The sequence below is a fragment of the Gossypium hirsutum genome, chromosome A03 (genome assembly GCF_007990345.1).
Source record: "Gossypium hirsutum isolate 1008001.06 chromosome A03, Gossypium_hirsutum_v2.1, whole genome shotgun sequence".
NCBI classification, from domain to species: Eukaryota; Viridiplantae; Streptophyta; class Magnoliopsida; order Malvales; family Malvaceae; genus Gossypium; species Gossypium hirsutum.
Genome location: NC_053426.1, coordinates 111387056 through 111459144, shown reverse-complemented (window position 1 = coordinate 111459144; position 72089 = coordinate 111387056). Strand labels below are relative to the sequence as shown.

The 72089-nt window shown below is 32.4% G+C and overlaps 7 protein-coding genes across 8 annotated transcripts; 6 read left to right on the top strand and 1 right to left on the bottom strand.

Moving 5' to 3' along the window:
* The first annotated feature begins 1445 nt into the window (after positions 1-1445).
* Positions 1446-3494, top strand: LOC107927864 (probable inactive receptor kinase At2g26730). Its single transcript, XM_016858988.2, has 2 exons — positions 1446-2129; positions 2802-3494. Exons 1-2 carry the CDS (start codon positions 1634-1636, stop codon positions 3344-3346), a joined length of 1041 nt encoding a protein of 346 aa, XP_016714477.1. The 5' UTR covers positions 1446-1633; the 3' UTR covers positions 3347-3494.
* Positions 3495-8664: 5170 nt separating this feature from the next.
* On the top strand, positions 8665-9783 carry LOC121222222 (probable carboxylesterase 13). Its single transcript, XM_041102374.1, has one exon. The coding sequence runs from the start codon at positions 8771-8773 to the stop codon at positions 9689-9691; it is 921 nt and encodes a 306-aa protein (XP_040958308.1). The 5' UTR covers positions 8665-8770; the 3' UTR covers positions 9692-9783.
* A 7367-nt stretch (positions 9784-17150) lies between these two features.
* On the bottom strand, positions 17151-19150 carry LOC121218483 (uncharacterized). The gene is made up of 4 exons (XM_041095714.1): positions 19072-19150; positions 18631-18981; positions 17849-18496; positions 17151-17767 (listed from the first exon to the last, which is right to left on the bottom strand). Exons 1-4 carry the CDS (start codon positions 19148-19150, stop codon positions 17151-17153), a joined length of 1695 nt encoding a protein of 564 aa, XP_040951648.1.
* A 9452-nt stretch (positions 19151-28602) lies between these two features.
* On the top strand, positions 28603-33337 carry LOC107927958 (acyltransferase-like protein At1g54570, chloroplastic). The gene is made up of 13 exons (XM_016859095.2): positions 28603-29413; positions 29495-29546; positions 30381-30436; positions 30566-30724; positions 30817-30921; positions 31019-31125; positions 31266-31387; positions 31478-31586; positions 31702-31835; positions 31914-32283; positions 32433-32546; positions 32633-32718; positions 32833-33337. Exons 1-13 carry the CDS (start codon positions 29005-29007, stop codon positions 33131-33133), a joined length of 2124 nt encoding a protein of 707 aa, XP_016714584.2. The 5' UTR covers positions 28603-29004; the 3' UTR covers positions 33134-33337.
* Positions 33338-34545: 1208 nt separating this feature from the next.
* Positions 34546-40892, top strand: LOC107927893 (probable carboxylesterase 12). Its single transcript, XM_016859017.2, has 2 exons — positions 34546-34952; positions 40309-40892. Exons 1-2 carry the CDS (start codon positions 34546-34548, stop codon positions 40862-40864), a joined length of 963 nt encoding a protein of 320 aa, XP_016714506.2. The 3' UTR covers positions 40865-40892.
* Positions 40893-44196: 3304 nt separating this feature from the next.
* On the top strand, positions 44197-46921 carry LOC107927848 (probable carboxylesterase 7). Its single transcript, XM_016858974.2, has 2 exons — positions 44197-45575; positions 46670-46921. The coding sequence occupies exons 1-2, from the start codon at positions 44624-44626 to the stop codon at positions 46711-46713; spliced, it is 996 nt and encodes a 331-aa protein (XP_016714463.2). The 5' UTR covers positions 44197-44623; the 3' UTR covers positions 46714-46921.
* Positions 46922-67104: 20183 nt separating this feature from the next.
* Positions 67105-68593, top strand: LOC107927899 (cyclin-dependent kinase inhibitor 7). Of its 2 annotated transcripts, none has more exons than XM_016859022.2 (4): positions 67105-67509; positions 67720-67772; positions 68016-68171; positions 68316-68593. In XM_016859022.2, the coding sequence occupies exons 1-4, from the start codon at positions 67201-67203 to the stop codon at positions 68383-68385; spliced, it is 588 nt and encodes a 195-aa protein (XP_016714511.1). In that variant the 5' UTR covers positions 67105-67200; the 3' UTR covers positions 68386-68593. The 2 variants fall into 2 exon arrangements, with proteins under 2 accessions (XP_016714511.1, XP_016714512.1); XM_016859023.2 differs by having other exon boundaries at positions 67129-67509; positions 67720-67766.
* Positions 68594-72089: the final 3496 nt, after the last annotated feature.

Sequence of the window (72089 nt, the reverse complement as noted above, 5' to 3'; positions counted from 1 at the left end):
AAAAGTTAGACATGGATCAAAGATAAATAAACTTTAATCTAATGCGCATTATCATAAATTAATTTTAATTTTTTAGATTTTATACATGAAATTTTGTTTTAATTTAAATTTTAAAAATTACTACTAATAAATTAACATCATTTTACATTGATATATTACATATACGAACAATTATATTAAGAATAAACTATACTATTAGTCACTAAGCTATGGGTAAGTTTTCGTTTTTGCCACTTGACTAAAAAAAATTATAATTTAGTCATTGAACTATTTAAAAGTTTTTATGTAAGCTATTAGGCTATTGAGACCACTTTAAAGCTCTCTTTCTCCTTCTTTTTTACGGTTTAGTTTTTTTTTTCATGAAATAGCTTTGGACGTTATGAATATACGAACAAAAATTTAAACAATTTTTTTCTCTGACCTTCGACATTGACCATCAAATCGACTTGGGTCCGAGATATGTTCTTTTACTCGTTAATGGGTACTAATCCATCATATCGATTGTCGAATCATTACTTGGAGCTCTTTAGCGAAACTTAGTTTTAAATAAACTCAAGAGCCTAGTAACTTAAATAAAAACTTTTGAATCGTTCAGTGACTTAAATAAAAATTTTCTAATAGTTTAATGACCAAATTATAACTTTTTTAGTTAAGTGACCAAAACGAAAGCTTACCCATAGTTTAGTGACAAATGGTGTAGTTTACCTTTTATATTAATAAAAAAATAAATGTATGTATTCATTTATTTAAATTTGTACAAGTAAATTAAAATTAAAATTTAATATATATAAATTAAAATTTATGTATAAATTTGATATTTATCTTTCCAATAATCCTATTCATTTGGGATATAATCGCATGGCAAGAAAAAAAAGAATAAACCCTAAACTATAATCCCATTGGGGATTTTTTTTTCAATGTATCTAACGGAACGAGTTCAATAACTAATCCTTCGCATTCTGTAGGCCCATTAATAGGTAAATGTTGGCCACGAGTCCAATTGGGGATTGTTTTTTTATAGTTTTAGATAGGAGTGTTTAAACGGTTAATCGAACCAAACTAGTATTAACTGAATTTTTTAATCCTTTTACCGTTAATTAAATTAATTATTTTTTTTTAAATTAACTGAACTAAAATATTTTGGTTAATTCGACTAGTTAACCAGAATGACCGAAATTTATATTTTTTTTTGTTTTTTTGGTTAAAACCAATAAAAAACATATAAAAAATAAATTGATAAAGTACATTTGATTGAATTGTCCGAATTGACTGAATTAAAACTACATATAATTTGTATTATTAATTATTAAGTTAGGTTAATTCAGTTAACTATCCGATTTCGAACCGAATTAATCTATAACTAAACCTTTAAAAAATCATTAACCAACCTCTGACTGAATTAGATTGATTAACTACGATTAATTGAATTAGATAGTTTCAGTCATTACTTCGGTTTAATCGAAATTTCAACACCTATAGATATGAAATAAGGCAGTGTAAGGTCCGGTATGGCTGCTTGATGATCCCAAAGTCTATGGTGAAAAAACCTAAGAAGAAATGGAGAAAAAAAGGGAAAAAAAAATCTTAGAAACTCCCATTCCAAATGAATTTCACTTAATCTTTATCCCAAATCATGAAACCTGTCGGATTAGCGTTCATTTACACAGCGTTGACGCTCGCACTTGTCGTTGCTTTTACCGTCTTAATATGCATCAGAGCTATCAAAAAGAAGAAATCCAGCGACGGAAAAGTGACGACGATCACGACGACGCCGATTTCGTTGCTGGAAGTTAAGGTCACGCTTCCGATGAAAGTAATATTTGGTGGCATTAAGGTTGCCGAGAAGTTTGATCCACCGGAAATAGCTCAAATCCCTAAAACTAGGCTCGGCGAAGGTACTTTAGGGACGTTGTTTAAGGTTGTTCTCCAATGCGGTTCGATCATAACGATTCGGAAGATTCGAGAAGGGCTGATCATGAATGCCAGTGGTCTGGAGTTGTGGATCAATTTCTTCGGCGGTATGAAGGACGATTGGTTGTTGCCGATACTTTTTAGCTTTTGGTACGGCGGCGAAGCTTTTATTTTGTACGAGTATTTGATCTTGGGAAGCTTGGAGGAGCTTTTACATGGTAAACTATGCGTCTACGTAGTCATCATCATCTCTTTGAGTGATGGATTTTTTACATCAAATCACTCACTTTGAGTGGTCTGAATCTATTAAATTATTATGATTTTAAATAGTTTGTTAATAAGTTCAATCCTTTTGTTTTGATTCATAAAATCCATCCATTCTTAATCCTTAGATTTAATTCTAACAACACTGAATTTTGAGGATCTATTTAAAATTTTCAAAAAAATTAAGGCTCTTATTAAAATTTTACCATTCCAAACAATGTTTTGAATGTATAAACATGTTTAATTAGTAAATAATCATAGTTACATGTTTGTATACTGCTGTGTGAAATTATATTTTAGATTTTATTTTAAATGTAAAATATTATTTTTTTCACTTCTAAAATCATTAGAATAAAATATAATGATTTATTTTGTCTTTTAATTTTATGAAAAAAGTGATTTTAGCATTTCATTTAATTTTTTGTTTTTTTAATTTTTAAATTTTCGTTGTTTGTCGAATCATCTCAAAGTAAATATAAAAAATTAATGTTTATTAAATTTGCTGATATGACATATGCAAATTGCCACGTGGATGTCTTATCAACAATTAAATAATTTTTTATAATTTTAAAAATATGTTTTGGAGTTTAAATTAACATTTTTCTATCAATTTTAAATGTGTGTAGGCAGTGAAGGAGTTCAGTTCACTCCACTAAACTGGGAAATAAGGAAAAAAATAGCATTATATGCAGCCCAAGCAGTGGCATTAATCCACAGCCGAGTAACCAAAAATGGCGAACCACTCATTTGCGGTGTGATCAAAGCTTCTAACATCCTAATCCGAGTAGATTTCTCCGCGTGCCTCTCTAGCTACGAAACACCGTACTTAGTCCCTCCTGAAATGATCATCAAACGAAACCCAGGTCGAGTTGCGCCGGAGCTAAAGTACCATTATCAGAAAACATTCACACAAAAATCCGACGTTTACAGCTTCGGGATTTTGTTGTTAGAGCTAATCACAGGGCAAAGGCCTTCGACGACGAACTTGAGCGCTTACTTGCGTGAGAAGAAAATAAAGGGAACATTAGACAATTTATGTGATACGAAGATGGGCAGTGAAGTGAATGAAAGCATGGTGGAGATGATTGAAATTGCTTGGAGTTGCTTGTCTTGTAAGCCAAGAGATAGGCCATCCATGGATGATGTAGTTCACATGATCCAAGTATCGTAAGTTAGTCAGTACCATATTGGCAGCTGGACGCATCGTTTTTTTTAGAACTAGTACGTATTAATCTTGATTTCTTTTTATGTACCGTTTTAAATTTATTGATATTTTGTAACACCCCTTACTTAAGTAAACATTTAACACTGAACATGTATTTACGATTTCAAATACTTTTGAATTGGACTTCTAAAAATGAATTTAAAGCCTTATTACACCTTTAAGAACATAATTAGATTATTAATAAAGATTAATCATATATAAAATTTGTTTTGAGTCTCATTTAATTCAAATAAAACTTTTCAGTTGTAAACCTATATGTCTCGAGACCAAGGCCAATATGTCTCGAGACATAGCCATGACACCATAGAAGCGTAGCTTCAAAATGGCTTGTCTCGAGACACACGAGTATAGGTTCTTGAGACAAAGGGGCTTATGTCTTGAGACATGACTCAGTTATGATAGATTTTTAGCTTTGAAGTTTTTATGTCTCAAGACATAGTTCGCATGTCTCGAGACTTAGGACAAGGCAACTTCGAAGTTAAACTTCTACAGTGTCATGACTATGTCTTCAGACCAATAGGCCTCTGTTTCAAGACATACTGAGCCATAGTTGAAAATTTTTATTTGAATTAAATAAGTCCCGAAACAAATTTTATATGATATTAAACTTTAATAATAGTCTAATTATGTTTCAAATGTGTGATAACGCCTTAAAATCATAGTTAAAAGTCCAATTTTAAAAATATTTGAAATCATCAATAATTGTTCACTGTTAAATGTAACATTCGTTGCTCGAGTTTACTTGAGTAAAATGTGTTACATATTTTTTGAAAAATTATTTAGTGTATTAAACAAACTGGGTTAAAATGAAGTTTAAGTTTTTAAGGATTTTGTTTTTTTTATCCTTTATTTGTTGTATAAGTTTCTCATTTTTTTTTTTTGTTATTTAAAGTTTAAATTTGTTAGAGTTTGTTTAAAGTTGGTTTTAGTAATTATATATTTTAACATTATTTATGCACTGATCGATGTACAGTATTTTGCTTGATGCAATTAGAATTAGGAGGAAGGGACTGATGTGATTGGGACAAGCTGGAGTTTTTAATTGATGCGAAATTAACTACATTTACAGTAAGTAGTTGCTGTTTTTTTCTCTGATAGAAGACAAATTATATTCTAAGGATACATTATCATGTATCTAAATGTTATAAAAAATAAAATGAAGATGTAAAGTCATAAAAATGGTAAAACTTTTTTTTTTTTGTTTTTTCATCCCTTGATGAATAAACAGTTTGTTGATTGTTTAATTGCACTAAACATTCTCAAATTATGAGATAAATTTTAATAAAATTTCTATATTTAAAATGTTTTAATTAAAATTTTGAAGTTTTAGTATTATATCATTCAGGTCCTTTGTCCAACATATTTATTTATTTTAACATTAAATATTACTTCCAATTTGACGTTGTTATACCCCCATATATAGCATGGCACATGGCAATACATGAGACAATTTGTAGACGACCTACTAGGGGCAATCACTTCCAACTCTCTGCTAGGGACCATCTGTAGCGACCCTTTGCTTAGGATGATCCATAGGTGACTTCCTATGCATTTTGTCCAAATCAGCTTAGATATAGTCTGTTACGCACCTTTCATGGGTACTACTTGTTGTGCACCCTCCATATGTACCATTGAGGCGTGACAACCTTGTACAGATTTAGGGATGAGAATGTCAGGGCAAGACACATAGTACACTATATGATGACAACTGACCTGTAACAATCCTATCATCTAGCCAAGCACACACAACCTTGCAAGGCACTACATGGTCAACTATGTTGCACTTCAAGACAAGGAGTGACCCCTTTATATAAGCATGAGTGCATGAGAAACCAAGGATTGGCTCCCTCACCCTTGAAAAACCTTAGCTTTTTTCTTCTCTTTCTTCTCCTCCTTCTCCCTTCCTTAGTTTCTTATCTCCAGCTCTCTGCTTATCATAGGTGAACCAATAATTTGAATCAATTTAATTAAAAATAATATTTTAAAATAATAAAAAAATTATTAAATCAAACGATAAACAACCATGTCAGGCATTTATTGTTTAAGGTCAAATTATGGTTATGGTCCTCTACTGTGTTTAAATTTAAGGCTTAATATCTATACTTTAATTTGACATAGTTTGGTTTGCGTACTTTTATAGTTGACACCCTTAATTGTACCGATTAAAATGTTGAGGCAAATTTCTTCTTAAAAATACACATTCCAACTTATCATGTCAAAATAGATTGTGTGTGTCTGTTAGAAATGAGTTTTAAAAAATAACGTCATCATTTTAATTGAAATAATTAAGAATGTTAATTGTTTGGGTTGACTACTGATTTCATTGTAAAAGTATATGATCAAATTATGTAAAACTAAAATACAAAAATTAAATCCCAAATGTGAGCATAGTAGATGAATCAAAGCTAAAATTAGACAATTAAAGTATAATGATTAAAAAAGGGTTAAATCACTTTTTAGGTCTCAACTTGGTAATTATCCTCATATTGGGACCTGAACTTTTTTTTTATTCAAGTTAGTCCATGAACTTAACAATTGTTTCCACATTAGGGCCTAAACTTTTTTTTTGTCTAACCTAGGCCTTGAACTTAGCAATTGTGCTCACATTGAGGCTTGAGCTTTTTTTAGTCCAGGTTAATCCTTGATAGTTACTTGAAAACCCTAAAATCCAAGCCAAAATGTGAAAACAATTGTCAAGTTTATGCCTCAATTTGGGAACAATTGTCAAGTTCAGGAATTAACTTGGACAAAAAAAGTTTAAGCTCCAATATCGGAATAATTACCTAGTTTAAGTCACAATATGAGAATAATTACCAAGTTCATGGTCTAACTTAAACAATTTTTTTTCAAATCCTGATGTGAGAATTGTTGTCAAGTTTAGACCCCAAATAATTATTTAACCCCCCGAAAAAAAAGAAAAAGAAAGGAGTTGGATGTGTCACGTGTTTAATAAAGAGAAGCCCTTAAGGTATTCATTTTATACGTACTAGTATAGTTTCTAATTCACGTTTGAGGTTAGGTTAATTATTTGTTTGGGCCAAATTATAGATTAAAAATATTCTCAAAGTCTTTATACACTTCGTATATCTAAAATTATTTTTTTTATTTTTTAATATTTGTAAATTAAAGTCAAAATTTATCACTGTTAAAATTCATCTGTTAAATTCATTGGCATGACATTTGAAATTAAAAAAAGAAAATGCTAATCTGAAATTTTTCATAAAAATAAAAATTCAAACTTATCGTGATAATTTTTATTTTTATTTTGAAATAATGTTATTAAAGAAATGACTATAACATTTCAATCGAAATAGTTAACACTATAACTATTTTTACTAACTAAATAAATTATAAAAATGGATTACCAAACTATGTAAAAGAAATTGTATAAATTAATTTCTAAATTTTAACATGGACCAAAAGTAAATTTTAATTATTATTTTATAATGTAAGAAATAGAAAACAAACCTAAATATTAAGAAATCGCGTGATAGTTTTTAAAACTGTTTGGGCATTAATTATATATAGAATATATTTTATTTTTTAAAAAAAAAGAAAAAATAACATTTAATACTTGAATTTAGTAATTATTTTTAACTTGGTCTTAGAATTTTTTTTGTCCACATTAATCTCGAAATATGATAATTTTTTTTACTTTAATCTTTGAGTTTAGATTTTATTTAAGAGCGATGATGTGATACTTTAAGATTGAATTATGTTATGACATGAATTTTTTAAAGAATTTATATAAAATCTTTAAAAAGATAAAAGAAAAATATAAAGAGATTATAATTTTTTTTTAAAGAATGAAGTGATGACATGCATGCACATAGGTCCGAATGACGGACGAAAATCTAATGGGACAAGTGGAGTGCCTTTGGCTACTAATTTGCCACGATAGATGGTACTTATTCGTCATAAATGCATGCAAACATAATGCAATCACACACTAGTTATGAAGCGTGGTTTGAAAAATAGGTCGAAAATATAATTTTGAAAAATAAGTTTGAATAAAAAATAATATTTTGATTAAGAATTTTTTTATTTAGGTTCGGCTTAATTCGAATTAGTTGTTTTGTTGCTACTTTATTATTATTTCGTTATTATATTGTTATTATTTTATTGTTATTTTTTTAGATATTATACAATTCTTATTTTATTGTTAATTTTGTTATTATTCTAAGGACGTTTACTTAGAAGTTGCAACTATTTTAGTATTATTTAAAAATAAATATTTTTAATTTATTTTCAATTTGTTAGAAAATATTTATTTTAATATTTTTAGTGTATTTGATGTACTATATTTTTTTAAATTTATTTTTGTATAAAAAATAATCTATAAAAAAATTAATATAGACAAGTCAAGTCGGAATTAGATTTAGTATTTTTAATCTAAGACAAACTTGAGTAAAAATTTAAGCACAATTTTTCAGACCAAATTAGACCCAAACCTAGAAAAATAGAATTAAAATTTCACATCTACCCAATATTAACTCTACCCAACTCAACCATGATGAAGTTTAATTAAAAGTGTATTTGGTCATCAAAATAAAATAACAAGCACCAAAAATTTGACTCCCTACACCTAGCTACTACTAATCAAAGCTTTCTTTGATTTTCTTTTTCCAAAATCTTTAAAAATTATTCCAACCAAATTAGGTTTATAGTTGGTATGGTGAAAGAAGATTACAAAATAAAATAAAATAAATGTAAATTGATATTATTTTATTATGTGAATTGGATTGAACTGATTGATTGATATATAATTTAAACAAAAAAATTAAATTAATCTTTCAATAAATAGTTCGAAATAAATAAAAAATAAAAAATTATATATTTAATTATTATTGAATTGATAGTTAAATCGAAAAATTCAATCATTAATTTAATTATTAAAACACTTATAATTGTTATAGTGGTAAATGACTTACATTGCTTATCTCTTAATTGACACCGAATTTCGAGTACAAACCCAGATAATCACTTCCCTGCCATAACATCATTGTCATATTAATATTGTTTCTTGGTTAGTTGAGCTAATAAGTAGGACATTAAATATCAACCTAAAACATACGAATTGGACCGATTAATTAATGCTTAGAATAATCTTTTTAATTCAAGGTAATATATTTAAATATATTTAAATTTACGGTTTTTTGTGTTCACATTAATTTAAATATAATTGAGTTAAAGACTCAATTCATAAATGAAAATGGAATAATAATTTTAAAGATGTTTGGTGGGGATAGGTTTTGTGTTAGGTAAATAGAAAATAAATGAAAAAAATATAATAAAAAAAGTATGTGCATGCATATCTATATATATAGTCTTTTTCTTCTTTAAGAGGTTAATTTAGCATCTTCTTCTAAAATGGCTTCAAGCAGTAACTCAGAAATAGCCCGTGTATTCTTCCCTTCATATCCCATGTTCCAACTTTACAAAGACGGACGCGCCGAGAGACTCCGGAAAACGGTAACGGTCCCAGCGTCCGACGACCCCAAAACCGGCGTTCGGTCTAAAGACGCACCGGTGCCTCCCCTATCGTCAGCTCGTATTTTCCTCCCCAAAACCTCAGACCCCACCGCCAAACTCCCGCTCCTCATCTACATCCACGGCGGCGCGTTTTGCATCGAGTCCCCTTTCTCCCCCACTTACCACAACTACCTCACTTCCCTCGTCGCCAAAGCCAAGGTAATAGCCGTTTCCGTACAGTACAGGAAAGCTCCGGAGCACAACCTCCCCGCCGCGTACGACGACGCCTGGGATGCAATCAACTGGATCGCTTCCCACATTGAAAGGAACGGTCCCGAGCCATGGCTCAACGAAAACGCCGACTTTGATAAAGTGTTCTTAGGCGGCGACAGTGCTGGAGCCAACATCGCTCACAACATGATAATGAAATCCGCCCGAGACGACCAAGTCCGACTCAAACTCTCCGGTTTGCTTTTGATGAACCCTTTTTTCATGAACGACGAGCCTGACGAACTTATATCATTCATTTTCCCTTCGAGCAAAGGTCCCAATGACCCGAGGTTGAACCCGGCTTGTATCGCCATTAAAGAGCTGGCTGCTGGTCTGGTCTGCAAAAGGATACTGGTCTGTGTTGCAGAGAAGGATTTTCTGAGAGAAAGGGGTGTGAGTTACTATGAAACGGTGAAGAACAGTGGGTGGAATGGGGTTATAGAAATGGTGGAGATTGAAGGGGAAGAGCATGTTTTTTATTTGTTTAAACCAGATTGTGAGAAAGCTGGTGAGTTGATGGATCGAGTTTCTTCATTTCTGAATCTTTGAAGCTTTGAAACTTGAAATTCCCCAAGGATCAAATTGTAAAATGGTCAACTTTTAGAGCCAGCATTGTTGAAATAAAAGCGCCATTAGTAGGATTTCTTCTGTGTGTTTTTATTATTGGCTAAATCCTGCTATTAGTCTTTATACTTTGTGAAAGTTGTGGATTTGGTCCCATTACTTTAATTTGATCAATTTTAGTCCTTGTACTTTTTAAATTTTAAAATTTTAGTCCTACAGTTAAATCTATTTGATTAAATTCAATTACCAGTATTTTACTATGCATATAATTATAGATTTAGTTCATATTTTCTAATTAGATATTATATGGAGTAGATAGGTGTTTCGAGTTTTATCTATTTTAGAGCAACATGTTTAAGGGGTAATGCACTTTTTAGGAATTGAACTTGAAAATTTTTTCTATAGTGAGATTTGAATTTTTTTTGTTCAACTTAGTTTTTGAATTTCACAATTGTTCCGACATTGGGATTTAAATTAAGTAATTATTCACGTATTGGGACTTGACTTTCTCTCCCCCCCTCTTTTTAAGGATATATCTCAATATTAAGGACTAATTTGGACAAAAAAAGTTCAAGTTCTAATTTGATAACAATTGCCAAGTTTAAAGACTAAATTGAATTAAAAAAAATTGAAATCCTAATGTGAAAATAATTACTAAATTTAAATATTAACTTAGAAAAAACATTTTAAGCTGAAAATAATTGTTAAGTTGAAATCCAAAACAATGCATTAACCCAAATGTTAATATATTTAATTTGTTTTTATGTGTGTTGATGAGACGGGTCAAGATTTCTTTAAAAAAGTTAGACTCGACCTTGACCTGATGGGTTCAAATGATTGAAGCCTGGCCTAAAGCTGGCCTAATTGGGAATACCTTTAGTGCCTCTAGTTTGGCCTCATTTTGCCTAAATTTTTTGAATTTAATGGCATGTTTAGTTTAACAAAATGAAACGAAAATTTAAAGGATCAAATTGAAAAAAAATAAGAAATTCATATATATTGCCAAAAGAAAAAGAGCCCTCTCTAGCCATAGGTATACATATGCATAATTTCAACTTTTCTCTTCTGTCACTGCCACGTGTGGTCCTGCCAATAATTGAAAAGTAAATGTTGAAATATGTTGTAAGTTTATATATATTGCCAAAAGAAAAAGAGCCCTCTCTAGCCATAGGTATACATATGCATAATTTCAACTTTTCTCTTCTGTCACTGCCACGTGTGGTCCTGCCAATAATTGAAAAGTAAATGTTGAAATATGTTGTAAGTTTATATATTTTTCGTAAATTTAAAATTTAGTCTTTATATTTTTATTTTTAAAAATTTAGTCTTTTTATTTTTCAGATTTTAAATTTTAGATTCAGTTGTTAACACTGTTAATATTATTTTGTTAAATTTAAGTTCTTTATAACGTTTTCTTTTTAAGTATATTACTACCAAGTGAGTATTTTTTTATTTCAAAATATTAAACCAATAAATTTAACAAAAAAATAATAGCGTTAATAATTAGATCTAAATTTTAAATCAATGAAAAGTGGAGCGACCTATGGTATATTTTAATCAAAGTAAATAGCTCTCCAACCACGTGTCAAGCATGGTATGAATCACGTGAAAAATCCGTCATCTTATGTCACGGTTTTCTTCTTCAATTTTAAAAAGGTAAATCACACCGAAAGTCATTAAATTATTAATAAATTTATATTTTGGTCAATTAATTTTAAAAAATTATAAAATAGTCATTAGATAATTTGAAAGTTTTTATTTAACCCACTAAACTATTCGAAAGTTTTTTATTTAAGTCAATAGGCTATTAAGTTCTTTTTAAGTTAAGCTAGTAAACTCTAATTTAATGATCAGTATGATGGATTAATATTAGACTTGATCATTTGGGCAAAAATATAAGGAAAAAAATGGGCTTAGACAAAAAAATAATACCCATTTTCTAAACAGGTCGGGCTCCGGGTAAGAATTTTTTTGTTCAGGTCCGACCCGAATCTGACTAATTTTTTTCTATTTCTATTTCTATTTGCTACTATTTTGTTGCTATTTTGACTACCATTTTTGTAACGCCCCCTTTACCCGAGACCATCTCCAGAGTCGAGCACGAGGCATTACTAAACTTATTTGAGCACTTGAACAAATTCAAACAATTTATATCACACTTTCCAGACAAGCTGTCCAACTGCGTTACAGACGCAAAAAAAATCATGTCTCGAGTTACAAAACACGAAATCCAAATCCGTAAATTTTCCCCAAATCTAGGCTCATATATCTACTTACTAATTTTTTCTAGAATTTTTGATTGGGCCAATTAGTACAGTTTATTAGTTGAAGTCTCCCCTGTTTCAGGGTTCGGCTACTCTGACCCCTGTGCACTACGAACCAAATTTCTCCATGTACAGAATTCAAATAACCAAGCCGATTGTTTCTCTTAAAAATAGACTCAATAAGAAATCCATATATATATAGTATGACTCCTAAATATTTTTGTACATTTTTTAACGATTTTTACAAATCAGAACATGGGAGTTCAAAATCACTCTGACTTTGTCTCACAAAAATTCAAATATCTCCTGATATGAAAACCTTTTGCTTACACCGTTTCTTCTATGTGAAACTAGATTCAATAAGATTTAATTTCATATTTTATTCAACCTCTAATGAGATTTTCATAATTTATGGTTAATTTTCAAATTCAAACTGCTGCTACTAACCAAAAACTGTTTTAGTACAAAATGTTGACATCTTTACTTCATTTCATTTAAACTCTATACATGCCATATAAATCTTCAAACATAAAACAAAAGCTACCGGAATTGATCTGGATAGCGTGCTTTGTTGTGTTCTTCCGATCTACCAACTTCACTTCAATTCAATCTACATAAAAATATCAAACACACACAAGTAAGCTTATTGAAGCTTAGTAAGTTCATAGGTTTAAAAGTAATGCTTACCAACATAATATTTCCAAACAATACCAAAACATTTACTAAAGTTTCCTGCGATTCACAACCATTGTTATAATAATTCACATAGTTGAGCTCAACAATAACAACTACTCAATCTCTTTCATTTGGATCACTTCTCTTTTATTTATTATAATCAAATTAGGAAACGGCTTACGAAATTGAGTACGTCGTTGTTCAGTGCCACGATTCATAACTCAGTATGGTTTTCCTCATTGAAATACGATACTTACATTTTACAACTCGGTATGGGCAATGCCATACCTACATTTCTTAACTCAGTATGGATTTGATAATACCATACCTACATATCACAATTTAGTATGGATGATACCATACTTACATATCACAACTCCGTATGGATGATACCATACCTACATTTCACAACTCAATATGGATGATACCATACCTACATTTCACACTTTTCCATGGAACAACCATGGTCTTATCCGTCAATTCATCACATGTCACGATACGAACGTACTCAATCCTGCGTTTTTCCTAATTTGCATTTCCACATTTATTCTTTCATTAACAAAATTTACACAATCCCACAACAAATTCATATATAATAACACATTACTTCAATCATTCCCAAATAAACATGTAAATTCAACCACATGAACTTACCCGGCTAATTTGTAGAAGATATTGAAATTTAGGGACTATTCCGCAACTTTTTCTTTTCCTCGTTCTTCTTTGGATTCTTGATCTATAATATAAAATATTTCTACTCATTAGCATTTATTTGATTTCTATTTCACTTCACAATTTATGCTGTTCAAATTTCGAAATTACACTTTTACCCCAAAATTTACAGTTTTCACAATTTAGTCCCTGCTCAATTCACCCATCAATTGAACTAATTTTTCTCAATTAACACTTTATTTTATCATTATAAACTATTTCAAAACCTTTTATATTCTGAATTTCAACAGCAACCTTCAATTCGTAACTTTTTCACAATTAGGTCCTAAATATCATTTCCTATCAAAATCACTTAATAAAACCACCTTAATATGAAATTAGAACTTAAATTTCATAATAATTCATCATAAACTTCCCTAATCCATCCAGCTTAACTTCCAATTTCACCCATAAAATCAAAAACTAATGAATTCTATAAGTGGACCTAATTGTAAAAGTCATAAAAATATAAAAAAATTATCAAGAAAAAAGCAAGAATTAAACTCACATGATGTAAAAATATGAAAAACCAGCTTTCTTCAGACCTTCTATGGCGTTTTGGCTGAGAAAATATGAAGAAATGTCTAGATTTTTCAATTACATCATTATTTAACTATTAACTTTTATGCTATTTTCAATTTTCTCCCTTGTTCACATTGTTTTCTTGCTTATTTCATACCCAAACCGTCCAGCCATTAACCTTGGGTCTAATTGCTCTTTAAATCCATCTTTTTAAATACTTAAGCTATTTACTCACAATTTAACAAATTTTGCGCTATTTTCAATTTTGTCCTTTTTAATTAATTAGCCATCCAAACGTTAAAATTTTCTAACAAAACTTTAATACTAACTCAATGACACTCCATAAATATTTATAAAAATATTTATAGCTCGATTTTCAATTTTGAGGTCTCGATACCTCGTTTTTGACCCGTTTGACCTAATAAATTCTTTTAATTCACTAATTTCACCATTTCACAAATTCTTCTAAATTCTTACTTGACTCATAAATATTAAATTACTATCTTGTTCAATCTTATTTATCGGATTTAGTGACCTCAAATCACCATTTCTGACACCACTGAAAATTAGGCTGTTACAACTCTCCCCCCTTTAAAAATTTCGTCCTCGAAATTTGTTACGTGAAAATATATTTGGATACTATGATCTCATTGACTCCTCTGTTTCCCAGGTTGCCTCCTCCATACCATGTCGATGCCATAATACTTTAACCAATTGTACTTTTTTGTTCCGCAATTCTTTAACTTCACGAGCCAAAATCTTCACTGGTTCTTCTGAATAAGTCATATCTAGTTGAAGCTCAATTTCAATATGAGGAATTACGTGTGAAGGATCTGACCTATACCGCCTTAGCATAGACACATGAAACACATTGTGAATCTTCTCAAGTTCCGGAGGTAAAGCCAACTGATAAGCTACAGGACCAATCATTTCCACAACTTCATATGGCCCTATGAATCTCGGACTTAATTTCCCCTTTTTACCAAACCGTAACACATTTTTCCACGGTGAAACTTTTAAAAATACTCGATCACCCACAACATATTCTATGTCTCTTCGTTTTAAATCCGTATATGACTTCTGATGGTCTGAAGCAGCTTTTAGACTATCTCGAATAATCCGGACTTTCTCTTCGGTTTCTCGAATCAAATCAACCCCAACTATTTTTGATTCACTCAATTCAAACCAACACAATGGAGTCTTGCATTTTGTACCATAAAGAGCCTCAAATGGTGCCATTTTTATACTAGATTGATAGCTATTGTTGAAAGCAAACTCAGCCAACGGTAAATACCTTTCCCATCTGTCACCAAACTCGAGTATACTACATCTTAACATATCTTTTAAAATTTGAATCACTCGCTCTGACTGTCCATCTGTTTGAGGATGAAATGTTGTACTAAAATTCAATCTGGTGCCTAAAGCTTCTTGCAATTTATTCTAAAATCTTGAAGTAAACCTCGGATCCCAGTCTGAAATGATAGATATTGGAACTCCATGTAGTCTCACAATCTTTGACACATACAATTCTGCTAACTTCTTAAGTGAAAAATCTGTTCTGACTGGAATAAAATGTGCTGACTTTGTCAATCTATCAATAATCACCCATATCGAATCTTTCTTTCTTGGAGTCACAGGCAAACCTGACACAAAATCCATTGAAATATGCTCCCACTTCCATTCAGGAATCATAATGGGTTGTAATAAACCCGTTGGCACTTGATGCTCTGCTTTAACTTGCTGGCAAATCAAACATTTTGCAATAAATTCTGAAATTTCTCTTTTCACACCAGGCTACCAATATGTCTTTTTCAGATCACCATACATCTTTGTACTACCCGGATGAATAGAATACATACTATTATGCGCTTCAGAAAGAATATCATTCTTTAAATCAGAATTATTTGGAACACAAATCCTATTATGATAGCGCAATATACCTTCATCATCAATACTGAACTCTGAATCTAAATTATCCCGAACCATTAGCCGTGTCAGCACCAATTTTGGATCTTCATTCTGCAGCTTCTGAATTTGTTGAAGAAACATTGGTTTTACCTTCAATTCTACTAATACAACACCTTCTTCATTAAGAGCCAAATGAGCATTCATTGCCCGAAGTGCAAACAAGGATGACTTTCGACTCAGTGCATCAGTAACTACATTAGCTTTCCCTAGATGATAGTCAATAACTAAATCATAGTCTTTCAACAACTCTAACCACCATCTCTGTCTTAAGTTCAGTTCCTTCTGAGTCATTAAGTATTTCAAACTTTTGTGATCCGTATACATATAACACTTCTCACCATATAAATAGTGTATCCAAATTTTTAAAGCAAAAACAATTGCAGCTAACTCAAGATCATGTGTAGGGTAATTCTTTTCATGTGGTTTTAATTGCCGTGAAGCATAAGCCACCACCTTTCCCGACTGCATTAACACACAACCCAAACCACTTAAAGATGCATCACTGTACACAACATACGGTATACCTGATTCTGGTTGAGTCAAAACTGGAGCTTCTGTTAACATTTTCTTTAACTGATCAAAGCTCTACTGACATTCATCAGACCACATAAACTCAGCATTCTTCTGTAATAAACGAGTCATTGGTGAAGCAATCATGGAAAAATTCTTTACAAAACGGCGATAGTATCCTGCTAATCCCAGAAAACTTCGCACTTCAGTTACATTCTTCAGTGTTTTCCAATTCACCACTGCCGAAACTTTACTTGAATCCATACGAATTCCTTCAGCTGATATAATATGACCCAGAAATCCAACCTCATGAAGCCAAAACTCACATTTACTAAATTTCACATATAACTGCTTTTCTCTCAAAGTCTGTAGTACAATTCTCAAGTGTTGTGCATGTTCGGATTCTGTCTTTGAATAGACCAATATGTCATCAATAAATACCACCACAAATCTATCTAAATAAGACTGAAAAATTCGATTCATTAAATCCATAAATGCAGCAGGGGCATTCGTTAAACCAAAAGGCATTACCAAAAATTCGTAGTGACCATACCGAGTTCGAAAAGTAGTCTTTGGCACATCACACTCTTTAACCTTCAGCTGATAATACCCAGATCTAAGGTCTATTTTGAGAACTCTATTTTGAGAACACTGCAGCACCTTTCAGTTGATCAAATAAATCATCGATACGAGGTAATGGATATTTATTTTTAATTGTTACCTTGTTCAACTGTCTGTAATCAATACACAATCGCAACGAACCATTTTTTTTTCACAAATAAGACAGGTGTGCCCTAAGGTGATGTACTCAGTCTGATGAACCCTTTGTCCAATAACTCTTGCAACTGTGTCTTCAACTCTTTTAACTCAGCTGGTTCCATTCTATACGGTGTTATTGATATCGGAGCTGTACCCGAAATTACATCAATTGTGAATTCAACCTCACAATATGGGGGTAAACCAGGTAATTCCTCAGGAAACACATCAGTAAACTCATTAACAACTGACAATTGTTCCATCTTCAATTCAGAACCCCGAGTATCAAGAATATAAGCTAAAAAAGCTTCATTACCTTTCTGAATCAATTTTCGAGCTGTAAAGGCTGAAATAATTCCGACATCATTCTTTTTATCCCCAAACTCAGCTGAAACTATTTCCCCTGTTTGGCATTTTAAATCAATCCGTTTTTCTCTACAATTCACTATGACGTCGTGTTTAATCAAGCAATCCATTCCAAGAATAACATCAAATTCTCGGAAAGGTAACAACATTAAATCAACAGAGAATTCACAGCCTTGTATTTTCAGTGGACAATTCCGACATATTAAATTAACCAACACACTTTGCCCTAGTGGATTAGTGACTTGCAATTCAAGGTCAGTGGACTCAACAGTCATTTTCTTTTCTGACACTAATGCAGTGCAAATATATGAATGTGTAGATCCAGGATCAATTAAAGCATACACAGAATCATCAAAAAGATAGAAATTACCAGCTATCACATGTGGAGCAGAAGCTTCTTCTCTTGTCCGGATAGCATATGTACGTGCAGGTGCTCTTGTCTCTGATCGAGCTGCAGTATCTCTCGTTCCCGAATGAACAGTTCCAGCAGCACTATTTTGACCCGAACGTTTACCTTTCTGAGGAGTATTTGCTTGCTTCTCCCCTTGTTCTCTATCTTCTTTTAATAATTGAGGACAGTCCCGAATAAAATGATCAGTTCCACCACATTTATAACAAGCTCCGGCTCTTCCCCAACACTCACCAATATGAAATCTACCATAATTTTTACATCTAAGTCTCGGAATATTTTGCACACTACTAACACTAGCTGCTGGTTTCTTAGTTACTTCGACATCTTGTTGAGTCGTTTTACTTTTACTCGATCGTTCCAGAATTATAACAGGTCGACTAGAATCATCTCTGAACTTTTTGACCGGAAAAGTCGAAGTTGGTCTAGAGAAACTTCTTTTGTATACCTCTTTACCTCTTCTTTCTCTTTGCATCTTTCTGTTATACACTTCTTCCATCTTTTGAGCTCGATCAGACAGAATCACAAATTCTCGAATCTCTGTACCTCCAATCATCATTCTGATTTCATCATTAAGCCCTTCTTCAAATCTAATGCACATTTCTTCCTCTGTCGGTACAACATCCCGAGCATATCTACTGAGATACACAAATTCTCTTTCATATTCGACCACTATTTTATTCCCTTGTCGAAGATCAAGAAATTCTCTCTTCTTCTTATCTAAATATCTCTTTCCCACATACTTCTTCTTAAATTCATTTTGGAAGAATTCCCAGGTAAGTTTATCTGCAGGTACCACTGCCTCAATGGTTTCCACCAATTATACGCTTCTTCTTTTAATAACGAAACTGCACACCTCAAATAGTCCTCCGGAGAACACATCATCTGTTTAAAAACTCTCTCCAAACTCTTTAACCAATACTCTGCTTTAACCGGATCATCGTCCGATCTCCCTCGAAATTCTTCAGCTCCAAACTTTCTGAGTTTTTCAATCGGTGTTCTTTTGCTAGATTCATCTGTTAAAAGAGGAGCAACCGGGGTTGTAACTGGTGGTACAGTAGGGGGAGGAGGAAGTTGTTGTGCCTGACTTCTTCCTTATATTGTTTCATGATACCACTGATTCATTAATCTGTAAATCATATTTTTAAGTTCTTCCTCTCTCATCAAAGAAATCGGGACATTACCACTTGTTCCCTGCTCAGAAGTCTGTATTTTACTATTAACTTCATCTTCCTGACTAGCACCATCGGGTCTATCAGGCATCTTTACAATCTATAACAAAAATTAGTACTTAGATCGGATCATTCACATCACACTATCACAGATTTATATGGCATGTATTTCTAAACACTTTACACATCAAATTCGTTCCGAGAATCGACTAAACCAAAGCTCTGATACCAATAAATGTAACAGCCCCTTTACCCGAGACCATCGCCGGAGTCGAGCACGAGGCATTACTAAACTTATTTGAGCACTTAAATAAATTCAAACAATTTATATCACACTTTCTAGACAAGCTATCCAACTGCATTACAGACGCAAAAAAAAATCATATCTCGAGTTTAAAATCTCGAAATCCAAATCCGTAAATTTTCCCTAAATCTAGGCTTATATATCTACTTAATATTTTTTTTCTAGAATTTTTGGTTGGGTCAATTAGTACAGTTTATTAGTTGAAGTCTCCCCTATTTCAGGGTTCGGCTACTCTGACCCCTGTGCACTACGAACCAAATTTCTCCATGTACAGAATTCAAATAACCAAGACAATTGTTTCTCTTAAAAATAGACTCAATAAGGAATCCATATATATATAGTATGACTCCTAAATATTTTTGTACAATTTTTAATGATTTTTACAAATCAGAATAGGGGAGTTCAAAATCACTATGACCTTGTCTCACAAAAATTCAAATATCTCCTGATATGAAAGCCTTTTTCTTACACCGTTTCTTCTATGTGAAACTAGATTCAATAAGATTTAATTTCATATTTTATTCAACCTCTAATGAGATTTTCATAATTTATGGTGAATTTTCAAAGTCAAATTACTGCTACTAACCAAAAACTGTTTTAGTACAAAATGTTGACATCTTTACTTCATTTCATTTAAACTCTATACATGCCATATAAATATTCAAACATAAAATAAAAGCTACCGGAATTGATCTGGATAGCGTGCTTTGTTGTGTTCTTCCGATCTACCAACTTCACTTCAATTCAATCTACATAAAAATATCAAACACACACAAGTAAGCTTATTGAAGCTTAGTAAGTTCATAGGTTTAAAAGTAATGCTTACCAACATAATATTTCCAAACAATACCAAAACATTTACTAAAGTTTCCTGCGATTCACAACCATTGTTATAATAATTCACATAGTTGAGCTCAACAATAACAACTACTCAATCTCTTTCATTTGGATCACTTCTCTTTTATTTATTATAATCAAATTAGGAAACGGCTTACGAAATTGAGTACGTCATTGTTCAGTGCCACGATTCATAACTCAGTATGGTTTTCCTCATTGAAATACGATACTTACATTTTACAACTCGGTATGGGCAATGCCATACCTACATTTCTTAACTCAGTATGGATTTGATAATACCATACCTACATATCACAATTTAGTATGGATGATTCCATACCTACATATCACAACTCCGTATGGATGATACCATACCTACATTTCACAACTCAGTATGGATGATACCATACCTACATTTCACACTTTTCCATGGAACAACCATGGTCTTATCCGTCAATTCATCACATGTCACGATACGAACGTACTCAATCCTGCGTTTTTCCTAATTTGCATTTCCACATTTATTCTTTCATTAACAAAATTTACACAATCCCACAAAAAATTCATATATAATAACACATCACTTCAATCATTCCCAAATAAACATGTAAATTCAACCACATGAACTTACCCGGCTAATTTGTAGAAGATATTGAAATTTAGGGACTATTCCGCAACTTTTTCTTTTCCTCGTTCTTCTTTGGATTCTTGATCTATAATATAAAATATTTCTACTCATTAGCATTTATTTGATTTCTATTTCACTTCACAATTTATGCTGTTCAAATTTCAAAATTACACTTTTACCCCAAAATTTACAGTTTTCACAATTTAGTCCCTGCTCAATTCACCCATCAATTGAACTAATTTTTCTCAATTAACACTTTATTTTATCATTATAAACTATTTCAAAACCTTTTATATTCTGAATTTCAACAGCAACCTTCAATTTATAACTTTTTCACAATTAGGTCCTAAATATCATTTCCTATCAAAATCACTTAATAAAACCACCTTAATATGAAATTAGAACTTAAATTTCATAATAATTCATCATAAACTTCCCTAATCCATCCAGCTTAACTTCCAATTTCACCCATAAAATCAAAAACTAATGAATTCTATAAGTGGACCTAATTGTAAAAGTCATAAAAATATAAAAAAATTATCAAGAAAAAAGTAAGAATTAAACTCACATGATGTAAAAATATGAAAAACCAGCTTTCTTCAGACCTTCTATGGCGTTTTGGCTGAGAAAATATGAAGAAATGTCTAGATTTTTCAATTACATCATTATTTAACTATTAACTTTTATGCTATTTTCAATTTTCCCCCTTGTTCACATTGTTTTCTTGCTTATTTCATACCCAAACCGTCCAGCCATTAACCTTGGGTCTAATTGCTCTTTAAATCCATCTTTTTAAATACTTAAGCTATTTACTCACAATTTAACAAATTTTACGCTATTTTCAATTTTGTCCTTTTTAATTAATTAGCCATCTAAACGTTAAAATTTTCTAACAAAACTTTAATACTAACTCAATGACACTCCATAAATATTTATAAAAATATTTATAGCTCAATTTTCAATTTTGAGGTCTCGATACCTCATTTTTGACCCGTTTGACCTAATAAATTCTTTTAATTCACTAATTTCACCATTTCACAAATTCTTCTAAATTCTTACTTGACTCATAAATATTAAATTACTATCTTGTTCAATCTTATTTATCGGATTTAGTGACCTCAAATCACCATTTCCGACACCACTGATAATTAGGCCATTACAATTTTACTATTACATTGTTACTATTTTATTGTTATTGTTTGGATATTGTATAACTCTTTTTTTATTGTTAATTTTGCTACTATTTTAGAGGCGTTTACTTGCTAAGTACCAATTATCTTAGTGTTATTTAAGTACAAATTTTTTAATGTATTTTCAATTGTTTGGAAATATTTATTTTAATGTTTGTAATGTATTTGATGTATTATATATTTTTAAGTTATTTTTATATAAAAATTAATACGGGCGGGCCGGGTCAAGATAGACTGGGGTTAGCATTTTCATTTGGGTCAGGCTTTGGCAAAATTTTAGGCACATTTTTTGGCTAGGCTCAAGCCTAGAAAATCGACCTAAAATTTTGCATCGAACCGACCCATGATCAAGTCTAATTAGCACACATTGATGAGTAGAAAAAATATACCTTAGATCCAAATCAATCTAATAGTCAGTGTCGGAGATTAGAGAAGAAAACTGTTTGGATTTTTTTTTGCAGATTCGTGAGGTTTAAAGTTGTTTCATGAAAATAAAACTAAACTGTAGAAGAAAAGGAGAATGAGAGCTTTTGATTGGTGCAGACGGTGATAGTAGTGATTTTAATATCCAAGTGACTTAAATAAAATTAAGGGGTAGATGCTGGTTGTAACGTCCCCTAACCCTATACCGTCTCCAAAATAGGGTTACGATACATTACCAATCACTACAGTCCAATTCCGGTCATTAATTAAAATAAATATTCACACATATCCTAGTTTTAAGATGTCGTCCCTTTAATGGGCCCTCGCGGTCCAATATGAATAGTGAATTCAATTCGGGACTAATTTAGAATCACTACGAGTTTTTAGTAAATTTCAAAATTCATACTACATACCGTTGACAACCATAATTTACTTATTTCATCAATACTTTTACAACCTAAATGACTCTCATTAAACATCCTAGGTACATGCCATTATCAATACTCAACATACTTTACCTCATTGAATTCGGGATCGGCCTGAGATGCTGATTCAACAGTCTAGCCTTAACTTAACCTACGCACGGAAATAAACCGTACGCTGAGTATACACTCAGTGGTATTTCTATAATCCGAACACTTAAACAATTATAAAACTTATTAATTTATATATACTGAACTATTCAAACTTAATGAGTATTCAAACATTCACTTTCCAACCATTGTTTTGGTCTACTTTAAATTTCAAATCATTTATTAATTTCAATAGCAATTAATCAATCAGTAATGTTCATTAACAATCAGAACAATTATTTATTCAGTAACAGTCACTTATTCGGTAACAATGAATTATTCAATAATAACCAGTTATTCAATATCGATCAATTGATCGGTTATCCAGTAACAGTCAATTATTCAGTAAAATCAGATATTCAGTAACAATTAAGTTATTCAGTAGCAGTCATTCATTCAGTGACAATCAGTTATTCAGTAATGATAAATTATTCAGTAATATTCAGTTATTCAGTAACAGTCTAATATCCAGTAACAGTCAATTATCCGGTAACAGTCAATTATTCAGTAATAATCAGTTATTTTATACCTTTATTTACCCCTATTAACATGAATTGGACTCAAATGGATACACGGATCCAACCAACACACCAGTACGGCACATAGTGCCTCATCGGCCAAAGCCGGAACAGTAACAGTAACAGTAGCAATACGTTACACAGAGTACCTCATCGGAACAAATTCGGAACAGTAACAGTACGGTACACAGAGTACCTCATCGAACAAATCCGAATCGGTAACAGTAACGGTAACAGTAACAGTAGTCGGCACATAAGTGCCTGATCAGTAAGCCGGAAAAAACCCGTACTCTTTCATATCCTATGGCATGCCAACTATATCCGACTAGCTCGACTAGTTAATAGGGTATTTAATTCACTTTTCAGTTTTCAATTAATTCATATTTTAATTAATTAATTATATTTTTTTTTCAATTCAATATAATTCTATTCACTTTTGACTAATAAATATTTAATTTCACAATAAACACATGTTCATAATTATTTCACCACATTTTCAAATCAAATCATTTCAATAAAAACACAATACCAATAATTCATACTTTAATTATTTACCATAACATTCAATTAAAATACAACAATTATTAATTAAATTCACCCTTCAATTTCAATCAATTTTCATTTTATTTCAAATAATTTAATCAATGCACCTACCATACATAATAAATAATAAATTCAATAATTAAATATTAAGTTCGGGTTATAGAAATACAAACCGTAATTTTCGAGCTAACTCCCGTTGACTTTGTCTTGTCCTTTCTTAGCCGAGATTTCCGGTACCACATTGACTACGAAAGTAATATAATTCATAATCATTAATACATTACTAATTTATATCTTGAGTTACAGAATTCTAAATTAAGACCTGCTAATTTCTCCTGAAACTAGACTCACAAATCTTCTTACCATAAAATTTTCAGAATTTTTCGTTTAGCCATTAAATACAGTTTATTCTTTACATTCACCCCTATTCTGCTGTTTGACAGTTTCGACCCTTCTTCACTAAAAATTAATTATCTCACAGTGTAGAACTCAGATAATATTTTCGTTGATATCTATTGAAAATAGACTCATTAGGGATTCTAAAATTATAACTTTAAGCCTCTAATTGTTTTTCTCCAAGTTTTGGTGATTTTCTAAAGTCAGAATAGGGGAACCCGAATTCATTCTGACATTGTCTTACAAAACTTATTATATCTCATAATTTACAATTCAATTGCTTACACCGTTTCTTCTATAAGAAATTAGACTCAATAAGATTTAATTTCATATTTTATTCATCCTCTAATTCAATTTCTACAATTTTTGGTGATTTTTCAAACTTAGACTACTGCTGCTGTCCCAAACAGTCTTAATACAAAATGTTGATTTTCTACTTTAATTTCAATTTAATCCTAACTAAATTCACTTACTTTTCCATCTTAATTCATACTTTATTCCTACTCAATTTTTAGCTAAACTTAGACATAATTATCTATTTTTCATCATAAAACCATAATTTCGAAATTCTTTCAATTTAGTCCTTAAAGCATAAAACTTATGAATCACTTTACAATTCAAACCTTATTTCATTTCTAACTTGAATTTCTATCAATTTAGCCCTTAATTCATCTTTTTGTTCAACAAGAACAATGTCTTATAATCAACTATCTTACAATATATCAACTTAACTTCATCAAAACCTTGTTCTAAACTTTCTAAAACATAAAAATTAAGTAAAAAGGGCTAAATTGACTTACCTATTTAAGCTTCAAGCATCAAACTTTCAATTTTCCCTTTCTTCTTTCTTTTCTCCTTTCTTTCTTTCTTTCTTTCTTTCTTTCTTTCTTTTCCTGCTTTTCGTTTTGCCTATTCTATTTCTATTTTTATTTTTTTTTTCTTTATTTCATTAAACCATTATATATATATAATATAATAACCTAATAATTATCTATTATAAAAATCTATTTAATAACAAATATTCTTTTAACATTTGTATCCATTTATAATATTACACTTGTCTTTCACTAATGTATTTATTATATAAATATATTTTACTTAATAATAATATAGAATTTAATAATATATTATATAATAAGTAAATATACATGTATTTTACAAATGTACATATACTAATATTACACATGTCACTATACATACCATACACTTGCCAACTTTTTATTTATTTTTCACATAAAAATCTTATAATATAATTATTTAATTAATAAATACCTTTTATAAATAATTAATATCTATTAATACTTAAATACAAGCATTACAAGTATATGTATTTTTTTTATTAATACACTTGTACCCAATCACTACCACACATTTGTCTTACTTTTATTTATTTATCATATAATATTAATTTAATAATAATAAATACACTAATATTTACTTAAATAATAAGTAAATACATACATGTATTACAAATGTGTGTATTATATTTATTACACTTGTATTTTATTTTTGCCATATACTTAGCACTCTTTTTGGCTTATTTACTTATTTAGTCCTTTTAATTTTCTTTATTCTATAATTAAACTTTCACACTTCATTCAATTTAATCATTTTATCCAATTATCCTTAATTTAAGCTAGTTCACTTAATTAAACTTTAATTAACCACTCGATTAACTTTGTAAATATTTTTAATAAATATTTACTAATCCATTTTTCAAAAATGGAAACCCGAAAATACACTTTTTCGGTAACGGTAAAATTCGGGTCATTACACTGGCAATGTATTAGAAATCTTTGCTAATAAATCATTGATCAATCCCCAAGCTTTATAAAAAAAAATGTGGATACTAGCTTGGGGATTGAACACAAGGACCAGTCCTCAGATCAATCGCTTGGTAAATCCTTAATGAAAAACTTGTGAAAATTATTCTGAAATACTTTAAAACTTATTTGATCGACTCGAAAACATTTAAAACATGTCAAACTTTTTAAGAACATGTTTTTGAGGGTTTAAGAGAGTTGAAAATATATTAATGTTAATCTACATCATCATTTTATTGAAAAGCAGTTAAACCGTTATTAAATTGGACCTACTAATAATACTACGAGTCAATTATCAAATTAAGTTGAGGGATTAAATCTTAAATTTTAATAGAGGGACTAAAACCGTAAATAGACCTAAATATAAATAACGTGATGGGATTAAATCTTGTATTTGCGTTTTTTTTCACTAACAAGTCAACAGCAATAAGATAACAAATATAGAATTATTTTTTTGTTGATAAATTACACCCAATTTCACTAAGTTATTATTAAATTTATATTTTGATCACTTAATTTCAAAAAATTATAAAATGATTTTTGAATTATTCAAAAAATTTTGTTTAAGCCATCGGTCTGTTAAAATTATTGTTGTATAGCATTTTTCATTTGCATCACTTACATCAATCGAAAGCTCTTATTATTCTTTTCCTCTACAGTTCATTTTTTTTATAAAATAACTTTAAATGTCAGAAATCTACGAACCAAAATCTAAATAGTTTTTTTGTTAATCTTTGATATTGACCGTCAGATAGACTTGGATCTTAAATATGTTCTACTCGTCAATGGGTACTAATCCACTATACGCTTAAAACTCACTATCCAAACTTAAAAGAGAAAGTTTAACAACCCAATGACTTAAATAATTTTTTTTGAATAATTTAGTGACTATTTTATAACTTTTTAAAGTTGTATAACAAAACATAAATTTATTAATAGTTTAATGACCTTTAGGGTAATTTACCCTTTTTTTCCGGCATATTCTTCTTCACATGTTGTTTCAATCACTTTATAACTGGAGGGAACTTTTTCCCAAAGATATTTGTCTCAAATCACTTATGATCACACAATAAGTGGTTGCCCCAATGGTAGACTCTGGGCTGCGTCACTGAGAATCTGCCACGTACTGTCTGCTATTGCCATTGGCAGCTGCAATTGTCGAAGTCATCGACAACCACCACAAATAATACTAGACCTGTCTGTATGTCGGACAGCTTGCTTTATTAAGTAAACTTAACTTTTCTTGATTCTAGGTAAAGAACTTTATATCTAGATTCGATTTAACTTGATTCTATCTATCATAATTCTAAATATCGATTAAGTTCGTTCATAAGGTGTGTTATTTGTCTAAATCGAAAGTCCATTCGAAATATGAGAAAGTATGAATAAAAGTATAAAACTCGAATAATGAGCTTAAAAAGAAATAAGATAATTTAAAATATAAACCAAGTTTAAATTTCAATACCCTACCCATTTTATATTTTTATAATATATTTTTATTTTATATATTATATAATTTATATTATATAAAATTAAATATATACATATATAATACATACTATGTAAACCTTAAAAAATGTGTTATTTTATCTAAAATTTACATTTTAATAAAAGAAAAATAATCTAAAATATTAAATTAAAAATAATAAAAATACTAAGTTATTAAAATTTAACCGTTAAAAACATGGTTAGAATTTATTATTAGTCCCTATACTTTATGTAGTAGATTTAGTCATTATACTTTAACTTGATAAAATTTAGTTATTTTACTTTTTAAATTGGTTGATTTAGTCCCTCTACTTTTTAATTTTTAAAATTTTAGTTCCAACCCAAACGATAACATTTGAATCTATTTGGTTAAATTCGATTATTAGTTTTGTACTATATGTATAATTGTAGATTTGTTCAATTTCTCCAATTGAATCATTCTAAATCTCTATACTTTTAAAAATTTAAAATTTCAGTCTTGACGTAAATGACAGTTATTAACCTATTAATTATATTTTTGATAAGTAATATGTGGAAATAATAAACTAACATTATATTACATATATGATAATATATTTGACGTATCAGATTTTAGAAATAGTAGAACTTAACTCAATTAATTTTCAGTTATCATTTGATGATGACTGAGATTTTAAAATTCGAAAAGTACGAGACTAGAGATGAACAAATTAAAGTAAAAGATTAAATACACAACTTTTAAAAGTACAAGAACTAATAGCAAAAATTAACCTAAAAGCAACGCCAAATACAGTAAGAATTATTACCAGTTAAAAAGAATTCATAGGGTCATTGGCTACTTTACAGCCACAACCATGGATAATTACACTTAGCCATAAAAACAGTACAAGAATCAATGAAAACAATCAATAGTCTACCTTTTCAAGACTTTTAAGCAACTAAAAATTCCCTTTTTTCTCTTTTTCTTCTGCGTTGGTTTTAAATTGTTATTTGCCATTAAAACACTGTCAATTTCAGTATTTGTTTCATTGCTTGATCTTCACAAAAAATTCTAGAAATATAGTACTGGGTTTTTGAGAAGCTGTGAACCTTGTTTCACTAATCTGGGTTCACACCAAATATCATTCTTTCTTCAGTCTTTTTTATTCTTGAAAATGGGGTATTAATGGTTTTGAATACTGTTTCTAGTTGTGTATAAAGTTGTTCAAATCTCTGTGTTTAGCCAAAGGGTGTGAGGGGAATCGATGGCATCTGCTATACTTACTTTCAGGGTTTCGCCTTTTTCTGGGATTGACCCAAAGTTGAAGCCTCGTTTTAGAGCTGAAAGATTAGCTAGTGGTGATGATAATTTGTCAGTGTATTCAGTGAATGGTGGTGCTGGTTCTGTAATGGAGGAGAAGGAGAAAAAAGGGTCATTTCTTAATGGTGGGAATGGGAGCTTAAAGCCTAGGATTGAACAAAAAATGGTGAAAAAAAGGGTTTGTGAAGAACTTGAAGTGTTGTGGGATGATGGTTATGGAACAAAGACTGTGAAAGATTATCTTATTGCAGCTGAGGAGATGATCAAGCCTGATGGTGGACCACCTAGGTGGTTTTGTCCTGTTGAATGTGGTCAGCCTATAAATGATTCTCCTCTTCTTCTGTTTTTACCTGGTAAATTTGTTGCCCTCTTTTTGTTTGATGTTTTGAATGTGTATAATGGGAACTTCATTTTGTTACTTGATGTAATTGCAGGGCTTGATGGTGTTGGTATGGGCCTCATTTTGCACCATAAAGCTCTTGGCAAGTAAGTTGTATTATCCTTCCCTATATCACTTGTGTCTATTTACCTGATTACTTTGGTTGATATTCAGTTTTCTCTATGCATTTTCATGTATATGGTAAGTTTTTGGAGGGTCATATTCTGTTCCCATGTTTGTATATGTTTCCAATATCGAATATGGTAAGTTTTTGGAGGATCATATCCTGTACCCATGTTTGTATGTATATAGAACACGTTGTCTAGATGCTTCAAGCACACTAGAGGGAAATCAGATCTATAGCCTTCTTGGTGGCATTTATATTTCCTTTCAACATGGCCAATGAATTTGGCGTTGTCAGATATATGCCCAACATGGATATATTCAAATTATTTCTATGCTTTTCTGTGTATATACAAAGTTGTTGGACTGCCATATCCCGTACCCATGTTTGTATATGTTCCCAATATCGAACACATTGTCTGGATTCTTCAAGTACACTAGAGGAAAACCAGCTCTATAGCTTCCTTGGTGGCATTTATATTTCCTTTCAATGTGGCCAATAAACTAGTTGCTTGAATTTGGCGTGCATGTCCGATATATGTCCAATTTTTTTCTATGTTTTTCCATGTATATGGTAAGTTTCTAGAGGGTCATATCTCGCACCCATCTTTGTATATGCTCCTGATACAGATACCAAACTCGTTTGGATGCTTCAAGCAAAATGAAGAGTCGAACAATATATGCCAAAAAAGTTTTTCCTGCTGATTAGCTCATAGTATACTGATTTATTGTCATGTTTATATATATATGTATAGGAAGAGTTGTTCATTTGAAACTTGAAAGTAACAATTTATATTGAAGATTTTTGTTGAATGCAGGGTTTTTAAAGTACAATGCCTTCATATTCCTGTCCAAGATCGAACACCATTCGAAGGTTTCAATGCTGATACATGCCTTGAGAACAGCATATGATTGCTTATTTGCTTTCTTTTCTCTATAAATTTGCATCCTTTTAACTGCGATAGTTGATGATTGTTCATGGTTTTTTTTATGCATTTTGAAGGGCTGGTGAAACTTGTTGAAGAAGCAATAAGGCTTGAGCACACTTCCCGCCTGAATACACCAATCTATTTGGTGGGCGATTCGTTTGGAGGATGTTTAGCGCTTGCTGTTGCTGCTCGGAATCCAACCATAGACTTGGTTTTGATATTAGCTAACCCTGGTGTGCCTTTTTAAAACCTGTACTTATTTTACGAATTCAGGTTGCTGAAATTCCATGGTTGGCTGATACTTTTTCTTTACCATTCATTTTAGCTACATCATTTGGCAGGTCACAGTTACAACCGTTGTTCCCGATATTGGAAGCTTTCCCGGATGGACTCCATGTTACCATCCCCTATCTTTTGAGCCTTGTAATGGGTATGTCTTTACTATTGGTGTGCTTCATTTGATCATATTTATTCGGTTTATAACAAAGGTAAGTTTGTTCTAATACTGCTACTTCTGTTTTTTAAAGGTGAACCAGTGAAAATGGCAACTGTTGGTATCGAAGGTAGGCTTTCGCCTCTGCAGAAAATCGAACAGTTGTCCGGCAACCTCACTGCTTTGCTTCCTCTTCTTTCTGTAAGAACTGTTCTCGGTTGGTTATGATGCATTGTGTTTTGTTATTTGCATTTGCTGGCTGTCCAAGTCCGAGTAACATGGTTTGGTTCGAGTTCCGTGTTGGCTGTTAACCTGTAATGTTGGTTGTCCTTGCTTTTCAGGGTATGGCCAATATTATACCAAAGGAGACTCTCGTTTGGAAGCTGAAGTTGCTCAAAACAGCTTCTGCTTATACGAATTCGCGTCTCCATGCTGTTAAAGCCGAAGTACTAGTGCTTGCAAGGTCTTTATTCTCTCCCTCATGCCATCTTCATCTTATTGTTTCTGAATCTTCTGTATTTTGGTGAATTGCTTAAACGTCTCTGCATTTCAGTGACAAGGATAATATGCTTCCTAGTCAAGATGAAGCTCAACGTCTCATGAATTCATTATCGAATTGCAAAGTCCGTCGCTTCAAGGACAACGGACATACCCTTTTACTGGTACTGAAGCATATGTGTAGTTAATGAATCGACAGAGGGGCACTTAGGCCTGTTTCAATCGAAAAATGGTTCTCATTGGTTTTGGATATTCATGCATGTTTTTACTGTGCTACAGGAAGATAGCTTGAATTTACTGACTATCATTAAAGGTACTTGCAAATACCGGCACTCCAAGAAGCACGATTTTATAGCGGATTTTGTGCCTCCCAGCATGTCGGAATTCAAATATGCATTCGATGAAGTAGCCGGGTAATTCCCACCAAGCAATGTATTGTATGCATCACTTCACCAATTTTGGCTCATACTTACTGCCACTCAAAATTGCAGGTACATACGATTTGCTTCTGGTTCGGCAATGTTCTCTACCATGGAAGACGGAAAAATAGTGCAGGGGCTTGCAGGGGTTCCAAATGAAGGTCCGGTGTTGTTAGTTGGTTACCATATGTTAATGGGACTCGAACTTTCTTGCCTTATCGAAGCGTTCTTGCGAGAGAAGAAGATTATGGTCCGCGGAATTGCACATCCAGAATTGTTTTGGGGGAAGCTTCAAAGTTCGTCCAATGAATTTGCTTTCTCTGATTGGGTTAAAGTTATGGGTGCATTGCCCGTAACAGCAAATTATCTGTTCAAAGCTCTGTCTACGAAATCCCATGTTCTTCTTTATCCCGGTGGCGCCCGCGAGGCCCTCCATTATAAGGTCAGACCGTCCATAGTTCAGGAACTATATGGGAACCGAGAATATTAAGAGGACTTCGTGTTTACTTTCCATTTTCTTATGACATACTGCCTTTCGTGCCAATATTTCCGACATAAATTCTTAGGAAATAGTGTCTTTTATCATTGCAGGGTGAAGAATACAAATTATTTTGGCCAGAACAACCCGAATTTGTACGAATGGCAGCACGATTCGGGGCCACAATTGTACCTTTTGGAACTGTAGGAGAAGATGATATAGCAGAAGTAAGTTTTTCTGCTTCATTTTTTACTTCGTATCCGATCGAAAAACAGCTTAATATCGTTGTTCTGACTTTAATCTTCCATTGCAGTTGGTTCTCGACTACAATGACTGGATGAAAATCCCCGTGATTAACGAGAGAATAAAAGAATCCATTCGGGATGGTATAAGAATAAGGTCATTACCTGTATATTTCGGTTTCGGTTTCCCGCATGAGTGTGTATTAAGTTACATTAGGAACAAGAACAACAAGAAGCTTGCTTATTTGCAGTTATATTCTCTGATTTGTAGGGATGAAACAGATGGAGAGGTCGGAAACCAACAGCTCTTTATCCCAGGGATGTTACCAAAGATCCCAGGACGGTTTTACTATCTGTTCGGAAAACCGATAAAGTTGAAAGGAAGGGAGGATTTGACGAAGAACAGAGAAGATGCAAATGATTTGTATTTGCAGGTAAAATCAGAAGTTGAACAATGTATAGATTACTTGTTGAAGAAGCGAGAGGAGGATCCATATCGGAGTATAATCGATCGGACGATCTATGGCGCGCTTTATTCTTCTGTAGATCAAGTTCCAGCATTCAAGCCTTGAAGGGGAAAAAAAATGACTCAAAGCATATGCATCTTTGATTCTTTTATGAGGCTTATTTTTCTTTGTAGTATTCTGCATAGTTTATGTAATATAGGCCATTGCTAATATTATGACGTAATATTTACACAGTTAAAAATACAAAAGGAAAATAAGAAACTATGAAAATCAAAGAAGAAAATGTAATATTTTTTATTAATTATTAAATTAATTAATATTCGGGTTTGACACTTTTTTTAATGTGATTTTTGTGGGTTTTGTTTCAATATGGCATCTGAATTTGGTAAAAGCTATGCATTTTAGTACAATATAATGATAAATTTCACTCTCAATATTCACTTTTTTTTATTATAATTTTGGTTCTTCTTTTTAGCTAAATTTGGATATTGTCCTTTTAAAAAGAATTAAATCTGTTTTTTCAATAAAAATACTGGTTAAAATATTATTATTTTTAAATTGTGTTGATGTGGGAACTTGTGACCGTGCATGTTTAATTCATGCTGGCAATACTATTTGTATTTAATGTAATTGTCAACAAATTTAACGTTTTAATCAATATTTCTATTAAAATAACAACAATTTGACTATTATCGAAAGTTTGATAATTAAATTCAACATTTTTAAAAAAAGTTGAGGACTAAATTTAGCTCGAAAAAAGAATAAAGGGTTAAATTGATAAAAAATGTAAACATCAAAGTCTAAATTTGTCATTATGCCTTTTGATAATGATTTTAACCTTTTAATATTTAATTCGAGTTTTAGGGTTAATACGATGAAAATTAATAATTACCTAATAATAATATAAATAAACTTTAATCAAATCTACTCTAATTTTGGGGAAAAAAATCATAATATATTTAATAAATGTATCCTAATATTTTAAGCTTTTTTTAATGGGTTAATATAACATTTGATATCTAAGTTTGATCTCAATGTTCAATGTGATATCTAACATTTTTTTATCTCAATTTAACACTTGAATTTGACTTCAATGTTTAAATTGGTACTTGATTTTTTTTAATTTGACACTTGAGTTTCTTTTTGTCGCAATTAAGCACCTAAATTTGGCTTCAAATGTTCAATTTGATGCTAGTGTTTTTTTTCTCAATTAAGTACATTTTTTTATTAGATTATTGTATCAAATATTCATGGGTCCACATGATGCACTTTGGTCAGAGTAACAAATTAGACATTGAAGCCAAACTCAAGACCAAATTGAGAAAAAAATAAGGTACTAAATTGAACATTAGAGCCAAACATAGGTACCGAATTGTATATTAAACCTTTTTAATAATATCTAAATTGTCTTATATGGTAATCCAAGTAGAGCCATTAACCACTATATCATCCTGCAAGTAACAAACTCCATCTTCGTGCTTGCTTCCCTTATCTTCTTTCTTTCTTTTTTCACCGCCATGGAACCGACCGCATCGGAAATCCGCATCGACGCCGCCCCGTTGCTTCGGGTATACCAGGATGGTCACATCGAGAGGCTTTTAGGCAGTCAAACTGTTCCACCAGGCCTCGACCCCAAAACCAACGTTGAATCCAAAGACGTCGTTTACTCCCAAGAAACCGCCCAATCCGTTAGGATTTACGTCCCCGGAACCGTCGTGACCTCCGCCCAGAAACTCCCTCTCCTAGTCTACTTCCACGGCGGAGGCTTCTACATAGAAACCGCCTTCTCTCCTACGTATCAAAATTACTTAAACGCCTTAGTCGCCGAAGCTAAAATCGTCGCCGTTTCCGTCGATTACCGAAGAGCCCCCGAACACCCTATCCCTGCCGCTTACGACGATTCATGGACTGCCCTTAAATGGGTCGCTTCCTGTTGTTCCAATAGGGTCGGAAGCGTGTAAATTATTGTACTAAAAAATCACACAAAGTTCAATTCCCAGGGAAGAGAGGTGGATCACATGGATCTCTTAAATACCAAGTCTTTCCTTAGACAGAATATCCCTTCTATAGTAATTTAATAGCACAATTAAATACTACTATTATACCCTCAAATATTGAAAGAAAAATAGGACAAGAAAGAACACAAGAGTTTTAACGAGGTTCGGTAAATTATACCTACGTCCTCGGGCACTAACACCAGATGATAACTTTACTATCTTCAAAATATTACAAACAAATAGAATTCCTTAAGAATTCTCAAATGGGAGAAGAGAGAAAACTAAGAGAGAAAGATTGGTTGGGATGAATTGAAATGAGAAATGAGAAGGCCTATTTATAGTTGAGGTTCAAGGACCAAACAATAAATAGCCCATTATCTCAAGGACCAAAAAAAAATTATCCCTTGCCACTTTTCCAAAGTTGGTGGTTGTCATTATTGATTGTCTCCCATTAATGTTAATGGCAACCATTATTAATTGTCTTCCATTAATGTTAACAATCTCCACCTTGAAGATTTGATTAGGATAATCACATCTTCACACACTTCCTTCAACTCTCCAAATTCGATAAAGCTATCTTTTGTAGTGCCTACAAATGCGCTCTCGAGCGCCATACACCTGAAGATGCTCAAATTCTCAGGATGTTAATCAAGTTCAAACAATGATTAAACTTGATTGTTGTTACCACCTTGGTCATCATATCTGCGGGATTATCTGCTGTCGGAATCTTCTGAAGTAGAATTTTTCCTTTTTCAAAGACTTCCCGCACAAAGTGATATCTTACGTCGATATGCTTGGTTCTTGAATGATAGGCTTGATTTTTCGCTAAATGAATAGCGCTCTGACTGTCACAATATAAACTTATGTGACTTTGAACAATTCCTAAGTCTTTCAACAATCCATTAAGCCAAATAGCCTCCTTAACAGCTTCTGTAACTGCCATATATTCTGCCTCTATAGTAGACACAGCTACTGTAGACTGTAAGGTAGACTTCCAACTCACTAGGGCTTTCGCAAGAGTAAACAAATACCCCGTAGTTGAACGACGTTTATCTAAATCACCAGCAAAGTCGGAATCAACATATCCAACTACAAACTGACCAAGTGCTTAATCCTGTTCAAAAATTAAACCAACATCTACGGTTTTTCGAAGATACCGTAGAATCCATTTCACAGCTTGCCAATGTCCTTTTCCAGGATCATGCATATACCTGCTCACAACTCCAACAGCTTGTGAAATGTCAGGCCTCGTACACACCATTGCATACATCAAACTCCCAACTGCATTAGCATATGGGAATTTCACCATATATTCTCTTTCTTCTTCAGTTTTCGGAGATAATTGAGCACTAAGTTTCAAATGAAAAGCAAGTGGGGTACTTACATGTTTTGTGTTTTCATTTACACCAAAACATTGTAATACCTTTTTCAGATATTGCTTCTGATTCAAACAAAGCTTGCCTCTCTGTCTATCTCTACTTATCTCCATGCCGAGAATCTTCTTGGCCTCACCTAGATCTTTCATCTCGAACTCTTGATTCAACTGAGCCTTCAGCTTATCTATCTCTTTTTGGCTCTTCGAAGCGATTAACATATCATCAACATACAAGAGTAGATAAATGAAAGATCCGTCATGCAGCTTCTGCAAATACACACAATTGTCATATTTGCTTCTTGTGTACTTCTGCCTTCTCATAAAGCTATCAAATCGCTTGTACCACTGCCTCGGGGATTGCTTCAATCCATATAGCGATTTGTTCAGCTTACAAACCCAATTTCTACCACCAGCATCTGTGTATCCTTCGGGCTGAGTCATATAGATCTCCTCTTCTAACTCACCATGCAAGAAAGCCGTCTTAACATCAAGTTGAGCTAGCTCCAAATTCAACTGTGCTACCAAGGCCAATAAAATTCTAATGGAGGAATGCTTCACAACAGGGGAAAATACATCATTGTAGTCAATTTCCTCCTTCTGAGCGTAGCCTTTAGCTACCAATCTTGCCTTGTAGCGAATATCCTTCTTGCTAGGAGATCCATCTTTCTTTGTGAATACCCACTTGCATCCGATTGCCCTTTTACCTTTCGGTAACTGCGCCAACTCCCAAGTATTGTTCTTCCGGAGAGACTGCATTTCTTCATCCATGGCGCTTTTCCATTTATCACTTTCTAAGCTTTGCATTGCTTCTTGATAAGTGATAGGAATATCATCAACAACGGGAAGGGCGTAGGCCACCATATCAGTAAATCGAGCAGGTTTACGAATTTCTCTCCGTGGCCTTGCAACTGCAACTGGTTCTGGTGTACTTAGTGGTTCTTGAGTCAGAACCTCTTCAACCTCTAATTCCTCCATTGTGGCTGGAGAATTAGACTTATTAACTGGGCAAATCCCCATCTGCTCAAACTCCACCTGTTTTGGAGTACACTCCACCTGCTGTGGAGTATTGCTCGTCTGAATATCTTTATCTGCTACCTTTTTCAATGTGGCAGATTCATCAAAGGTAACATCTCTTCTACAGATCATTTTCTTTGTGCTTAAGCACCAAAGACGAAATCCCTTCACTCCAGAAGTGATTCCCATAAAGAGAGCTTTCTTTGCCCTCGGATCTAACTTTGACTCCTTCACATGGTAATATGCAGTGGATCCAAACACATGTCAGGAATCATAATCTGTAGCCGGTTTTCCAGACCATACCTCCATAGGAGTTTTTCTTTCTAATGCAGATGATGGCAAACGATTAACAAGATGGCCAGCGTATGTCACAGCCTCAGCCTAAAATTGCTTGCCCAACCCAGCATTGGACAACATACATCAAACTTTCTTCAGCAATGTTCGATTCATACGCTCTGCCAATCCATTCTGCTGTGGTGTATCCCTAACTGTGAAGTGTCGAACAATACCATACTCTTGGCACACATCGAAGAACGAATCACTTTTATATTCCCCTCCATTGTCCGTCCTAAGCCGCTTGATTTTCTTGCCAGTTTGGTTTTCGATCATAGTTTTCCATTTAAGAAAAACTCTAAGCACTTCATCCTTAGTTCTCATGGTATACACCCAAACTCTTCTAGAAAAGTCATCAAGAAAAGTAACAAAGTAGTGTTTTCCTCCCAATGAAGGTGTCTTGGAAGGCCCCCACACATCTGAGTGAACATATTCCAAAATACCTTTTGTATTATGGATAGCAGTACCGAATTTCACTCTCTTTTGCTTTCCCAGAACACAATGCTCGCAAAATTTTAATTTGCAAGCCTTTGCACCTTTCAACAATCCTTGCTTTGCCAGAATTTGCAAGGATTTTTCGCTGGCATGTCCCAACTTCATATGCCACAACTGTATTGAGTCTAATTCTTTGTTGCCGGAAGCTGCAGCGACTGCTCCAATAACTGTACTACCTTGGTAGTAATACAAGTTATTTTTCCTGATGCCCTTCAATATTACAAGTGCGCCAGATGTCACTTTCAAAACCCCATCTCTCATAGTAACAACTGAACCATTGGATTCCAGGGCTCCCAATGAGATGAGATTTTTCTTCAAACTGGGCACGTACCGAACATCAGTCAGAACTCTGGTTGATCCATCTTTATTCTTTAATTGGATTGAACCTATCCCAACAGTTTTACAGCCATTGTCATTGCCCATATAAACAACTCCTCCATTTAGTTCTACTAAATCAGAGAACCACTCCCGGTTAGGGGACATATGATAGGTACAACCCGAATCCAATATCCACTCATCTGAATGTAACGACGATGATGATGCAACCAGTGATAGTTCAGAGTCACTGGTATCATGCTTTGCAACACAAGCATCTACAGCAGCTTTTCCCTTATTCTTCAGCTTTGGACAATTTTTCTTCCAGTGGCCTTTCTCATGACAAAAAGCACATTCATCTTTCCCGAGTCTGGACTTTGACTTTGATCTCCCCTTTTGAATTTTCTTCCGAGTGTATGAACGACCTCGGACTACTAAAGCTTCTGTATCTCTGATTGAGTTTTTCTGTTTGTCATTCTTTCTCTGTTCATAACTGTATAAGGCCGCATAGACTTCGCTCAGAGATATATCACTCCTGCCATGAAGTAGAGTAGTTTCTAGGAACTCAAACTCCTCAGGAAGTGACCCCAACAGCATCAAAGCCAAATCTTCATATTTGAATGTCTCATCCATATTCAGCAAATCAGTGACTAACTGATTAAATTTGGTGATGTGATCATTCATTGTGGTACTTGGGACGTATGTGAAGCGAAACAGTCTTTTCTTCAAGTGGAGCTTATTTTGACTGTTTTTCTTCAAAAAATTTTCTTCAAGTGCCACCCACAACTTATTTGCAGAAGTCTCCTTTGAAAAAGCATACCTCTGCTCTCGAGAAAGGCATGATCGAATTGTGCCACATGCCAACCGATTGATCGCCTTCCAATCTTTCTCCTGTACATCATCTGGTTTCTCTTCATCAATGGCAATGTCTAGACCCTGCTGAAAAAGGGCATCTAGAACCTCACTTTGCCACATACCAAAATGGCCCGTGCCATCAAAGATCTCCATGGCCAGTCTTGCATTTGCAATTGTCGGTCTTGTCCACATGGATGATGTTGAAGCTCCTACACTGACCGTTTTCTCCATAATCTTTCAATATACCTAAGGAAATCTTTTCTAATGTGGAAGATCAGTTCAAACTGCAACCACAGAGCATACTACGATTAACCTTCGGCTCTTGATACCACTTGTTGTTCCAATAGGGTCGGAAGCGTGTAAATTATTGTACTAAAAAATCACACAAAGTTCAATTCCCAGGGAAGAGAGGTGGATCACATGGATCTCTTAAATACCAAGTCTTTCCTTAGACAGAATATCCCTTCTATAGTAATTTAATAGCACAATTAAATACTACTATTATACCCTCAAATATTGAAAGAAAAACAGGACAAGAAAGAACACAAGAGTTTTAACGAGGTTCGATAAATTATACCTACGTCCTCGGGCACTAACACCAGATGATAACTTTACTATCTTCAAAATATTACAAACAAATAGAATTCCTTAAGAATTCTCAAATGGGAGAAGAGAGAAAACTAAGAGAGAAAGATTGGTTGGGATGAATTGAAATGAGAAATGAGAAGGCCTATTTATAGTTGAGGTTCAAGGACCAAACAATAAATAGCCCATTATCTCAAGGACCAAAAAAAAATTATCCCTTGCCACTTTTCCAAAGTTGGTGGTTGTCATTATTGATTGTCTCCCATTAATGTTAATGGCAACCATTATTAATTGTCTTCCATTAATGTTAACACTTCCCATTATAACGGAAACGGTCCCGAACAGTGGTTGAACCGCTACGTCGACTTCGAAAACGTTTATCTCTCGGGGGATAGCGCCGGTGCCAACATAGCCCACCACATTGCCGTTAAAACCAGCAAGGAGAAGCTCGACGGTATGAATCTCGTCGGTATCATTTTAACCCACCCATTTTTTTGGGGCAACGAACCGGTTGGCGATGAGGTTAAGAACCCAGCCGTAAGGGCGATAATCGAAGGGATCTGGCGATTGGCCTCTCCTACAACGAGTGGGTCCGATGATCCATTGATCAACCCCATTGATGATCAAAGCTTTGGGAGTTTCTTAGGGTGCAAAAGGGTACTGACTTGTGTTGCTGAAAAGGATATACTGAAATACAGGGGCTGGTACTACTGCGAGAAGTTGAAGAACAGTGGGTGGGATGGTGAAGTGGAGGTGATGGAGGCTGAAGGAGAAGTCCATGTGTTCCATTTAAGCAAACCCTGTTGCTCAAATGCTGTGGCTAAGGTGAAAAAAGTTGCAGAGTTCATGAACCAGGGTAAGGCTTAAAAGTAGCTGTAAAAAAGTATAATTGAGATAGTAATTTAGTGTTCTATGAACCATTGATTTTTAGCGTTGAATTGTGTTTTGGATGATAATATGAACAATACCCAGCAATTCGATTCGGGTTTGGTGATGGTGAATTTGGATTTTAAAATTTTAAAGTTGTTTTGGGTTTGAATTATTTTTGAATTTTGTTAATTTTGATTTTATAGTTATTTCGGGTTTGAATTGTTTAGAGTATTTTATTTTAAGTTTGGATTACAGTTGATGGGTTGATATCCTTTTTTATAAATATGTATGTTGAAAGATATTTTCATGACTCCTTTTTAAATAAGTTTTTGAGTTGTCGTTTACTTAGAGTTGGTAGATTCTTAACATGTTGGGGATTATTTTCAATTGAGGTTTTATCTCTTGATGATATTGACAATAGCTTAAGTGCCAAAGGTTGTTTAAAGAGACTACGGGTTCAACAGGGTGGGTGTCATATGCCCATAATTGATCTTATTAGGCACAAATATTCACATTTCCTTGATAAGTGACCTGTGTCACGCACGATCTATCGTGATGAGATGTTTTTTATTGGGCTTGTGGTCTCTTTAAGTAGCTTCAAGCACTTGTGCTCTTGTCAGAGTTGAGAGATAAAACCTCAACTAAAGACAACACCAGATATCTTGAAATGTTTATCAATTTCGAGCAAACAATACTTTGAAGAGTTTTTTTGAAATAATTAAAAATCCCTCAACAATGTATGATATCATACAAGAGCTCAACCTAAAATTGACCTTATACATAAAGAATTCTAGCTATTAATTTCATGGTTGTTAAAGTTGGATCGGGAATCGTTTGATATATCAATAAGAACAAATACTTGAATCAATTTTTGAGCAAAATCACATGAAATTAGTTGAAGTAAATTAAAAAATCGATTGAATTGATTTTTTTCTATTATTATCACATTGGCTCTCATTTACTCATTTTAATTATTAATTTTTTGAAATTTAAAATTTTAATATTAACTAAAGGGTAATTGTTGAATTTATTATTTTTAAAATTTTATGCTATAAATATGATTTCTATTAGTCATGTTTTTGAAGTGAACTTCTATTAGTCATATTGTTTGTGTAATGGCTATTTTCAGCCCCTAGTTTTGACGGGCATTTCTTATATATATAGTGATTATATAGGGTAAATTACACTAATAGTTATTTAACTGTTAGTGTATTTCTATTTTAGTCACTTAAATTTGTAAAAATATATATATATTTTAATCATTAATATTACCAACATTTGATATTTTAATTACTCATCCGTTAAATTATTAACCAAAAAATGACATAACCTTTCTTTAATTATTATAATAACAAATTTAAGTGTTAGGGAGGGACTATGGGTAGATTTAGGTATTGTATTAGGGGCAAAGTCAGAAAATTTTTTTAGGGGGGCCAAAATTAAATTGTAATTTTTACGATAGTAAAAATGTAATTTCACCATTTGAATAGCTTATATTTTTATAATTTTTAAAGGATTAAATTAAAATTTTATCATTTTTAGGGGGTAAAGTGCAATTTTACCTTTACTAATTTAAAATTTTAAAAATTCTAAAGACCTAAATGAAAATTTTTCCATTTTTAAGGCGGGTTGGGCCCCTTACCAGCTCCCTGCCTTTACATTGTATCAAAAAGAACAAAATATGATAAGAACCTACAATAATTTTAATGTTAAAAAAATTTATTACAAGTATCTAATTAAATAATTAACTCAAAATTTTACATAAATAAAAAAAGAAAGAAAAATAACCAATATTTTATTTTTAACAATATGATCATATCTACTCTTTTAAAAACAATGCCTAGAACCATCCATAATCTCTCCCAACTCATAAATAGGAGGATAATTTGTTTTAGTGCACTCGAACCCACGTTTTTCTACGTTGATAACAATACTCATACTAATCGAGCTAAAACAACAAATAACCAATATTTTAATATCAATAATTTTTAGTTGGTTGTAATCTATCAGCTTGTCCTTTTATCCAAAGTCAATTCTCATTAGTTATAATTTTATTGAGGCTATGTTTTAAAATTTTCTTTTTAAAATTGACATTTATTTTAAAATAAATATTTTAATCTCAACATAATTCATTTGTTTTTATCTTTTCCTCATTGTTTGCTGCATTTATCTTTTTCTGTAATAAATATAAATTCTCATCTATGCCATCCTTGTCTTATTACAAATGCAATGTTTATTGATGAGCAAAAATGCAATGTTTTAAATAAATTATAAAAAAATTAAAAAATTATAACATTTTTTTCAACTTATTTTTAGTTTAGTTCAACAAGTTTGTATGAATTTATGAATCAACTAATTTTTTATGTCTCTTCATGTTATATCAATTAATTTTCGATCCGATTGATTTTTATCCTATTTAACACCTTGCAATTCTTCATTAAGAATTTTTTTAACGGGAAAGAAAGTTTAAGTACTACTTTTGATAAAATAAATAAATATTTAAATGACAAAAATATTGTAATTTAAGGTTATTTTTTTATTTAAGCTCTTGTTCAAAATAAAATTTAATAAATTTATTTTTATAATTTTAAATAATACAACGGCATCAATGATTAGGCCCAACATCTTCAAAACTGAACTGATGATTGAGCCTGTTAAATTATTGATTTTTGGTTGATAGAATGAATCGATTTGTTCGATTCAATTGAATAATTCTTTTAAAAAAATCATAAACTAAAAAGGGATAATATGTTTTTTATTTTTATTTTATCTTTGAACTAGGCAACTAGATTTATTTTGGTACATATATATTTTTTGTTCATTTTGGTATCTGGACTTGGCAATTAAATTTATTTTGGTCCATGAATTAAGATTTCGTTAAGATTTGATAATGTGATCAGTGTTCTTGAAACATTACTCGATTGGATGGTCGGACCAATTGGGTCAAGAATTGACTGATATACTAGCCCAAACAAAGGAGTTGAATTGATTAAATTAGAAATTGCTTGACCAAGTAAAAATCGAAAATCGAGACAAAAAATCAATAGTTGAATAGGTCAAACCAATTTAATAATTTTTTTAAAAAATATATGAATTTTTAATTATTATTGGTCTAACAATTGAACCAATCGAATCAATTAAATCATGAACCAGTAGACCTGTCCAATTATTAAAATACTATATGTGACACTTTAAGTACCACATTATCAAATTTTAATAATTTTCAAGTTAGTAATCAAAACGAATGTAGGCATCAAGTTCATGTATCAAAGTGAATAAAAAAGCACATATACCAAAATAGATCTAGTTGCTAAATTCAGGGCAAAAAAATATATTATCTTAATTTAAAAAAAATTGATTCATTCGATCCAACCGACTAATCTAGTTCTTAACAATGTATTCTAAATCCGACCTATATTAAATTAATCGGACTTGATTCGATTAATTGAATTAAAAAATTATTAAAAATTCAAAACTAATAAGACAATTCGATTTCAACAATCTTTTATCCAGTCAATTTTTCGATATCAATTCTCGAATAAACCGATTTAAAACTACTCCCCAGATTAATACCTAAACCGTGGTTGACGCAACATTGGCTCTTAAGAGAGTGCCACTAGCTCATTACAATGCACTATAATCTATTCACCATCTTTGTTATCTACGTTCATCATTTTTCCTTTTATTATATATTCCGCCATCTTTGTAATCTTTGTGCTTTGCCTTTCGTATCTTCTTTGTTTCTTTTCCACCGCCATGGAATCCGCCGCATCGGAGATACTCATAGACGGCGCTCCTTTTTTTCGCTTATACAAGGACGGTCGCATCAAAAGGCTTTCAGGCACCGAAAACGTCCCTCCAGGCCTCGACCCCAAAACCAACGTTGAATCCAAAGACCTCCTTTACTCCCAAGAAATCGCCCAATCCGTAAGGATTTACGTCCCCGGAACCGTCGTCACCTCTGCCCAGAAACTCCCTCTCCTCGTCTACTTCCACGGTGGAGGCTTCTGCATAGAAAGCGCCTTCTCTCCTACGTATCACAATTACTTAAACGCCTTAGTCGCCGAAGCGAAAATCGTCGCTGTTTCAGTCAATTACCGGAGATCCCCCGAGCACCCACTCCCCGCCGCGTACGACGATTCATGGACCGCCCTTAAATGGGTCGCTTCCCATTACGTCGGAACCGGTCCTGAACAGTGGTTGAACCACTACGTTGACTTCGAAAACGTTTATCTCTCAGGGGATAGCGCCGGTGCCAACATATCCCATCATCTCGCCGTTAAAATCACCAACGAAAAGCTCGACGGTATGAATCTCGTCGGTATCATTTTAACCCATCCATTTTTTTGGGGCAAAGAACCGGTTGGCGATGAGGTTAAGAAACCAGCTATAAGGGCAAAAATGGATGGGATTTGGCGATTGGCGTATCCTACAACAAGCGGATCCGATGATCCATGGATAAACCCCATTGATGATCAAAGCTTTGGGAGGTTCTTGGGATGTAAAAGGGTACTGGTTTGTGTTGCAGAAAAGGATGTAATGAGACACAGGGGCTGGTACTATTGCGAGAAGTTGAAGAACAGTGAGTGGGGTGGTGAAGTGGAGATGATAGAGGCTCAAGGAGACGACCATGTGTTCCATTTAAACAAACCCAACTGCCCAAATGCTGTGGCTATGCTGAAAAAAGTTGCAGAGTTCATTAACCAGGGTAAGGCCTAAAACTTAAGGTTGAATTCATTTGGATAAGATTAATTTTGGGTTTGAATAATTTTAGGGTTTAGGATAAATTTTGGGTTATGATTATCTTCTAAGCTCGGATTATTCAAATTTATCATTTATTATTTTTTGAATATTTGGATTTAAAAGTATTATAGAGTTTTTTTACTAGAAATTAAATTGTATTTTCTCCTTTACTTAAAAAATAAATATATTAGTCTCTATATGTTAGATAAAAGAACAAACTAGTCATTTATGTTAAAAATTTAATCCATTGCCACTTTTAAAAACTAGCATACTTGATGAAACTGTACCTTATGTCGATGCCAATATATATGACCAATTTTTAATATTAGAAATTAGGATGCCAAAACCCGAATCGTATGGTGGATTCTGAGTTGATCCACTTTATATGTAATATATTTTTTTGTTTAAAAAGTGGATGCAGGCAGAATGAATTTCTTCTTTTAGATAATGGGTATGGAGTGATCACAGTAATTGCTTGTCCCGCCCTGACCCGCTCTACTATATAAAATTATAATGGTATCCTTGTATATATATAAACGATTAAAAAGGTAAAAGTGTAATAACATAATATAGAAAAAATCATATATTTAATGTTGAAATATGTTTTTTAAAGAATTATATTTAAATATTTTACTTGATTTTGAAAATTTAAAAATATTAAAGATAAGTAGCAAAAATAAGATACAAGCAGAACGGGTTGGGACAAGAATGGATGGATCCAAAATCTATAGAGATAGTAGTAGTTTTCAAATTTATACATCTATAATGGAGTGGGGCGGGTGGTGGAATTGAACATGCCAATTGTGAGCAGTAGTGGATTTAGCAATATCCGCCCCACTCTATTGCCATTCCTAGTAGAAATGGATAAAGTTTTTAACAGAATGACCAATTTGCTCTTTAATCTAATATATAGGGACTAATTTACTTATTTTTTAGCAGAAGGGGCAAATATAATTCCACTCTTAATACAAGGATCTCCAAGATACTTTTACTCTTAAATTTATCATTTATTATCTTTTGATTTTATGAACCCTTTCGGCTATTAATTAACATTTACAGTAACAAAACAAAGAAGAGCAAGTGGCAGACAATCAAAATTATAAGTTCCAGGCCGCCGATGAACTGTCAATTTAGCGAGGCTATCCGCAACTCTGTTACCTTCTCTGAGTGTATGTATAATTTTCACCTCTCACGATTTAGTTAGAAGTTGCTTAATTTGCTTTATAAGTTGAAAATAATTGGTATAATTATATGTAATTATACATATGAGACATATTTTGATAATTATTATAATTATAAAATTTTATTGAATTGAGTGTAATTAGAGGATTCTAATTATACTTTTCAAATCTTAAGAGAGAGATTGAGATTGGAGGAATTACAAGAGTAAATAACCCCGATGACCAAATTATTGATATGTAATTATGCTATGCTCGTCAAATAGCTTTAGTGAATTAAAATTCTTTATAATCACAAGAGGTTGTAACCTCAATGCTTGAAACTAGGAGGGATATTAGTTTGGTTTGGTCGAGTTTTTTGGAAATTTTTTTATCACTCATGATAATTTGGTTCGGCTCTTGATTGTTTTTCATTTTAATTTTTTGTTTTGAATTTCTAGATTTATTTTGATAAAATTGGCTTTGTTTTATAAATTTAGAATATTATTTGACAAAATTTTAAAGTTTTTTTTTTCATTTATATTTTTAAAAAATAATAAATTTTCAGGAACTTTTAAATTATTTTTATTATTTTAAATATAAAATATTTATTTTAATATCATAAAAATAAAATTAATTATATATTAAATAAAAAATATAATTCAGTTCGTTTTTGCACAACTGTGATTTCTAATATTGCATTCCATAAACTATCCAAATACCTCGATTCGAGTTGGTTTTTGATTTTTCGGTTTTCTTACTCAACCCTACTTGCAATTACATTTTGGCAACACACCATTAAGATGAACAATAAAATAAAACGAAGATGAGACGTATTCGGATAGGTAGAGGTGTTCATGGGTTAGGTTAGGTTTTAATCAAACCTATGTACGATATTTACACATTTTATGTTAGCCCAAACTCCGCATTGCCTGAAATATTAGCCTCGAATTTTGCCCAAGCCCACTTATATTTGTAAATAGTTAACTCAAGCTTATTTTAGCCATGTCCAAATTATTATTTTGTAAAAACTGTTAAAATTACATTAATTATTAATTTTATTTTTTTCTTTTATTTTTTTGGTACAAGTATTTTTTTCTTTTATTAAATTTTAAACATAAACAACTTTACATATTTTTAATGTTTATATTATAGTATTTTATATTTAATTTTATTTGATATATATTACATAATATAAAAAATAAAATAATATATATACAAAGTAGAAAATGAGTAGAGCTTCAACCTTTCATGTTGAAGCTCAAACTTGACTCATATTTTAAATACGTCTAATTTTTTTATCCAAATCTATTTATTGCATCATACTTTGATTTCTACCTTTTTATATTTTTGTTAGACATTCGAGCTTTAACAAATAGATCGATCTTTGAACAGATCTAGTGACAACATGATTTATTAGGTGGATATTAGACTTTTTAAGTGTTTAGCAACTCATTTAGTCGAATAAATATAACTCTCTTGGGTTGACTAGGCTTAAATAAAACTCGGTTCAACCCATTAAAATGTTTGAAAAATCTTAGATTGCATTATGTATCGACCCATTAAAACCCTATTAGCTCAATGAAGGTAACTTTTCCATAGGTTGGTTCGTCTTTTCCTTCGCTTAAAACAGCCACCGCTAGTGATCATAAAGGCATCATTTAAAGGTTTTACGATCATCAATTGACTGTTATTCATGACAAACTAGACAAAATAGGGTGAAACAACTAAATTTGAACATAAATACTACATTAGTATTGTAACACCCTTAACCCGTATCCGTCACCGGAATAGGGTTTCAAGGTATTACCGAACTTATACATTAGCATTTGTACAAAACCGAGTCATAAATTTGCATTCCAAATCAAAAATTTTCAAATTTCACCATAAAGTCCCTAATATGGGCCTACGGGGCCCAATACATGCTTTAGAAGTGATTTAGAACTAAACCGGCAACTTTGGAAAACTTTTAAAACAATTTCTTGAAGTTAGGGGCACATGCCTGTGTAGCCAGCCCATGGGCAATTCTGACTTGGAATTTCTTAAGCATCAAATGGGCACACGGCTTGGGCACACGCCCATGTGGCTAGGCTGTGTGGTAAACTAATTTTTCACCATTTTTAAGCCATTTTACACAATTTTGACACACGACCATGCTTGAAACCCATGTCCTTCACACGACCAAGACACACGGCCGTGTCTTTTGCCCGTGTACTATCCTGACTTCACATTTAAGGATGCTGGGGACACATGGTCATTTCACAAGCTCGTGGGCTTACCGTGTGTCACACACGGCCTAGACACATGCCCGTGTGTCTATCCATGTGGACAAAAATAGGTCGTTTTAGGCCACTTTTCTCACCCTTTCATCCATTACATGCACTTAAACTCAACTTTATACAAATTACAACCAACCAATTAACCAATTTATGCCCATAATATGCATTTTATATTAACACACTACCACTTAACCATTAAACTAAGTTTCATACACATATGCCATCCCTTTTACATACTTTAACCATCTATAACTTTATCCAACCAAATACTTATACATGCCATATAAATCAAAAGATAATAACCCAAAACTACCGGAGAAGTCTGGATAGTGTGATTCTTGGTGATGATCCAATCCTCCGACTCCACGTTAATCTACAAGACATGACAATCACATTCAAGTAAGCTTGTGAAAGCTTAGTAAGTTCATAGGCTTAGAATGTAAACTTACCAAATATGGTAAAGCATTCATATATTATCCAATTCACTAATTTCTCCTGTCATTCACAAGCCAAGTCAATTTCACTTAATATTATTCACACTTAAACTTCATTCTTTTAGGCACATTTATCACTTACCATCTCTTTTCAAATTAAGAAACTATACGGAATTGAGTACTTCGTCTTCACTTTGCCATAGTAAAACTATGGACTTGCACATGATCACGTTTCACTTTCCGAAGCCATAGCCCAACCATGGTCTTACACGAGTCATATATCATACCGATACCATATTCCGGATATGGTCTTACACGAGAGCACTTATCACTTTTCTCCGATGCCATAGCCCAGCTATGGTCTTATACGGATCACTTATACCACTTTAATCCGAAGCCATAGCCCAACTATGGTCTTATACGAAAAATCACTTATCACTTGTTTTTCGATGCCATAGCCCAACTATGGTCTTATACAGATATCACTTATCACTTGTTGCTATGGTCCAACCATGGTCTTTTTCTGTCAATTCATCGTTTGTCACTGGACAGAAGTACTCAATCCGATGTTTCATTCAATTTGATCATTTCTTCAATTTTATATTTTTACATTATTCATGGTTTTATCATAATCATATAGTATAACTCATTATAAAATTCATAAGAATAACAATGATCACTAAAATTTAGCCACATGAACTTACCTGGGCTAATTCGCAATAGTTGTAGAAGTTCAAGAAAATTATTTGACTATTTTCTCATTTCCACGATTCACTTCAATTTCTTGATCTATAATTACAAAATCATTCATTAATTATCATTCATTTCAATTTTATTTTATCTCACAATTTATACCGTTTAATTCCCAAAATTACACTTTTACCCCAAATTTCACAATTTTCACAATTTGTTCCCTGACTAATTAACTCATCAATAGAACCTTTTCTTCTCAATTAACATTTTACTTAGACATTTTAAATTACTTCACAACCATTTAAATTTATAATTTCTACATAAAACCCTAATTTCAAGCTCTTTTACAATTAGGTCCTCAAATATTCACTTTCTATATAATTCTTTCAATAAAATCAGCATATAAACAAATTAAAGCTTTAATTCCATGCTAAATCATCATAAACTTCCAGTACTTATTCATGGAAACTTTCAAAATCAACTATGAAATCAAAAACTAATGAATTAGATGATAGGACTTAGTTGTAAAAGTCCCAAAAACACAAAAAATTCAAGAAATAATCAAGATTTGAACTTACTTGCAGTAAAAATATGAAAAACCAGCTCTAAGGTTTCTTCAATGGCTATTTTTAACTGAAGAGGAAGAAGAAAATTGAAGAAATCTCTAGATTTCCGATTACATCCCATTTTTTAACTATTCAATTTTTACTTATTTTCCAATTTTACTTCTTGTTCACACCTAATTTCAATATTTTCTGCAGACACATGCCGTCCAGCCCAATAATAGGTGTTTAATTGCCTATTTAGTCCTCTTTTAATTATTACTAGAGCTATTTAATCACATTTCACAATTTTACACTTAATTCAATTTAGTCCTTTTTACCCAACTAACTACTGAAACCTTAAAATTTCTTGACGAAACTCTAATAATAACTTACTAACACTCCATAAATATTTATAAAAATATTTATGGCTCATTTAATATTCCGAGGTCTAAATTATTTAGTATTTATTATAAAATACTATTCACTATTTCAATCATTTTCCTAACTTCACATCTAACTTATTTTCATTAAATAAATAATATTTTCTACTCATTTGTTGGATTTAGTAATCTTGAATTACTATTCCGGCACTACTGGAATTTGGGCCTTTACAACTCTCCCCCATTTAGGAAATTTCGTCCTCGAAATTTCACACCTCAAAATAAGTGTGGATATTGAGATCTCATTAATTCCTCTATTTCCCAAGTTGTCTCCTCCGACCCATGACGATTCCACAATACTTTAACTAACAGTACCCGTTTATTTCTTAATTCTTTAATTTCTCGTACTAAAATTTTCATTGGTTCCTCCGAATAAGTGATATCTGGTTGAAGCTCTATCTCCGTATGAGGAATTACATGTGATAGATCTGATCTATACCGTCTTAGCATAGACACATGAAACACATCATGAATCTTTTCAAGTTCCGGAGGCAAAGCCAATCTGTATGCTTCCGGACCGATTCTTTCAGTGGTTTCGTATGGCCTGATAAATCGTGGACTCAGTTTTCCCTTTTGTCGAACCGCAAAACTTTCTTCCACGATGACACTTTCAAAAATACTCGATCGCCCACATTAAACTCTATATCTCTTCTTTTTAAATCTACATATGACTTCTGACGATCAGAAGCAGCTTTTAATCTGTCTCATATAATACAAATTTTTTCTTCTGTTTCTCGAATAAAATCTACTCCCATTAACTTTGATTCACTTAATTCAGTCTAATACAATGGAGTTTTATATTTCCTTTCATATAAAGCTTCAAACGGGGCCATTTTGATACTAGTATAATAACTATTGTTATAAGCAAATTTAGCTAAAGGTAAATACCTTTCCCAGCTGCTGCCAAATTCAAGTACACAACACAACAACATATCTTTTAATATCTGAATTACCCGCTCTGATTGCCCGTCTTTCTGGTGATGAAAAGCTATGCTGCAGTTTAACTTGGTGCCCAAAGCTTCTTGTAATTTATCCCAAAATCTTGAGGTAAACCTTGGATCTCAATCAGAAATAATAGATGTCGGCACTCCATGTAATCTTACTATCTCTGAAACATATATTTTCGCCAACTTTTCAAGTGGATAGTTTGCCCTGACTGGAATAAAATGTGCTGATTTAGTTAACCGATCAACAATCACCCATATTGAATCTTTCTTTTTTGGTGTCGCCGGTAACTCGGACACAAAATCCATCGTGACATATTTCCATTCCGGAATCATAATGGGCTGCAATAAACCGATCGGTACCTGATGTTCAGCTTTCACCTGTTGACAGATCAGACATTTTGCTACATATTCACAAATTTCCCACTTCATACCAGGCCACCAATACATTTTCTTCAAATCCCAATACATTTTCGTATTACTCGGGTGAATAGAACATATACTACTATGAGCTTTTGATAAAATATCATTATTCAAATTTGGATTATTTGGAACATAAATTCTATTTCGATAGTATAACATACCACTGCCATCTATGGAATACTCCAAGCTCAACTTATCCAAGATCATTTGTCGTTTCAACACTAATTTCGGGTCTTCATCTTGCAACTCCCAAATTCGTTGAAAGAATACAGGTTTTTCTTTCAATTCTGCTAACACAAAACCATTTTCATTAACAGACAATTGAGCATTTAACGCTCAGAGAGCAAACAATGACGATTCCGGCTAAGTGCATCTACTACAACATTAGCTTTCCCTAGATGATAGCCAATAACAAGATCGTAATCTTTCAAAAGTTCTAGCCACCGCCTCTGTCTCAAATTTAACTCCTTTTGTGTCATCAAATATTTTAATCTATTGTGATCAATATACACATGACACTTCTCACCATATAAATAGTGTCTCCATATTTTTAAAGCAAACACGATTGCAGCTAATTCCAAATCATGTGTAGGATAATTCTTCTCGTGCGGTTTTAGTTACCGAGAAGCATATACTACTACTTTACCTGACTGCATCAAAACACAACCCAAACCATTTAGAGATGTATCGCTGTATACCACAAATAGCACACCAGATTTCGGTTGAGTTAACACTGGTGCTTCTGTCAACATCTTCTTTAATTGATCAAAACTTTGCTAACATTTATCTGACCATACAAATTCAGTATTTTTTTGTAACAACCGGGTCAATGATAAAGCAATCATTGAAAAATCTCTGACAAATCGGTGATAATATCCTGCTAATACCAAGAAACTTCGTACTTCAGTGACATTCTTTGGAACTTTCCAATTCACCACTGCAGCTACTTTACTCGGATCAACACGAATTCCATCAGCTAACACAATATGACCCAAAAATGCAACCTCGTGAAGCCAAAACTCATATTTACTAAACTTTGCATATAACTGTTTCTCTTGCAAAGTTTGTAACATTGTTCTCAAATACTAAGCATGCTCGGATTCCGTCTTTGAATAAATCAATAAATCATCAATAAACTCAACCATGAATCTATCCAAATAGGGTTGTAAGATCGGATTCATTAATTCCATAAATGCAGCAGGGGCATTGGTTAATCCAAATGACATTACTAAAAATTCATAATGTCCATACCGGGTTCGAAAAGTAGTCTTCAGCACATCGTACTCTTTTACTTTCAATTGATAATACCCGGATTGGAGGTTTATCTTTGAAAATATTGATGCACCTTTCAACTGATCAAATAAATCATCAATACGAGGCAAGGGATACTTATTCTTTACTGTTACCTTATTCAACTGCCTGTAATCAATACATAACTTCAAAGAACTATCTTTCTTCTTCACAAATAAAATAGGTGCTCCCCAAGGTGACATACTCGACTTGATGAATCCTTTATCTAACAACTCTTGTAACTGTGTCCTCAGCTCTTTTAATTCAGCTAGGGCCATTCTATACGGTGTCACTGAATTGGGAGTTATTCCTGGGATCACATCTATCACAAATTCTACTTCTCTATCAGATGGTAAACCTGGCAACTCCTTAGGAAACACATCTGGGAATTCATTAACTACCGACATCTATTCTAAATTTGAATTGGAACCCCGAGTATCAAAAATATAGGCCAAGAATGCCTCATTTCCTTTACGTAACAATCTCTGAGTAGAGAAAGCTGAAATAATACTAACAGTATCACCCAAATTTTCAGACCCAACTGAAATCATATCCCTTGTTTGGCATTTCAAATTAATCTATTTTTCACGACAATTCACTATTGCATCATGCTTCATTAACCAATCCATTCCCCAAATAATATCAAATTCTCGAAAGGGTAACAACATCAAATCAGCAGGGAACTCACAGCCCTTTATTCTCTGTGGACAATTACGACATATTAAATTAACTATCACACACTAGCCTAAGGGATTAGTAACTTGAACATTGAAATCAGTAGGCTAAACAGATAAATTCTTTTCAGATGCTAACATGGAGCAAATATATGAATGTGTAAATCCAGGGTCTACCAATGTATACACAGTATCATCATAAAGATAGAAAATACTAGCAATTACGTCTGGAGCTGTCGCCTCTTCTCTCGATCGAATAGCGTAGGTGCGTGCAGGTGTTCTAACATCTGATTGACTAGCTGATTATCTTATACCTGAATGAGTAGCCCCTATAGCATTACTTTGCCCCGAACGTTTACTTCATTGAGGAGTAACTTTTTGTTTCTCTTTCTGCTCTACTTCATCTCTTTGTAGTTGGGGACAATCTCGAATGAAATGATCAGTAGATCCACACCTATAACAAGCTCCTGTTTTGCTCCAACAGTCACCAAGGTGATTTCTTCCACAATACTGACACTTAGGTCGAGGGGCATTTTGAACACTGCTCATACTAGCTGTAAGTCTATCAAATGTCCTGGAATCAGATTGTCTTGATCTGCTCTTTCCCGATCTTTCCGGTACTGAAGTGGCCTGACTAAATTCTTCTCTGGATTTCTTCACCGGTAAAGCCGAAAATGACTTAGATATATCTCTTTTAAATGATTCTTTGCTCTTTTTATCTCGTTGCATCCTTCGATTATACACTTCCTCAAGTTTCTGAGCACGATCTGATAAAACAACAAACTCTCATATTTCATTACCTCATATCATCATTCAACCCTTCTTCAAATCTGATACACATTTCCCTCTCTGTAGGCACAATATCCCGGGCATATTTGCTAAGATAAACAAATTCTCTTTCATATTCAGCTACTGATTTACTTCCTAGAAATTCTCTCTTTTTCTTATCCAGATACTGTTTGCCCACATATTTCTTTTTGAACTCATTTTGAAAGAATTTCCACATGATTTTCTCTACCGACACCACTGCCTCGATTGTTTCTCACCAATTGTACGCTTCTTCTTTCAGTAGTGACACAACATATCTCAAATAATCATCTGGTGAACATGCCATTTCTTTAAAAATCCTCATCAAACTCTGTAACCAATATTCTGGTTTAACTGTATCATCATCTGATCTTCCCCGAAATTCTTCAGGTTCTAGTTTTCTGAGCTTTTCCAACGGAGTACGTTTACTAAATTCAATTGTCGGAGGAGGTGGAGGGGCAATCGAGGGCACTACAGGTGGTGCAGTAGGGGAAGGGGGTTGTCGAGCCGAGTTTCTTTCTTGCATTGTTTCATTGTACCATTGATTCATAATTCCATAAATCATATTTTTAAGTTCCCGTTCCTTCATCAAAGAAATCGAAACTTCACTATTGGTCCCTTGTTTAGAAGTCTGTACTCTACTATTTACTTCTTCATCATGTTCTGTACCTTCTGGTCTATCTGACATCTTTATAATCAAGAGTTATCTATAAAAATAACATGAGTTAGATCGGATCATATACATCACACTATCACAGATTTTTATGGCATGTATTTCTAATCACTTTACACAACACGATCATTCCGAGAATTGGCTAAACTAAGCTTTGATACCACTAAATGTAACACCCCTAACCCGTATCCATCATCGGAATAGGGTTATGAGGCATTACCGAACTTATATATTAGCATTTGTATAAAACCAAGTCATAAATTTGCATTCCAAATCAAAACTTTTCAAATTTCACCATAAAGTCCCTAATATTGTCCTACGGGGCCCAATACATGCTTTGGAAGTGATTTGGAACTAAACGGGTAACTTTGGAAAACTTTAAAAAAACTTCTTAAAGTTAGGGGCTCATGCTCGTGTGGCCAGCCCGTGGGCAATTCTGACTTGCAATTTCTTAAGCATCAAAGGGGCATACGGCCTAGGCACACGCCCATATGGCTAGGCCTTGTTGTAAACTGATTTTTCACCATTTTAAAGCCATTTTCACACAATTTTGACACACGACTATGCTTGAAACTTGTGTTCTTCACACGACCAAGAGATACGGCCATGTCTTTTGCCCATGTACTATCCTGACTTCACATTTAAAGATGCAGGGGACACACGGTTATTTCACACTCCCGTGGGCTTACCGTGTGTCACACACAGCCTAGACACACGCCCGTGTGTCTATCTATGTGGACAAAAATAGGCCGTTTTAGGCCACTTTTCTCAACCTTTCATCTATTACCTGCACTTAAACTCAATTTTATACAAATTACAACCAACCAATCAACCAATTTATGCCCATAATATGCATTTTATATTAGCACACTACTACTTAACCATTAAACTAAGTTTCATACATATATGCCATCCCTTTTACATACTTTAACCATCTATAATTTTATCCAACCAAATACTTATACATGCCATATAAATCAAAAGATAATAACCCAAAACTACCGGAGAAGTCTGGATAGTGTGATTATTGATGATGATCCGATCCTCCGACTCCACGTTAATCTACAAAATATGACAATCACATTCAAGTAAGCTTGTGAAAGCTTAGTAAGTTCATAGGCTTAGAACGTAAACTTACCAAATATGGTAAAGCATTCATATATTATCCAATTCACTAATTTCTCCTGTCATTCACAAGCCAAGTCAATTTCACTTAATATTATTCACAGAAACTTCATTTTTTTAGGCCCATTTATCACTTACCATCTCTTTTCAAATTAAGAAACTATACGGAATTGAGTACTTCATCTTCACTTTGCTATAGTAAAACTATGGACTTGCACATGATCACGTTTCACTTTCCGAAGCCATGGCCCAACCATAGTCTTATACGAGTCATATATCATACCGATGCCATATCCCGGATATGGTCTGACATGGGAGCACTTATCACTTTTCTCCGATGCCATAGCCCAGCTATGGTCTTATACAGATCACTTATATCACTTTAATCCGAAGCCATAGCCCAGCTATGGTCTTATACGGATATCACTTATCACTTGTTTTCTGATGCCATATCCCAGCTATAGTCTTATACGGATATCACTTATCACTTGTTGCTATGGTCCAACCATGGTCCTTTTCTGTCAATTCATCGTTTGTCACTGGACAGAAGTACTCAATCCGATATTTCCTTCAATTTGATCATTTATTCAGTTTCATATTTTTACATTATTCATGGTTTTATCATAATCATATAGTATAACTCATTATAAAATTCATAAGAATAACAATTATCACTAAAATTTAGCCACATGAACTTACTTGGGCTAATTCACAATAGTTGTAGAAGTTCAAGAAAATTATTTGACTATTTTCTCATTTCCACGATTCACTTCAATTTCTTGATTTATAATTACAAAATCATTCATTAATTAGCATTCATTTCAATTTTATTTTATCTCACAATTTATACCGTTTAATTCCTAAAATTACACTTTTACCCCAAATTTCACAATTTTCACAATTTGTACCCTGACCAATTAACTCATCAATAGAACCTTTTCTTCTCAATTAACATTTTCCTTAGAAATTTTAAATTACTTCAAAACCATGAAATTTATAATTTCCTCATAAAACTCTAATTTCAAGCTCTTTTACAATTAGGTCCCCAAAATATTCACTTTTTATATAATTTTTTCAATAAAATCAGCATATAAACTAATTAAAGCTTTAATTCCATGCTAAATCATCATAAAATTCCAGTACTTATTCATGGAAACTTTCAAAATCAGCCATGAAATAAAAAACTAATGAATTAGATGATAGGACCTAGTTGTAGCTGAAGAGGATGAAGAAAATTGAAGAAATCTCTAGATTTCCAATTACATCCCATTTTTTAACTATTCAATTTTTACTTCTTTTCCAATTTTACCCATTGTTCACACCTAATTTCAATATTTCCTGCACATACGTGCCGTCCAGCCCAATAATAGGTGTTTAATTGCCTATTTAGTCCTTCTTTAATTATTACTAGAGCTATTTAATCACATTTCACAATTTTACACTTAATTCAATTTAGTCCTTTTTACCCAATTGACTACGAAACCTTAAAATTTCTTGACAAAACTTTAATACTAACTTCCTAACACTCTATAAATATTTATAAAAATATTTATGGCTCAGTTTAATATTCCGAGGTCTGGATACCTCGTTTTCACTTTCAAATTATTTAGTATTTATTATAAAATACTATTCACTATTTCAATCATTTTCCTAACTTCACATCTAACTTATTTTCATTAAATTAATAATATTTTCTACTCATTTGTCAAATTTAGTGATCTCGAATTACTGTTCCAACACCACTGGAATTTGGGCTGTTACAAGTATCAATGAGTGCTTTTTTTTTCCCAAGGTATTTATTGGAGCGAGTCCAGTAATTAATCTTCCGCATTCGATAGACCTATTAAAGGATAAATGCTAGCCACTAGTTTTAAAGCTGCTCCATTCCCAGGGCAAGGATTGAACCCTCAATCACTGGTTTTGAGTGCTTTTTTTTAATCCCAATTTGATACCTTAGTTTAACTTAAATGTTCAACTAGATACCTACATTATTTTTTTAAAATTGATACTTGTATTTTTTTTATCTCATATAAATATCTAGGTTTGACTTCAATATTCAATTTGGTACCTGAGTTTTTTCTTTTGTCTCAATTAAATCTCTTTTTTTTTTACCAAAACACATATCAAATATTTATTAAATAATATGAGATTATTTAATTTAAGTATCGAGATAAAAAAACTCAAATACTAAATTAAAATTAAAACTAAATATAAATACAAATTCTGTCTATTAATTTAAAATATTAATCAAACTCAAGAAATAACAATAGAAACATTAATAAGACAAAAGCAAAAAGGTAAAAGCAAAAGCTAACCAATCTTTTCAATATGAAGAAAGCTTAATTTGCTTGATTTTTTTATGCACTAAAATTAAAAGATTCAATAATAAACCGACATTGCTAAAATTAGAAGCCAAGAAGGACTATTAACTGCATGAATAATAGGTCAAAATATCTAAACATTAGAAGCAAAAAAGTTATTCTAAGGGTGGTTTTAAATCAGCGGTGTGTTTACTTGTTGTTAGTATAAAAATAGTGGTGACAGTGAAATTAGATATTATAACGTAAAATAAAAAGAAAGTTAAACGTAACACACTGGAAATAAACGCTCATCCAAAATAGCCCTAAATAGGCAATCCTTTATAACTAGACAATGCATATTATGTAAATTGTAAATAGATGAAATTGTTACTTTGTCACTCTATTTATCCGAGAGTTAATATATCATTTAATATTTGAGTTTTTTTTAATGCTCAATTTGGTACCAGATCAATCATCATGTGGTCAAATAAATATTTGACATGTGTGCTTTAGTAAAAAAATACATAAGTACTTAATTGGGATAAAAAAGTTTAGGTACAAAAAAAAGAGAGAGGGTAAATTATACCCAATATCACTAAACTATTAGTAAGTTTATGTTTTGGTCACTCAACTTTAAAAAGTTAAAAAATGGTCACTGAACTATTCGAAAGTTTTCATTTAAGTTATTGAACTATTCAAATTTTTTTATTTAAATCATTAGGCTGTTAAGTTTTTTTTTTAAGTTCAGCTAGTGTGCTCCAAGTGATGATTAGATGATCAATATGGTGGATCATTACTCGTCAACAAGTAGAAGAGCATACCTTAGATCCAAGTTGATTAGACAATCAGTGCCAGAGATCGAATAAGAAAGCTGTTTGAATTTTGAACTGTAGAAGATAAAGGGAATGAGAGTTTTCGATTGGTTCAAGCAGTGAGAATAGAGAAGGCCATAAAACAACGACTTTAACAACTTAGTGACTTAAATGAAAATTTTCAAATAGTTTAGTGATCATTTTGTAACTTTTTTGAAATTGAGTGGCTAAAATATAAATTTACTAATAGTTTAGTAATCTTAGGTGTAGTTTACTTGAGGGTTAATATACCATTTGATACTTGAGTTTCTCTTTAATGTTCAATTTGGCACCCAGTCCAAATGACATCATGTGGTCAAATGAATATTTGACATGTGTACTTCAGTAAAAAAAGTATAAATATTTAATTGGGATAAAAAAAATTAGGTATCAAATTAAAGATTAAAGCCAAACTTAGATCCTCAATTGAGAAAAAAAAACTCAGGTACCAATTTGAATATTGAAGTAAAACTTAGGTACCAAACTAAAAAAAACACTCAGGGACCAAATTAAACATTAAAATCAAACTTAAGTACCAAATAGTATAAAAAAATAATTCCAAATATGTAGCATTACAGAGATTAATATGTCCAAAGAAACTTTTTTCCCCACTTAACAAAAGCATTACATTCAATCTCATCCCTTTTAAGGACACCATATGTTAGCCACAAAAGTAGACTTTTTTCTTTTTCTTTTTTTTTTTTCTCTTAAGGCCCTTTTAAGCTTTTTGGGTGGTTCTAACAGAAGACATTTTGGGAAAGATAAGGTTGTTGTAACATTTGGAAAAATTTGATCCGATTAATTTAAATTTAAATTTGATATAATCTGATCTTAAAATTTATCTGAACTTGAAATTGTTTAAATAAGAAAATTGAAATGTTCGATTTAAAAACTCAATTTTTAAACTTGAAATTACTTCGAGTCCAAAAATTTTAAAATCTAAATTAATTAAATTGAAATTAAATTCACCCAAAACCAGATCCAACTAATGGAATAATTTGCATTGAATACATATTTTTGTTGGAATAATTGGTAGGTGTAGTGCCATGTTCCAAATTGAATTTCATTTTCACTTTAGAAAATAAGATCATAAGAGACAATGTAAATAGTTGGAACGATGACACATTAATCAATCATAATTTATTTGCTTTTGCATTTGTCCTCCATGTTGGTATATAGATATAGTACAATAAGTGTTGTCGGTCACAGAATGTTACATTAAAATTAATTTTTTAAAAATAAATTCGAGGTTGTAGTTAATTTTTTTAAATCAAGGATTTAGTTAAAAAATTAAAAATTTTGAGAAAATTAACATGGTTGTTGAAATCAGATCGAAGCGGTCAGTACACCGGTTTAGATCAAGGGAAAGAACTAGTTGACTTACAGATCAGTATACAAAATCGTTGAGCTGGTAGTTGAACTGGGTTTATAATTTTTTAATAATTTATTTTATTGAAACTAGACTGGTTGAACTAGGAACGAACGACTTAATTGGTTCAACCATCAATCCAATTCCGAAAACCATGAGATTTAATGAGAACTTTTAAATTTTTCAAAAATTTTGAAATGCTTAATGACAATTTCTCAATTTTTAAAAGCTGAAGCACTTTCTAGCTCCTATTACATTCTGTCATTGCATACATGTATTGAACACGAATATTTAAAAAAAAAAAGAATACCCAAAATTACTTGGAACAATATATATTTTGTGGAAGGACTTCCGACTCCTTTAAAAGATTTTTTCAAAGTGTCATCCTCCTAAAACCACTCAAATAGTAGCATAGTTGCCCACAAGTGCCCTATCAAAGGGTGAGCATTCGGTTTTTCAGCCTTCGATTATTTTTTTATTAAATCGATTTAATAGATCATAAACTACAAAAATAGATCTAATCAAATTAAAGCTCAAAAACTATCATAACTGAACCTAGGTTGATCGGTTAATCAGCTTTAGTTATTGAGCTTAAATAATATATATTTATTTTATAAATTATAAATATATTTTAAATAATTTAAAAATATATTAAAATAAGCCGCTTCTTTTGTCAGGCTAGTTTGAAATTTTAAAAATTAATAACCAACCGAAATAACCAACAAAACCAAATTCATAATCGAAAAAACCGCCCAAACTGAATCCAGTTGAGTCAGTTTTCTTGGTTTAAACCGAAAATTGCTCTCTTTGACACAAATCTTACGGAACGTAAACATCTACATTTCCTTTGGTAGGTGGTCCATCCCAACAAAGTACTCTTGCTCTTCAGATAACCTCAAGCATTCTAGATGGGAAAAAATACAAGTAAATATTGATATGAAGAACTAGTTAGGGTTAGATGCTAGATATGCAGTAAGATCATAAATATATACATGTGGAGGTTTTCAAAGAAGGAATTGAAAACCTCACCAGCTGATTATTATTTAGCAGTGTGCAATGACAGTTTTTCAGTGCTTAAACTGAGAGTAGTATTTAGATATTTGGACCATTGCTGCAACTTCCCCAGTGCCCAACCCATAAGACCTAATTTCACACAATCAATACATATATGTGTGTTTTTTATGTTCTTTATATAGGTGTGTATAAATATATATATAAAACCTACGCATCTGTCAACTGTGAGCCATGTCTGCATGTTTCTGAAATGAATGCATCAAATGTTTTTATCTACTAGGAATTTTCTTTTTCCATCTAACTTTGTCATTGCTTTAGAAAGTACAAAAATGGAGAAAAAAAAGTAAAAAAAAAAAGTTGTTACTAACCCATTCTCTTTTTTGTGTATATATGGTAAAAGTATTATAGAAGTAGAGAAAGGATTGTATGAAACAGTGATGCCATGTCATCTGTATCCCTTTCTAATAGTTTTATGCCACATCAGGATTCTTATCCTGAATTTCAAGATTTTATCTTGAATTTTAGTATTTTAATTTGGATTTGATTTTTTTCAGGATAAAATCCTGAGATTCAGGATAAGATTACTGATGTGGCATAAAACTATTGGAAAAGGATACAGATGACGTGGCGTCATTTTTTCATACAATCCTTTCCCTATAGAAGTAATAAGAGTTCTAATTGGAGGTTGGGTGGTGGGTTTCGAAATGGGAAAATATCGAGGTATTGACAATATTGGAAGGATTGAAATTAGCTTGGTCATGGGGTTTTTCGAAAGGTAGAGATTGAAAGTGATAATGCTCTACTAATTGACACCTTGGGCAATGGATTAGCAGCAGTCAACAATATAGCCGAAGTTAGAATGATTCATGAATGGTTCTACAAGGGCTGGGAGGTGAAATGTCAACTTATTTAGAGTGATAGCAACAATGTTACTGATTTCTTAGCTAAAGAGGTAGGAGATAGAATGAATCAGTTGGTTGTTCTTGATGACCCGCCACTGAATGTGAGACACATATTGGAAGAGGATATCCAACATTCGTTATATACAGAAGCAAAATATGTTGAGGCTTGATAATTTTAGTTTATTGCTTATGCTTTATTTTCTAACCAAAAAAAAATCTTTGTATTAGGAGTCAAATTGCATTTTGATCTCTTTACTCAAAAAATAAACAAATTAATCCTTGTATATTAGATGGAAAGAGCAAATTGATGACATGATTGACGAAATAACTAGACAATTATATATGGTGTGCCACGTATACCTCATGGTAATGTACAGGGACTAATTTTTTACAATAGAGAAATGAACGGAACTTTTAACAAAAAGACTAATTTCTCTTTGATTTAATGTACATTGATTAATTTGGTCATTTTTTAATAGAAAGAATACAATGTAATCCAACTCTTAATACATGAGTCTCTATAAAACTTTTACTATGTATATATATAACTACAACTTGTAAACCAAGAAAGATTCACGAGTATTCAAAACTAATTGCATACTAAAAAGCTAAGATTAACATAATCCAACCAAATTGAATTTTATTTTATATTTAATTTTGTTTACTGTGTAAAAATAAATATTTAATATTTAAAATACATAAAAAAAAATATTTTTTTCCCAAAAAGTTGCTATATAAAAGCTATTGATTTTTTTATTTACTTAAAAATTAATTTAAGAAAAATCACATCAAAACTTTATCAAATTTATGTTCAAAAGCAATAAAAGATATATCGTCAAATATAAAATTAAAAACAAATCAAATTATTATGAACAGTTAAAAAAAAACTCGAACTCAACCTTACAAAACAAGGACATATCTTACCCTTTCAACTTTCGTTGTATATATTAAATAGATTTTTATTATATATTAGTACATATAATTTTTTAATATAAAAATATTTGCCTTTTATTTTTATAGCTGGTTTTTATTTTCTCCAATCGTGGCTTGACGGTAAAGGGAATCTCCCAAAGCTCTCAATGATGAATTATGTTGATAAAGGTAGCCGCAAAGTGTTCAACTATGATGAAAAGGGTCATCGACTTTAGAAACATTGCCTTTTGAAGTTGAAACTTTGTGGACCTTAATTAATTTGTCCCTCATTTGCTTTTATCTTGAAATTTCATATTAAGCACATTGCATATTGCATCCTTTGAAACTCTTGTTTCAACAATATATCCAATCAAAATTTATTATGAAAGATGGTTCATGATTGTTTTCATTCATATACTATTTTAAAAGTACGAGTCTTAACTCAATTGGTATGCGTATTACTGTCAATGTAAGAGAACTTGGGGTAGTTCTAAGTATTGTGTCAAAAAGAGTAAATATAATCAGAACTTATAAAATGATTATTCAAAATAAAAAGTGTCCACTCAAGACTATACTTGAAGTGCTGAGGATCCAAACCTCGAGTTTAAACTTTCGACAGAATTGGAAAACAAAATTCTCGTAGAGAACAATACATGACGTGTTGTGAGTCTATATATTTAAGAAGATGGGGGATTAAGGTCAGATTTGAATTCTAAACTTAGTGTTAATCAATACTTCATATTAATTAGAAGTTTGAAGTTTTTTGCTAATAAACCAATAGCTTTATTGACACACAATGTGTGCGCAGCTTTTTTTCAAGGTTCATGACCATCTCTTTCAACAATAACAACTTGAGTGTTTAAACTTAAGAATACAACGTGTTTTATCATTACACTCATGAATGAATTTAAAAGGAGCAAGTAGAGACCTTAACACCCACAAATGAAAAAATTATTTTTTTAATCCTTAAAGAAGAGATAAACATCTAAACCAATATAAATATTGATATTCAAACTAAAATTTTTATTAAAATGTGACTTTTTTTTAATAATCTCATTATAATCTCTGACTATATCTGTTCTTTTTGACATAATAACTAAAATAATCCATAGCTCTTCCCCAATTCATAAATAAGAAAATAATGCGCTTCAGTGCACTTGAATCCACATTCTCTAACTAAATTAAGACTCAATCGACAAACGTCATATCTTTTTAATATTTAATTTTTTTAAACCTTGGATATTTATCTTGCATTTATTTTCCTACATTAATCCATCTGTTACAATCCTTAAATAACATCTGACCAATAACATCTCTAATAACTCAAAGGCATTATTTTTACAGTACAAAGATCCCATTTTTTTTATTAGAATTCATTTCTATATGCATGTTTAGCGAAAGTTAATAAATTTAGAGTTATTGTATGTGTTAAAAATTTCATCTACCCATCATGTATTTCTTAAGGTGCTATCTTCATTATTATTATTATTATTTTCCAGAATACAATATATATCAGTTATACATTTATGGTGGCAATAACTATCAAAGATTATAGAGGTTTAAATTACAATAAGTCCTTAAACAGAAGGGAATAATTAGGTCTATTATTGCTTAAAGTATTGGTAACATTCATATGCCATATCCATTCACATGTTATGCCTATTGCTAAAATTTTATGTTATATCTATCATCCGTACATTGCATTTATCTGTTTGTCTTAATACGATAATCTATACTTACGGGAAAGAGATGTTAGTAAGTCGGTTGAGCTCTAGAGAATGCGAAAGTAATAAGAGAATGAGGCATGGTACATCAAGAATGACTGATGGCGCCCTTTATATAAGACCATCTGGATCCAAGAAAAAGGAGATCTCTCTCTTTCTCTCTCAACTATCACTCACTCTCTTCCCGTGTATTAACTCGCCAAAGAACCCGAACTCACTATCTTCTATGGATCTGTACTCGTTAGATGAACCGTAACAAACCACCATAACCCCATCCCTTTTCTCGTTTACTAACCTATCAAGGAACCCAAACTTACTATTTGCTACAATTCTTGGCTCATCGGATGAACCATCACAAACCGCGACAACCTCATCTTTATAGAAACACCTTGAATTGTTATATATATATATATAAGATTGCATGAGCTATCATAAAATCTCATTTCGGTTTTTGACTCATACTCAAGGTCACAAGGGTTTCAAATAAATTCCAAGTCAAGTCGAATTCTATTTAAAAACACAAGCACTTCAAACATTATTTTTTCTATCCACAATATTAAAATTAGAAATTCACTTAAGTATAATAATATTTTCATTATTAGTGAAAATTTTAAATATAATCTAAATTTAAAACTATGATAAATTTTATTTATTTTATAAAATTAGAAAAAAAAATACCAGCAATTTCAAAAAAAAAAAATTATATCATGCTTCAAGTTTTTTAGATGTAGCCACCAACCAGCCAGAGGGAGTTGACGTGACGGCAGACCAAAGACGGTAACGGCGTTATTCTTATTCCAGGTCGATCACGGTGTCACATATAACGGAGTTTAGAAACCACGTATACATTTTACACACAAAGTACCAAAACAAGGGAAAAAAACAAATCTCCACCATCCAAGATATCAACGGTTGCAAATAAACCATTTAATCACTCGATCGATCGCTTTTTTGTTTATAAACACTCTCTTCTCCATCGAAAAAAGCAAAAAAAAAATAAAATAAAATAAAATTGTCACACACGAATAAAAAAAATGGGCGATTGTATGAGAAGCTATAAACGAAGTGTAGAAAGAGCGGAAATGGAAGCTTCGAAAAAAAGGTTATTGTTATCGAAGAGAAGAAAATCCGTTGTTTCTATAGAATTACAGGAACTGGCGTTAGCTTCACCGGCGGACGTTGAGTTGGACAACGCTATAACTGCTGCTTCTGCTACTTCCGACGTAGTATTCGCCGGTGAAAAGTGTTGCAGACTTAGCTCCGACGAGTTTTCTTTTTCTAGTTGTTTTAGCAATGGCTGCTGTGATGTTGTCGAGGATAGCTTGAGATTCGTAGATCTAAAGGTGAAGTTTGAATTTCTGTTTCAGTTTTTTTTTTCCTTCTGTGCTTTTATGTTTCTCCAGTTTGGTTGCTGAGAAATGAAGAAAAATACACATAGAAAGGAAATCACGGAACGGTTCGTCAAAAGATTTGCCGTTTCATATGAGGTTTAATTGATCGTTTTTTTTAAATTAATTTACCTTATCGTAGCTCATGAATGTGCTTTTTTGCAGGCCAAGAGTTTCGAAACTGAAATCTCGACGTGCATCAACGTCAACAGGTTCAGGTTAATTTTCACTAATTCCTTCATTAATGACTATCTCTTTTTCTTCTTTTTTTCATTTATTTCTAGTTCTATCTTTCAAATTTTCAAAAATTCAAAAAGCTGAATCGTTTCTCTTTTAACTCACCCTTTTAAGCGAGCTCAGTGTACACTCACACTATCCTTCATATTAAAAAAAAAAAACTGACTCGTTTCCTTAACGTTTTATAAATTATAACCCTCATTTGCATTTTTCACCTTTTTCAGTCAAAAAACAACTCCATTAACCGAAGAGGAAATGAAATCGCCGGAGATAAAAACGCCACCTTCACCTGCAAAGCAGCCGAAAACGCCTTCACAAGAGGAGATCGACGAGTTTTTCACAGTAGCTGAAAACTACGAGCAAAAACGATTCATGGAAAAGTGAGTATTGTTTCCATTTCCTTGGTGCGTAGGATAAGCATTGTCACCGCAATGCCGCAATTTAGCATTCATAGAATCAGAAAAAAATCCCAGTCTCTAACTAACTAACTAACAAACAAAGTTTTTTTCTTTTTATTTTTGCAGGTACAACTATGATATTGTCAAGGATATGCCAGTCGACGGTCGATACCAGTGGGTTCGGTTAAAGCCCTGAAAGACAGAAGAAGAGAGATGCTAGAGTTACATAAGGTAGCACGGATTTTTGCGTTAGTCACTTAATTTGTACAGTTAAGAAGCTAGCTTTTTTTTTTTTTAACTTTTGGGTAAAACAATAGTAAAAAAGTTTTAATTATGTCCATAGTGCTCATATACTTTCGACTTTTACTTTTAATTTTATAAATTTAATCTTTTTATTTATCTTATTTAAAATTTAGTTATCGATTGAGTTTTAATTTAGTTGATATTAGTATTGTATCTAGAGATACATTTTTAATAAATTCATTGAGTTTTAATTTAGTTGATATTAGTATTGTATCTAGAGATACATTTTTAATAAATTCTATTAAGTTACATAATTAATAAGTTAATAACCTTCTTGGGAAGAGTAGCCTGAACTCTGAATATGGACTGAAAAATAAAATTAAAAAATATAAAGAATCAATAAATTTTAAATTTATTAATAATAAATATAATTAAAATGACATATTATTGTTTATTGAGAGTGTATGAACTTATACGATGTTAATGTATCAAATATAAATATATTAATGCATGAAATTCTTTGAATCAAAAGTAAAATAACTAAAATTTAAAATTTATACGAAAATCAAATACAAAATTAGACAAGTAAATCCTATTAAAAAAAGTAAATTCTAAGAGTTATTTTTCAATGAGAGTAGTAATCTATACAGTTGGGGAAAAATACTTAATTTTGATCACTATTTAATTTCTTTTTGAAAGGCTTAATTTTATAGATAAGAGTGTTGTTCCAATAGAGTCGGAAGCGTGTAAATTATTGTACTAAAAAATCACACAAAGTTCAATTCCCAGGGAAGAGAGGTGGATCACATGGATCTCTTAAATACCAAGTCTTTCCTTAGACAGAATATCCCTTCTATAGTAATTTAATAGCACAATTAAATACTACTATTATACCCTCAAATATTGAAAGAAAAATAGGACAAGAAAGAACACAAGAGATTTAACGAGGTTCGGTAAATTATATCTACGTCCTCGGGCACTAACACCAGATGATAACTTTACTATCTCCAAAGTATTACAAACAAATAGAATTCTTTAAGAATTCTCAAATGGGAGAAGAGAGAAAACTAAGAGAGAAAGATTGGTTGGGATGAATTGAAATGAGAAATGAGAAGGCCTATTTATAGTTGAGGTTTAAGGACCAAACAATAAATAGCCCATTATCTCAAGGACCAAAAAAAAAAATTATCCCATGCCACTTTTTCAAAGTCAACTTTAGGGTGCTAAACTTGCACCACTTTGTATTGTTTGCCATTAATGTTGTCTCCCATTAATGTTAACAATCTCCACCTTGAAGATTTGATTAGGATAATCACATCTTCACACACTTCCTTCAACTCCCCAAATTCGATAAAGCTATCTTTTGTAGTGCCTACAAATGCACTCTCGAGCGCCATACACCTGAAGGTGCTCAAATTCTCAGGATGTTAATCAAGTTCAAACAATGATTAAACTTGATTGTTGTTACCACCTTGGTCATCATATCTGCGGGATTATCTGCTGTTGGAATCTTCTGAAGTAGAATTTTTCCTTTTTCAAAGACTTCCCGCACAAAGTGATATCTTACGTCGATATATTTGGTTCTTGAATGATAGACTTGATTTTTCGCTAAATGAATAGCGCTCTGACTGTCACAATATAGACTAATGTGACTTTGAACAACTCCCAAGTCTTTTAACAATCCATTAAGCCAAATAGCCTCCTTAACAGTTTCTGTAACTGCCATATATTCTGCCTCTGTAGTAGACACAGCTACTGTAGACTGTAAGGTAGACTTCTAACTTACTGGGGCTTTCGCAAGAGTAAACAAATACCCCGTAGTTGAACGACGTTTATCTAAATCACCAGCAAAGTCGGAATCAACATATCCAACTACAAACTGACCAAGTGCTTCATCCTGTTCAAAAATTAAACCAACATCTACGATTTTTCGAAGATACCGTAGAATCCATTTCACAGCTTGCCAATGTCCTTTTCCAGGATCATGCATATACCTGCTCACAACTCCAACAGCTTGTGAAATGTCAGGCTTCGTACACACCATCGCATACATCAAACTCCCAACTGCATTAGCATATGGGACTTTCGCCATATATTCTCTTTCTTCTTCAGTTTTCGGAGATAATTGAGCACTAAGTTTCAAATGAGAAGCAAGTGGGGTACTTACATGTTTTGTGTTTTCATTTACACCAAAACATTGTAATACCTTTTTCAGATATTGCTTCTGATTCAAACAAAGCTTGCCTCTCTGTCTATCTCTACTTATCTCCATGCCGAGAATCTTCTTGGCCTCACCTAGATCTTTCATCTCGAACTCTTGATTCAACTGAGCCTTCAGCTTATCTATCTCTTTTTGGCTCTTCGAAGCGATTAACATATCATCAACATACAAGAGTAGATAAATGAAAGATCCGTCATGCATCTTCTGCAAATACACACAATTGTCATATTTGCTTCTTGTGTACTTCTGCCTTCTCATAAAGCTATCAAATCGCTTGTACCACTGCCTCGGGGATTGCTTCAATCAATATAGCGATTTGTTTAGTGTACAAACCCAATTTCTACCACCAGCATCTGTGTATCCTTCGGGCTGAGTCATATAGACCACCTCTTCTAACTCACCATGCAAGAAAGCCGTCTTAACATCAAGTTGAGCTAGCTCCAAATTCAACTGTGCTACCAAGGCCAACAAAATTCTAATGGAGGAATACTTCACAACAGGGGAAAATACATCATTGTAGTCAATTCCCTCCTTCTGAGCATAGCCTTTAGCTACCAATCTTGCCTTGTAGCGAATATCCTTCTTGCTAGGAGATCCATCTTTCTTTGCGAATACCGACTTGCATCCGATTGCCCTTTTACCTTTCGGTAATTGCGCCAACTCCCAAGTATTGTTCTTCCGGAGAGACTGCATTTCTTCATCCATGGCGCTTTTCCATTTATCACTTTCTAAGCTTTGCATTGCTTCTTGATAAGTGATAGGAATATCATCAACAACGGGAAGGACGTAGGCCACCATATCAATAAATCAAGCAGGTTTACGAATTTCTCTCTGTGGCCTTGCAACTGCAACTGGTTCTGGTGTACTTAGTGGTTCTTGGGTCAGAACCTCTTCAACCTCTAATTCCTCCATTGTGGCTGGAGAATTAGACTTATTAACTGGGCAAATCCCCATCTGCTCAAACTCCACCTGTTTTGGAGTACACTCCACCTGCTGTGGAGTATTGCTCGTCTGAATATCTTTATCTGCTACCTTTTTCAATGTGGCAGATTCATCAAAGGTAACATCTCTGCTACAGATCATTTTCTTTGTGCTTAAGCACCAAAGACGAAATCCCTTCACTCCAGAAGTGATTCCCATAAAGAGAGCTTTCTTTGCCCTCGGATCTAACTTTGACTCCTTCACATGGTAATATGCAGTGGTTCCAAACACATGTAAGGAATCATAATCTGTAGCCGATTTTCCAGACCATACCTCCATAGGAGTTTTTCTTTCTAATGCAGATGATGGCAAACGATTAACAAGATGGCCAGCGTATGTCACAGCCTCAGCCCAAAATTGCTTGCCCAACCCAGCATTGGACAACATACATCGAACTTTCTCCAGTAATGTTCGATTCATACGCTCTGCCAATCCATTCTGCTGTGGTGTATCCC

Bases quoted from the DNA above. Each gene is read 5' to 3' on its own strand.
- LOC107927864 (XM_016858988.2), top strand. From the start codon at position 1,634: ATGAAACCTGTCGGATTAGCGTTCATTTACACAGCGTTGACGCTCGCA. The intron at 2,130-2,801 runs GTAAACTATGCG...AAATGTGTGTAG, and splicing joins CTTGGAGGAGCTTTTACATG to GCAGTGAAGGAGTTCAGTTC.
- LOC121222222 (XM_041102374.1), top strand. From the start codon at position 8,771: ATGGCTTCAAGCAGTAACTCAGAAATAGCCCGTGTATTCTTCCCTTCA.
- LOC121218483 (XM_041095714.1), bottom strand. From the start codon at position 19,150: ATGCCTGATAGACCCGATGGTGCTAGTCAGGAAGATGAAGTTAATAGT. The intron at 18,982-19,071 runs GTAATGTCCCGA...AAACAATATAAG, and splicing joins TTCTGAGCAGGGAACAAGTG to GAAGAAGTCAGGCACAACAA. The intron at 18,497-18,630 runs GTATGTGGGAAA...TTGTACCGACAG, and splicing joins CAAAATGAATTTAAGAAGAA to AGGAAGAAATGTGCATTAGA.
- LOC107927958 (XM_016859095.2), top strand. From the start codon at position 29,005: ATGGCATCTGCTATACTTACTTTCAGGGTTTCGCCTTTTTCTGGGATT. The intron at 31,836-31,913 runs GTAATTCCCACC...TCAAAATTGCAG, and splicing joins GCATTCGATGAAGTAGCCGG to GTACATACGATTTGCTTCTG. The intron at 32,547-32,632 runs GTAAGTTTTTCT...CTTCCATTGCAG, and splicing joins GAGAAGATGATATAGCAGAA to TTGGTTCTCGACTACAATGA.
- LOC107927893 (XM_016859017.2), top strand. From the start codon at position 34,546: ATGGAACCGACCGCATCGGAAATCCGCATCGACGCCGCCCCGTTGCTT. The intron at 34,953-40,308 runs CGCTTCCTGTTG...CATTAATGTTAA, and splicing joins TGGACTGCCCTTAAATGGGT to CACTTCCCATTATAACGGAA.
- LOC107927848 (XM_016858974.2), top strand. From the start codon at position 44,624: ATGGAATCCGCCGCATCGGAGATACTCATAGACGGCGCTCCTTTTTTT. The intron at 45,576-46,669 runs GTAAGGCCTAAA...TAACATTTACAG, and splicing joins TGCAGAGTTCATTAACCAGG to TAACAAAACAAAGAAGAGCA.
- LOC107927899 (XM_016859022.2), top strand. From the start codon at position 67,201: ATGGGCGATTGTATGAGAAGCTATAAACGAAGTGTAGAAAGAGCGGAA. The intron at 67,773-68,015 runs GTTAATTTTCAC...CACCTTTTTCAG, and splicing joins ATCAACGTCAACAGGTTCAG to TCAAAAAACAACTCCATTAA. The intron at 68,172-68,315 runs GTGAGTATTGTT...TTATTTTTGCAG, and splicing joins CAAAAACGATTCATGGAAAA to GTACAACTATGATATTGTCA.